Source organism: Hydra vulgaris, chromosome 11 (genome assembly GCF_038396675.1).
Source record: "Hydra vulgaris chromosome 11, alternate assembly HydraT2T_AEP".
In the NCBI taxonomy this organism is placed as follows: domain Eukaryota; kingdom Metazoa; phylum Cnidaria; class Hydrozoa; order Anthoathecata; family Hydridae; genus Hydra; species Hydra vulgaris.
This window is the reverse complement of record NC_088930.1, coordinates 24,040,555-24,112,643: the sequence shown is the minus strand read 5'-3', so window position 1 is coordinate 24,112,643 and position 72,089 is coordinate 24,040,555. Positions and strand designations below refer to the sequence as shown.

Here is a 72,089-nt window from a genome sequence, read left to right as displayed (position 1 = left end):
ACAACGTATTCCATGATTGCGCATACAATGAAGAGATCATATGAATCCACACTAGTATGTTTTGTTTATTTTAAACATTTTGTGACAAAAAAAACATTTATATTTTAACTTGCATTTGAAAATTCAAGCTTTATTAGTGAATAAAGAAGCAATTTTATCTTCAACTTATTTTTAACAATTTTATCTTTACTGTTTATCTTCAAGATTTTTTTTGTATTTATAAATTGATTATAAAAAAATCAAGAATTATTTGATTAAAACATTTAATTGAAAACTCGTTATAAAAAATATAAAAGTAATTTATTATACAGCCCTTGGAATTAGGGTCGGCATTCGAAAATTCCGGTCTAACTGCCGTCCTTAAAGTGTTTGAGGTCGGCAAAAAATTACTGACTATGTTTCTATGTTTTATGGTAACTCCTTTGTTTCTTTTTTTTTTTTTGCCGACCTGATGCTGACCTCTAACAGTTTGAGGTTGGCAATTTATTGCTGACTCCTTTTTTCCTTATTCCGAAGGTTGATTATAAACTGCTGATTTATAAAATCCTTTAGAGTTCAGTTTTTTTTTAAAGTGAATTAGGGCATTCGTATATATTAGAACTAAATTTATAAAAAGTATGCTTTTTAAAATGAAAGGTTTATAGATTAAGGTACTTTTTTAAAATCACTAAAGTTCATAATAAAATTCTCCCCTTAAGCTGATCTTAAATATTAAAGTTTAGTAGCATCCCAAAGTAATTTGACAAACAGCATTTTTGTAATACTTTTTCATTAAATTAACTTTTTTAAATAAAATTTCCAAATGATTGGCTTATAAATATTTATACAAACTAAAGAAATTTATTAAAAATTGTTTACACAATGCGCAGTCCCTGATCAAATTATTAGCCCACGTTGCTATTTTTGTAATTTTTTTTATTCTGGTAGTTAAATTTCTTCAAAAATACAAAAACAAATTTTTTATTTATATAAAGTATAATTATTTTCTAACATAAAATACACAAAATTTTGATAATGTTTATTAAGAGAAATTCTCAATGTTTTGTTGATCCTCCCTTATTTTTAATCACTGCACGAAGGCGATTTGGCACACTGTAGAGACAATTTAAAGCTATTTCTTTCAGTTGTGCATTATGGTTCCAATGCCAAATAACTTTTTTAATCAATTGGGTCCTATTTGTGACCTTTTTGGTGGAAATTTCTCTCTTTAATAACTCCCATCATTTTCGATAGGGTTTAAATCCGGGGAGTTCATCAGAATAAAAATGATCACAGAATATAAAGACAAAAATATTAAGAAAAAAACTAATTCTAAACTTCTAATTCTAAACTTCTATTATAATGACTTGCCAATTTCCAGTCATCAATAGTGAAACTACGATACTTCTTCGTCCAGGCGTTTTTTTCTCTGTGCTTTGCTTAATTTTGGCTTTTGTGCTTCCCTTCTACTTCTAATGCCCAATCCATGCAAACTTTGTCGAACAGTCATTGTTGCTACATTTATTCCCATCTCATTTAACTTGCTGGTTATTGCAGAACATGTTGCAAATTTATTTTCTTTTACTATTTTTACTAGCATTCTCTCATTCCTGAGTATTAATTTATTTTTTTTGACCGCATTTGCCTTGTCTCTGAACACATTATGGGAGGCCATTTTTCAATTTGTCTTGGATTTGTTTTACAGTGCGTCTTGATATATCACATTTTCTTGATATTTCACTTATTGAAGAATGCTTGTTGGTCAAAAGATATCAAAAAATTACTTTTTTTTTTTTCAGAACTAATGTCTTCTTTTTTTCCCATTTTGTAATTTAGAGCATTTAAAAAATTTATTTTTACTGAAACTATTTTAAGAAATAAAAATTGGTTTTTATAGCAAAATACATAATAAAGTATTGAAATAATTGCTTAAAAATTGTTCCAAAGTATATTATAATACAAATCTTATGTAATTGAGTAACTGGTTAAAAAAACATCACTACAAAGAAAACATATTAAATTGGTATGAATGGCAAAAATGAATTTTATAAAGTAAACAGGTGCCACTTATCCCCCTGAAATTGTTGCTACCCTAAATATAATTTTGTATTTCTAAAAACTTGAAAGTGTTAAGTTATAAACAAAAAAATATAAATCAACTAGTAACAATATTGCAATCAGATTTAAACAGCACCAAAAACATTAAATCGTCAATAATTAACAAAATTGATAAGGTGGGCTAATAATTTGATCAGGGACTGTATATAATCTGCATATTTTCTGATACAGTTGAACTCAAATAATTTAAATCCTCAAGGAATTTCAAAATATGTTCGAATTTCAAGAATTTTCAAATGTTAGCAGTTTAATCTTAAATATAAATCTTTAAGGGACCAAAAATTTGTTTGATTTAAAGAATTTATTTAATCTTTAGAATTATAAGAGATCAATTTACAAGAGTTCTTCTGTACATGGTTGGATAATGTTTTGCCGCAATGACATCATTGAAAATATGTGGTATTAAATCAACCAAATTGATTAAAACATCAATTTGTAATTCCTCCCAAGCTTGTTTAATCAACTCCTGTAATTTATCTGGTTTGCGCTAATTTTTCTCTAAATGTGCTCCAAAAAATGTTTGATTGGTTTCATTCTGGAGATTGTGATGGCTGTTCTGAGACTCAAACCTGCAACATTTTGTTCTTTACTTGTGGCAGCATTGTGTCCTTGATTATTCTTTTATACATGTTTTTGTCCATAATGCCTTGAACTTGATAGATTTGACCGACTGACTCCATCACGGCTAAAACATGACCAAACCAATATTGAGCCACCACCATTTCTTACTGTGAGATTTTGGCACTTAACATCATTTCAGTGACCTACTGAATGTTGAGCAGTTTTTATGCCATCAGAGCCACACATAATTAATTTTAATTTATCACTCCATGGTATTTTTTATCATTGCTGTGCTGTCTAGTTTAAATGCTTTTCAGCAAATGATTGAAGAATGTTCATTTTCATTAAGATTTGTTTTAGAGTCATACACTATTTTAAGAAACTTTTTAACAGCTTTAAATATTATTATGTATCATTATGATTAATTGGTTATTGATTATTTTAATACAAATGATTGTTCAGAAAATTTTGAGCATTTATCCACCAATGTGGTTGTTGTTTTTTTATATATATATATATTTATTTCATAATTGAATTAAAATTTGACATGTTGACATAGGAAATTTGATTTAAAAAAGTTAGTTTAATGAGAAAATATTATGAAAGTTAATTTGTCCATGTACTTTTTGTTTATGGCTATAATTTATGGTTATTGTCCAATTACTTTTGAATGCTTTGTAATTTATTATCATTTGTTAATGATTTTTCTGAAATTTAGATAATGGATTTTTTGAAAAATACAGAATGGGGTTTAATGCTTCTTGATGGTATAAACTTTTTGTCATTTTGTATTTGTTTTATTTATTATATTTTTTGTCTAAAAATTTATTGGTCGAAAATAAATACAATTAATAAATTTATAGTAATAAAATTTTATACATAATTTCCATAATTAAGTTGTAGCAATTTTTTTTTTAAAGTTATTAAAAAAGAACAATGTTTGAACTAATAAAGTTTATTAAAAACATCTAATTTATTTATATTTTAATAATCTTTTTTAATAACTTGCTGGCATCTTTTTTTTCTCCAGATTTTTACTAAACTGTTATGATAATATAGTTACAGTTCACTATACAATAGTGTATAGAGTCACAACATTTCTAATAGTACCACACTCAACATTTTTCATTAGGGAAAATTTTTGTAAAGTTTGGGGGGAAAAAATTTTTCAAATGTTTATGAGTTGTACTGTTAGGAAATAATATTTTTAATATCTGTGTGTATGAAGGGTTCTTTTTTTGTGGTTCTTACTCCAATAAAAATCTTTAGTGAAGGTTTGTTTTCTTCTAGAAGTTCATACAATTCCAGCAAAACAGTTCCGAAGAGTACTTACTAGTAAGTTGTTGAAAACTAAAAAATGTTGTTACAAACATATTCTTGCAGTTTATGTATAAATAAGAAATTAAAGATTTTTTTAGTTGTTAATGCTCACTGCAAGCTTGGTTTGACAGCTACTCTAGTTAGAGAAGATGACAAGATACAGGTTTTAAATGATACTTATTTTTTGGTTACTATGTTTTATATTAGTTAATTTTATGAAGTAAAGAAATTGTTTTAAGAAGTATTTACGGTATAGGTGTTCCATGTTTAACTTGTGATACATTCAAAATAATTTAATCAAAAGTTTTACTATTTAAACTCATAATTTTGTTATATTTCAGGTTATTCTTATCTTTAGAACAAAGGTTATCATGCAAAATTGCTAAAAATTTAATGAAGAGTTTGAATAAAAAAAAAAATTTAACAAAGCTCTTTTTAATGTAACTAAGTTGAATGAGAAACACATCATATATATTACTTAATGTTTATATTTACTTATTTTTTAGAAAAGTTACTGTATTCAGTAATTAAAGTTGGAAAAAAAAAGAAGGATAATGTGTATATCTATATATATATATATATATATATATATATATATATATATATATATATATATATATATATATATAACCACTAACTGGTTGTCAGAAGGTTTTTCTGTATTTTGTTGACAAAAAGTAAAAATTATATGCAAGATCGGAATTTTTTTTTTATTACTTGATAGACTCCCTACCCCAACCAAACCCTCAGTCGATGTAGCAGCACTCCCTTGCGAGTCAGGCTAAAAGATAGTTGATGTAGCAGCACTCTGTTGCGAGTCAGGCTATTTGTCAGTCGATGTAGCAGCACTTCGTTGCGAGTCAGGCTATATAATATAGTCGATGTAGCAACACTCCGTGCATGATTTACAGTAAAAAAAATTAAAATAAAAACATTTTGTTTTTAAAAATAAAAATATTGTTTATATTATTAAAAACATTCAGAATGTTTTAAAAACATTCAGAATTATTTATTCAGAATGTTTTAAAAAAAGATTCTTCAGAATGTTTTAAAAACATTCAGAGTTATTTATTCAGAATGTTTTTAAAGTCAATTAAAATTGCGTTTTTGCGGTTTTTTAAAAAAACAAATAATTTGTAATTAAATTAATGGTTTTAAATTTCTGACAACACGCAAATGTTGGACGAAAGTAATTAAAAGTGGCATATTTGTTGGCATAAGAATCATTTTTTTCCTTCCGTACTATATATATATATATATATATATATATATATATATATATATATATATATATATATATATATATATATATATATATATATATATATATATATATATATATATATATATTAGGGGTGCACCGATACCTACTTTTGGTGGATGCCAATTTTGATTGATACAGGTTGATACTGATGCATCAGAATTGGCCCTAATTTCAAATTTGTACTCTTTTCTTTTTTACTAATAGATAAATTAGGATTTTTTTTTCAAATATATTGTTAATGGTCAATTTACTATGGCATATTTATGTAAGCATTTGCTCACTTTTTTTGCTTATGTAAATCAATACGGATTTTTTAGAAAAAGAAGAATAATGAATGAAAAGATTGCTGACCCATGCCAAACCCTAAGTCAATGTAGCAGCACTCCACTGCGAGTCAGGCTATTTGTCAGTCAATGTATGTACTGAAGCCCCCGGCAGCAGGCTATTTCAGTATGACGTCACACTGCTCACCTAAATCAGCAGTATAAGATATATGAGTATATATATATATAGGTGAATCGGTGAATGTTAAAAGTGCAACTATGTAAACTTTTGGAAAACTAAAAAAAACCCTCTGTATTAAATTTTTGTTAATGGTCTAATAATTTATTTTTTTTGAAAAGGATAATCTTTTTCACCTTCAAAAAAAAATTTATTAAACCATTAACAAAAATTTACTACTGGGGAAAATGCAGTTATTTTGGTTTCCCGAAAGTTTACATTATTGGACTTCCACCCTTTTAACATTCACCAATTCATATGTGTGTGTGTATGTATATATATATATATATATATATATATATATATATATATATATATATATATATATATATATATATATATATATATATATACACTGCATACATACATATATACACTGCATACATGCATGTATACATAGTTATTATTTTATGTCTATAAATTTTTTTTTTTTTTTCACTTTATTTCATAGCTATCTTTTGCGTAGCTTGGTTGTGTTTATTTAGGATCTTAATTTTTTGATCGGGCCAAAACTTTATGAAGCAAATTGGATGGAATTACAAAATAATGGATATCTTGCTAGAGTACAATGTGCTGAGGTATTATTGTCTGATTATTCAGTTATTATTCATGAGTGTTGCATAACTATTTTATATTAACTAGATAGTTATTTACTTTTAGGTTTGGTGTCCAATGAGTCCAGAATTTTACAGAGAATATTTGAGTATACCATCTAGGAAGCGGAGTGTATGTTATCTGATAGACTTTATAGCAGGGATGCGGAGTCCTAAAAGAAATATGACTTTATATCTCTACTTTTTCCAAGTCCATAGTGTCCAGAAGCTCTAAACATGTTTGTTGACTTATGATCGATCTGCTATAAGAAAAAAATTCATGAGATTTAATGACATGAAACTTATTGCTTTTAAACCCGGAGTTCTTGCTGCCATTATACTTAAGGACTCCGAGTTCAAAAAATGATTGTTCCTCTAACCTAAAAGTCTTAATTTTTTTTCTATAAGTAGTCCATAAACTTATTTATATTTTTAGAGCTCCTGGATACCAAAAACTAGGATAAAGTAATCTTTTTGTTACTTTCAAATCCGGAGTCCTTTTCGGGACTCCGCATCCCTGTTTTATAGTTTTTACTTTTAAAGTGATTTTGTCAAGTTATTGAAAAAAACTTTTCAAAAATGTCTATAAAACTTTTCCCTATTGTTTTAATTGTTGTTTTTAGTTATTTTATGTGATGAACCCCAACAAATTTAGAGCATGTGAGGTTTGATTTTTTTTTTTAATAAAAGTTTTTATTTTTTATTTTTATATTTTAAGAATTATTTTTTTATTTTTATTTTAAGTAATTATAAATAAATCATATTAATAAAAATTAAAAAGTTATAAAGAGTTTTTAATAGTTTGTTAAAAAATGTTTTCAGGATTTTTTTTTTTTTTATTTATGTTCTAAATTTTTTTTTTTTTTTTTTATTACAGTTTTTAATTCGATTTCATGAAAGGTGAGACAAACGGTTGTATTATGCAGTTCCACATGTATTAAATTTAAGAATATAGAAATTTATGTTTATAGTATTGTGTTGTAATTATTTTTATAAATTACTCATTTATATTAAAGGAGGAATGACAAAATAATTGTTTTTGCTGATAACGTATTTGCCCTGAAGCATTATGCAGTAAAGTTAAACAAGTAAGCTTTTAAGCACTAAAGTTAAACAAGTAAGTTTTTATGCAGTAAAGTTGAACAAGTAAGCTTTTAAACAGTAAGAGTACTAAGTAAGTAAACTCTTAAGCAGTAAAGTTGAACAAGTAAGCTTTAAGTGATCTTACATATCTTTTACACATAAAGTTCATAAAATTTTAATAAAATATCTTTTTGAAAAGTTAACTAATATAAGATAAATATATAAATACTTCCTTCTTGTATTTTTTTCATAACATAGTGTTGGTAGCATATGTTTTAAAAACCAAAAGTGCTGGAGTTTTGTTTTGTTTATTTAATTTATAAAATATTGAACACAACATATCTTGTGTTTGTGTCATTTGTTAATCAAATCCAAAACCTGTTAACTTCCTTTAAACCTAAATTTATAAGCTCTTTAATTAAAGAGGAATGATAACTAAATGTTCGTTTAAATGCTGAACTAGCTTGAGCAGACATGGAATTTTCTCAGGTTTAAAATTTTATTTTTTTTCCAGTTTTTCATCCGTGTTGCTATTGCTTTTAAAGTTTCAAGTTTTATTTTTGGTTTATCATTCAAGGTTTTAACATTTCCTAATATTTATTAAACTGATTTTTATTATGAATCAACCTCATCATCATCTTTAACATCACTTATTAAACTTAAAAATCTAACATTTTCATGATACAATTTTAAATCAGCATTAATAAACTTTCATGGGTGTAACACTTTATTTTAATGCTTCACATAAATCTGCAACTAAAGTAAGATCTTATCCATGTCTTGAAATCTAAGATATCTTTAACTTTAATCTTATCTTAAAATCCAATAAACTCAAGCAAGTTACTTCTCCCATTTTTAATTAGATACACAGCCTCATAGAATAGATAAAATTTTCTTAATAAAATTGAAAGATTGATATTTTTCATATTTCGGTATTGGTTATTCATTATTTCATTTATTTGCACTCAAAATAGAATCCTTTAGAAAATTCCTACTTAAAAATTTCATTTTTAAATAATTGCTATTAATTCAAAAAGATATTTTTTAAGTATACTTTTGTGGGGTTATGACTACTCAACGTCATTATATATAAGGGATTTTACCAGCATACAGTTATGCTGGTAAAACCCTTATAAAATAGATTTAAATATTGTTGGTGCTCATGATTGTATTTATATGATGTTGGTATTGATGATTGTACGCTTTGATGTTGGTACCACTTTTAACTTTTTTTTCAAACAAAATCTTTTGCCTTGTTTTAATTGATAGAAAATGAAAATACTGATATCAAATCATGACTTGGCTAGTGTAACGATCAAAAACACAGCATTTGTAAAATACTTTGTATTTACTGATGCAATTTTTAATTTATATTGTATGATAGGTTGTTACATTTTTATCTAACACCCCATTCAGAAATTTTTGAGGCATAAATGTGTTATGTCAGGTGGTATACTTTAATATTAGTCAGTAGACTTTATACTTTCTGTATATACCAGCTGTTAAGTTGAACATGACTCTATTTTTTTTTAAAAGTTTTAGATTCCTAAAATGTTAAAGGTAAGTTTCATGCCTCATAGTTCCATAGGTTGTTTAAAAAAATTTTTTGAATCATTATTCTTGACAATAGCACAGAGACTAAGTCTATTTTAAATTGCCCACAGCAAGTTATTATTACTATAAAAAACTAAAATGTCTTTGCTGTTTTCGATAATAATTGATAAAGTGCACTTTTTTTTAACAATTTATTTTTTTTAACAATTTATTTTTTTTTTTAACAATTTATTGGTTATCATTAGATGTTGTGTTATCATTAGATGTCGTTATCATTAAATGTTGTGTTATCATTAGATAACACAACATTTAATGATAACGACATCTAACTACATGTTATTAGAAACACTTTTTTAAAGTGTTTCTAATAACATGTAGTTAATATGTGTTTAATTTTTATTTAAGGCCTTTTATCTATGGACCAACATCACAAAATGAGAGATTGCATATCATACAAAACTTTGTTCATAATCCCTTAGTAAACACAATATTCATTTCTAAGGTAATGTTTCTTTTTATAGTTAAACAGTGTTAAAAAAACTTTCTTTGTGCACTTTCAAAGATGAATCAATCTTATTGAATTGATTATTGAATAATAATCTTTTATAGAAGTTGTTTGTATAGATTTTAATTTTATTTTTTTTTTGGGATTTGTTTTATTGGAAATTATTTTTAAAATTTTTCATGGTGAAATTTTTTTATTTTTAGGTTGGTGATACATCTTTTGATATGCCTGAAGCAAATGTCCTTATTCAAGTGAATTATTTTGTTAACTTGTATTACATACTTATTTGTATATTTATTTTGTAAAATTAAAAACAAAAAAACTTTGTAAACTTTTTTAAAATTATTTACACAAAAAATTTTTCAATGTTTTATTAATAAACGTTTATAAATGTATTTTTAACACAGAAAATTTAATATTTAGATTTCTTCTCATGGTGGTTCAAGAAGACAGGTTTTTATTTTCTTAAAACATATTAAAATAGAGAAATCTTACAAATTTTAGAATGTTTATCTAAATATACTCTGATCAGTGGTCACCCTGAAATATGAATACATTTTTAGGCCTCCATGAAGTATGGTTCTCTTTATCACAGAAATTATTTGTACATTAAAACTTTTTTTGAAACATTTGTTTATAGCTAATCCTTCATTAAATTTTTTTTTATAACTTTATTCATCGTAATATTTTCATTATATTTATAATTTAAGTGGAAGCTTTTTTATCTGTCAAAATACTTTCTTTCGAATTCAGTTTAAACTTTTTTATCCATCTTAAATAGATAAATTATTTTGTAATTATTCATTAGTTTATATCAAATTAAGTTCTTATTTTATTATAATATTAATATTCTTTAAATAAAAATAACAACTCTTTTAATGATAACTCAATGTTTAAAATATAAATTACTTGAATATTTACTAAAAATATAAATTACTTGAATTCTTACTAAAAATATAAATTACTTGAATACTTACTAAAAATATAAATTACTTGAATACTTACTAAAAATATAAATATTTTTTTAGTAAGTATTCACTAATATAAATAATTTTCTAAATTTATGCGTGTCTTTATTATATATGACTATATTAGGATGGGCTGAAAAACTAACAATTTTTATAAATTGCATTTTAATACCTTCTCTATAGTAAAATAACACCGGAAATGAGAAAACTTTGAATAAAAAATTATTTTAGAGTTTCCCCCAAGACCCTTAAATATTTACAGGATCATTAATATTTTTCATCAATATTCAAAAAAACTCTTCAAAAGTATGTCTAATGTTTGGACAAACATGACAGCAAGTGCTTAATACTCCTTCTATAAATAAAGCATAACATACATGTATATATATATATATATATATATATATATATATATATATATATATATATATATATATATATATATATATATATATATATATATATATATTATATAGAGAAAAAAGGAGGATATATAGGAGGACCTATCCTTATATATGTATATATGTGTGTACATATGTGTGTATATATTTATTAAAATTACATTTATTGGTATAATTTTAACAATACTTACACTTTGTATCCTTTTTACCAAGGAAGCCCAACGCCTTGGAAGAATTTTGCGAGCTAAAAAAGGTATAGAGCTACTGAAGCACGTGATAATCAACAAATATTTTAGCTATTATTTTTTTATATTTATGTATAATTTTCAGTATTATCCATTATGTTATATGTATATTATTCTATGATATATAAATACTATAATGTCTATATCATTTTATTATACTATTATCTAGTTTTAAAAAGTGTACTAGTGACATCAATTTATAAATATTAATTTATTTTAATTTGGTTTTTATTGTGTACTTACACATTATGTTTGTTGTATACTTGCACATTTTTACATTGGATCATCATTTTTTTAAGTAGTTTACCCTAGACCGTCATTTTGACAGTCTGATTTTTTAAATTGACGTTTAAAGATTTTACTTAAAAAATGCTGATATGTTTTTATTGAGTGTTTACAAATGAATATATTTTCAGACATGGCTGCTGAGGAATATAACGCATTCTTTTATTCTTTGGTATCAACAGTAAGTTCTTAATAATTTAGTTTTTGTGATAAATAGTTTGTTGGTAAGTTTTATCGAATTCTACCATTCTAGTTATCTACCATAAAAGTGATTGCTTTATTACTTTGTACTCTTAGTTTTTTGTAGTACATTAAAAACTAATAATAATAATTATAATGCTAGTAATAATAAGTATAAAAAGCATATTTGACGAAAAGATAATATATATAATAATATTATATAAATAAAAAAGATTATATAAATAAAAAAGATTATATAAATAAAAAAGATTATATAAATAAATAAGGTTATATAAATAAAAAAGATTATATAAATAAAAAAGATTATATCAATAAATAAGGTTATATAAATAAAAAAGATTATATAAATAAATAAGGTTATATAAATAAATAAGGTTATATAAATAAAAAAGATTATATAAATAAAAAAGATTATATAAATAAAAAAGATTATATAAATAAAAAAGATTATATAAATAAATAAGGTTATATAAATAAAAAAGATTATATAAATAAATAAGGTTATATAAATAAAAAAGATTATATAAATAAAAAAGATTATATAAATAAAAAAGGTTATATAAATAAAAAAGATTATATAAATAAAAAAGATTGTATAAATAAAAAAGATTATATAAATAAGTTTTTATTTAAAATCAATATTGACTTTAATTACTACATATTATAATAAATAACCTTTATTGTTTTATTTTTTGACTCTTTTACATTTTGACTCTTTCTTTTCCATTTTTTGACTCTTTCTTTTCCATTTTTTGACTCTTTCTTTTCCATTTTTTGACTCTTTCTTTTCCATTTTTTGACTCTTTTACATTCTTTGATACCTCATTGATGGATTCTATTTTTAAGTAATTTATATGAGAATGGAGGAAAGTTTTTTTCAAATTTGGAATTTTGATTTAGGACACAGAAGAGATGTTCTTTTCAAACAAAAGACAACGTTTTCTTATAAATCAAGGATACAGTTATAAAGTATATTTATTTATTTACTTTTTGTTCAAATATAAATATAAATTTTATCGATACAATAAAAAAATAAAAATATTTTTAACATATAATATATTTTAATTTATTAAATGTTGTAGGTTATAACAAAACTCGCTGGAATGGATGAGGTAATTTATAAGAAATAAAGATTGGTTTGTAAAACATGGAAAACATAGGTTTGATTAATTTGTATCTTTTTTGTTTAGGAAAGTTTATCATACTCAAACAAAAAAGAGCACCACGAGTTATTACAAAAGGTTTTGTCTCACTTATTACAGTTTCTACGGATATGAGATTTTATATTCACTTATTACAGTTTCTACGCATATAAGATTTTATACTCACTTGTCACAGTTTCTCCGGATATTAAAGCAAATATATATAAATGTATAAAGCAAAATATGTTTTTGCTATTATCTATTAATTTTTGAGGCATAACCTTGTCTAACTAAATTGGAAATGGTTTTTAATTTCAGATTTAAATATTAATTTTTTAAGTTTTATTATTAATTCTGAAAATATTGGTAAATTAGTGACTAGCCTTCAGCTTATGAGAAATTTTGAAAATAAGATGTCGGTCAATTAGTTTTGAGATCTTTAATTTTCTGTGAATTTTGATGTTCATTTAAATTAAGAATTAATATGTATTTATTTTAGTTATTCATCTTCAGGGGTTTTTTGATTTTTTTTTTTCTCAGGTATTAGCAGCTACTGATACAGATGCAGAAGAGGAAAAAATACCTGGAGATTCGGCAAGCAAATCTGGAAATGTGAGATTTCTTTTTTTAGATATAAATTTAACATTAAGTTATTAGTTTACATTTAAACAGTACTGGTAGATACATTTAAATTTATTTATAAATACATTTACATTTAAACAATACTGGTAGATATTTCGAAGTTTGTTAAATTCAATTTTTTTTTTTTTTTTCCATAAAATTGTTCTAATAATTATTTTAAAAAGATGAATTTTTTTTTTTAATTCTGGATTCGAATACATTTTTAATTAAAATTAATAAATATTTTACGTATTTTAATTAAATATCTTATTGTTTTGATAATATTTTCCGCCAATTTCTACATACTGTTTGTAAATTGATTTTTCTCTACTGTTCGCCAACTGATTTCTCCTTCTTGTTCGGCGTGAGTGCGACGGTTTGTAAAGCGATTATAGTTTATATCAAATAGTTTTTTTTTTTTAACTCTTATATTTATTTTAGCTGTCGGTTGTTCGTCGTCAAGGATCAATGGCATCAATGTCTGGAGCCGATGATATGGTTTATTCAGAATATTCAGGCAAAACGAAAAGTCGACATCCGTTATTTAAGAGGTTTCGTCTGTAACAGCAATATGAAAAGCAAACGTTAGTCATTAATTGTAATGGTTTAGGGACTTGTTTTCAACCGAGTTGCACTTTACACAGTAGTAGTAACAATTATTTAATGTTATTTTTAAGGCTTCGTAACTAGTTTAAACGTGTTTTTTATAAAAAACACAAATATCAAGAGAGTAGCAGATAATGTTAGTCGATATCATCGAAAACTTCGATTTTTGTTATTCTTTTAAATATTATATATTCCGTTAAACAAATAAAAACATGACATTATCTTAAAGCATTTTATGAAGACAGTTACGGGCGCTGTAATGAATTTAATCCACAAATCATCGTGATTGGTATCATACCAATATGAAATCATTAAATATTTAATGTTTCAAATCTAAATGGTTAACAGGATAAGAGTTGTTCTAAATTATTTAAGCTTCTATTTAAAATCCGCTGTTTTTCATTAACTCTTTTATGAATTTAACCCTTAAAGGCCTGGGCTCTAATTAGAAAAACTTTAAACAAATTCATTTTGTCATAGGTAATCTTATAGTAATATCACTAATTTATTTACCGTCAAAATACTGAGTTCAAGATATATTTTTTGTACACATAATGTGCATTGGGAATTTGAAATGACAAAAATATTAAGGCAAATCCCTAAGTACTGCCACTGCCAACAGCAAAAAAAAAATAAGTTTTTTTCATAAGTAAACACACCATCGTAACTATATATTACCCCCGTTCCCCTGCAGAAACCTCCATGGAGGTTGTTTTGCATGAGTTTAGCGTGTTATAAGATCATATATGCACAAAATAATGTATTGTACCTTATCTTCGTCATGTGCTTAAAGGAATTTAGAATGGCATAAGTACCTTATGTGTACAAAATATTTAAAATTAAATTTCTTAGAGCATAAAGTAGCAGAACCTTTACAAAACATTAAACCTGATTTTAACCTTTGTAAAATTGTTTCCATTCAGTAATTGTTGCATGCGCATATTTTTTGCTCCACAAAATTTTGGAAAAGTATATGACACTTCGCCCGAAACTTTACTTTTTTTTGTCAGTCCTTAACTTTATGCTCTATTTAAAACAGCAAAATTTCCCGATATGCACTAACCTCGTTTTTTATGAAGTATGATTTCTAATAGAATATGGAGAAGCGCTCACAAAACCAAACTTAAATCTCTCTATCGGCATCAGAAACACGCAGCTCGCAAAATTAATTTTGCAAATCGCTTTTCAAGCTCAACACCACTTCTTATAGAAATGAAAGTTCTAAATATATACGAACTAAATATTTTTAATATATTATATTATCTCCTAGTGTATTTATAAATCTCTATAATTTGAAACCCAAAAACAAATATGAACTTCGTTGTAGTAAAAAAAGAGCCATTTTGCAAAACAAAAATTGACCAGTTTTGTATTTCTTATCGTGGTCCATTTTCTCTGGAATAAAATAGTATTACCTAACTTTGATTTTTCTTTCAAGTGGTTCAAGTCTTCCTTTAAAAAGAAATTAAGAGAAATAATATTTTTAACACAAAATATATTCATCTATTTTTAGTATTTCAAGTTAATATGATTTAATACATTATTTTTGTTTACTGTATAAAGAATATAATTTATACAACATATATTGAATACTTTATATTATAAAATTATTCAATATTGAGAAGGTTATAAACCTATATTATAAAATATTATGTTAAAAATTGCTTAACATCTGAAGATGTTAATCTGTATTATAACGCATATATAATTTTTTAATGTACCAGTAATATATTCATTGTAAATTTACCTTGTTCATATTATTCTGGAAAATAAATTATGAATAATAATAATAATAATAATAATAATAGAACTAGCTCAGCCAATTTTAGCTTAAAAAATTTTTGATTTCTTTTTTTTTTTTTCGTAAGATATAGTAGTAAACACTTTAGTCACATGATTTTTCCGTGTGACATATTCAGATTATAAATATTGGCAAATTTGTCGGCATTTTTTTCGGAAAATATTTTAATGCCATCTAGTTTCAAACCCAATTGCCAGGTGTATTTCACTGCCAAAAATGATCTGTGTAGATTTTTTAAGTCGCTTTCTCCATAGCCTTTTTATTTACCTTTTTTTACTAGTAAATATTCTGTTTTACGTTGCTTTTTTGGGTTCTAACACTTCAAAAAAGAATATTAAGCTTATTAAATTATAATATATGTTTTTATAATCATTTGTTTTTTATCTCTGGACTACGCAATTTGAAAAATAGACTTTTCATCATTTTTTGATTTTTTTTTCTTGACGCCGCACAGAGGTTTAAAATAATCAATAAGTGGCATAAATTCCAGATTTGCGAAAGTCCAGTATAAAAAGTTCTAATTATGCAAGACTGTTGCATATTGATCATATTTTCATATTCTGAAAGGATTTTTCTTTTTAGCCTACTTGGCACTTCCCCGCAGATGCTCAAATACGTAATTTTTTTAAGAACAATTTTTTAGTGAAAAAGCAATAATTTCAAACATTTATTATATTTCTAAAACTACACCTGTGAACTTCCATATTTATATATATATATATATTTTTTTTTTTTTTTTTATATACAACTTCAATATATTTACACATCGTTACGTTACAATTGCATAATATAATATAATGCAACGTAAAAAATAAAATTATATATAACATAATATTACCACGTATCATAATAAAAAGTGGTTTAACAAATATAACTAAGTATAACGTAAACTAATAGTGTTTCTTATCATAAAAACATGTTGTTGTAAAGGAAAACTCGTAGAAGTCTGAGAAGACTTATCATCGAGTACCTCTTTAAGTGGTTAAATAAAGTCTATTTTATATTTATATATAATCAGAAGTGGTTAAACAGTATACAGTCAGTGATACACATTAATATTTTAGTATAAATTTTGTTGCTAAGTTTAATACATGTCAATATAATTGTTGATATTAAGTATGAGGTGTATATATTATATATCAATCGGAAGAATATTAAACAGGCTTTCAGAGTTTAACGTAAAATGTTTTATAAAACCACATTTCATGCCGTAAAAATGCAGAAAAAGCTTTTTAGACTAAGAAATAATACTTGAATGTGACTTTTATTAAGTTCTTATGTTTCTGTAAAATTCTGAATACAGATGTATAAACTTCGACCTTTATTCTTTTAATCCAATAAAGGTTTTGATGCCGCCCGGACCTGCTCAAGAACAACTATTTTCAATTTAAAAATATTTCTACTGAAATTATTTTTTGTTTTTTTTTACATAAAACATGACAGTCATTTTTAGTCAGTGCTAAAAATTACGCTCCAATTTTATTTTTTTAATTTATTCCTTAACATACATAAAATAAAACTATTAGAAAAAATAAAATCAAAAAAATTGATTTTTTTGATTTTATTTTTTAGGAATAAGTGGAATAAGAAAAAACATGCAAAATAGAAGCACTAATATTATTTAATCATAATAGTTTTGAACTATTTTTGATTGAAAGTAAATTTCATAATTATTGCTGAGCATTTATTCGCTTCGGATAAATTGCTATCGGCTTCTATATTAACGCAATCTATTTGTCGATAAACATCAATTAGCTCAAGTAAAATCTCTCCATTAACATCCTTACTTCTTATGGAATTTTCAATCAGTAAAAGTTGCAAAACAACTTTTGGTAGTACTGAATTACATACAGACTTCAAACGTTTTTTCAAAATAATACCGGAAATATAAGGATCTGATGTTTCTAAACCTCGACAAAAAACATCAGTTTAGTTGGTAACTTTGAGGTTTTTTTTGCATGATCCAAACGATCTTTTCTGTGACATTTGTGAAGACTTTTTCCTGCATTTTTGCCAAAAGTTCCAACTGACAAAATTATATCACCATGATTTGAGCTCCATGAGCAAAAACTTTATGAACGCAACTAGGAATTTTATACCATGAATTTTTCTCATTGATGATTAAAACTGTTTGTAGACAATAATTTTTAAATTTGATTAGATAAATTGGACTTTGACAGGACAAAGATATTAATATTATTTTTAAATAGACAATAAATTTATATCTATATCCAAAATTTCTGAAAACAATTTTGGATTAGAAAAGGCTTAGCGTGCAGTGTTGCCATTATTAGATGAACCAGTGCCACCTAGATGGGGATTGTCTACGTTTAAATTTAATTTTCCCAAAATCTCCTTTGTATAAGACTTTTCGAGCTTTTACGAAATTTTTATTTATTTTTCCTTTTGCCTGCGATTTACTAATATCCAATTTATTCAACAAAGGAAGGAGATATTACATGAAATGTATCCAGCAATAAAGTGGACTTATCCTAAAGTATAAAAATGCTTTCTCAGTGTTAAATAAGTTGTTTGTGTACTTTTCAATGTGACTCATTTCAATTAGTGCTGCTTTACAAAGCGGACACTATTGTCTTAACGGTGCTTCAGTGATTTCCGCTAAAAGCTTTTTATCGATTGTTGATATCGATTATTTATCAGGACCACTCCTATTTCTCATTTTTATTAATGATTTAGACAAAGCTTGTGCTGAACTAGATACAATTTTATTTGCAGATGACACAAATCTATTTTATGCACATAATGATATAAATATTCTGTTTAAGTCAGTAAACAAAGAGCTATTAAATCTTACTGAATGGTTTAATGCAAACAAATTATCTCTAAATGTAGCCAAAACAAAATATACTTTTTTCCATCGTTTTCATGACCGAGATAAGATTCCTTTGAAACTTCCAAAACTTTGTATTGCCAATCAGGACATAAAAAGAGAAACCACTTTAAAATTTCTCGGCGAGCTTCTTGATAAAAATGTGACGTGGAGAGATCACTTACAAATCTTGAAAAAACAATCTCGAGGAACATAAGCCTGCTATGCAGAGCTAAGCCTTTTTTAAATCCAACTTGCTTAAAGCTTTTATATATCTCGTTCATTCATTGCCATCTTAATTATGCAAACTATTAATTATGCAAACATTTGTTTGGCGCAGTACAAATAAAATTAAAATAAAAAAACTATTTAATAAACATAAGCATGCAATCAGAATCATTTCCATGTGAGCCGTTATACACACTCCCAAGCATTATTTGTAAATTCAAATATAATGAATGTTTATCAATTAAATGTCTATCAAATTCTTATATTTATGTTCAAGGTTCATAAAAATATATATCCTAAAATATTCTACCCATTTTTCAAAATAAATCAGAATAGATATCTAACCAGGTTTTCAAATAACAGTTATATTCAACCCAAAAGTTATTTTGCGGTGACTGAATTTTCAATTTCTAATATAGGGCCAAAATTTTGGAATAAAATATTAACTAATGAACTTAAAACAATTGCTATGCTTAATGAGTTTTAGAACAAATTGAAGCAAAAACTACTGATGAACGACGTAGCGCTCAGCTTTTTCTGAAGTTTTAATGGTTGCTACTGCTAAACTTACCCAACAATTAGAGGTTTGTCATTACCGGCTTGACGATCTTAGAAAAGGATGGTGCCACTTGTTATTGCTTAAATTCTTTTTTTTTTTTAATATATATATAAAAAATTATGGTCTATAAGAATTATTCATATATTTCAAGGTATATGCTAGTGTAAAAGGAAAGTTTCAGGATTATGAGTATTTGCTTGCATGCTTTTTAGTAATATAATTTCTTTGTACTAATTTATTTTTTTTTAATTTTTCTTTATCAATAAGAAAACAAAAAGTTAAAGTAGGACTTTAGGACCGATGGTTTTTATTTTATTAAGTCTTTAGAAAAACGTTTTATATTATATAGTGTTACGTTTTTTAATTTTTGTTGTTTTATATTTACGGTATAGACTAAGGGGCTTGGTGATAAGACCAATTAAGTGTTCTTCTTGCCCCTGCTATTTGTATTTATATTATGGTTTACGACTTGAATAAATTTATATTGCAAAAAAAAAAAAAGAAAAGATGGCTATTAAAAATAAAGAGTTTTAGATATTAGGAACTTTTCCATTTGATAGCTACCTTATAACATAAGGAAGTTCATTTATTTGTCGTTCAACAAAAATTTTTGTTTCTAGAATAAGTTCTTTACTTTTTTTATCCTACCTTAAGTTCATTGGTCTGCAAAATTTAACTGAATTAGGAGTTGGGTTTTCCAAAAACACATCCCAATCATATATTTGAAGTCTTAAGGGTACAATTGTAGCAAAAAAAGCGAATCGTCTGATAAACTTTCAGATAACTTATCGAACTTTTAGTTGAATTGGGAAAAAGTACTGACTCCATCAAATCCCCAATTAACAACAAAAATCAATTCAATTGAGTCTTTTTCTTTATTGGTAATTTTAGATAAGATTTGCGCCTCTTGTAATTCTCTTTTTGAGCAGTATGTTTTAGAAGATTTTGTTATGGCACATTTGCCTCCTTGTCATAGATTTTTATTAGATTCCAGAATATTGTTGTAAAGTGGATAAGTATCTGCACCACTCTCTTTACTTTCCAAACTTATAGCCATGTACTAAGATTATGTAAAACCATAATTTAATAGAAAAGTAAGTCCATCTTCTGGAGATATTTATTTAATTTCTTTGTCAATGTTTTTATTGATATCATAAACAAATTGTTGATCTTGTATAACATTTTTCTAAGTTCTTATTACCTATTTATTTTTCTGTGTATCTTGCTGTTTTGAGTATATACTTTGTATCGTATTCAGCCTAGCCAACGATACCGTGGGGGCCAGGGGGAGGGGCACGTGCCTTCCACATTTTTTTAAAGGACCTTTTTTTTGATGGAAAATTCTAGATATAGAACTTTTTTTTAACCTGTCGTTGGCCCTGTTCAGCTTTTTCAGACAGATTTGAAATTGCTATTATTTCAGCTAGTTTTCCTTTGTCTTTAAAAAGCAATGTATGCCACCCTCTCTTTAAATCTGTCGTTTCTGATACGTTTGAGAGTTTCCAGATAAGAATTTTAAATGAAAATTAATTTCATTTTCTAACCAAGAAATTTATATTTAAGGTATTGAACATCCTTCATTTTTTGTTTGTACGTGGTTTGTAATGTTAACAATTTTTTTATGCTATTATTTCCTAATCTCTTTCTCTGCATTTTTACGGCATGAAACGTAATTATATAAAATATTTTACGGTTAATTCTGAGGTTTAAGAAATAAAATAAAAGTTCAAAGTTATAGCTTTTTCACTAAATAATTGTCTTTAAAAAATGACAACTTTAAATTGCTTAACTAAAAATGCTTTTAAACTGTCAAAACCTGTACATTTGGCACATCTTTGAATCATGCATTCATTGTTGCTTGTATGTCATACTAGCTTTGGATAGTATTTAATGTACTATTTGATCTCACGCTGATACATCATTCTAGCTGCGAATTATAAAACTTTGAAAATTAGCCTTCTCTGGCTAATTGCCTTAAAGAGGTCGTAAACCGAGGCCCGTGAAGACGAGTTCAGCTTACTAAGTAGCATTATAACACGCTTCGAAGGACCAAGAGTAAGTAAGTTTGAGAAGAACGATGATTATTAGAGTTAAAGGCAGAAGAAGTTGAGTTAGAAAGATAGCATAAAGAAAGATAGCGGACAGATATTGCACTGGATGTTAGAGTGTGCAAACTTAATCGGTCACAACTAATTAGTGCATTTTTGAAATTCTAATTTAAATTTGGGAATATTTAATTTTAAAACCAATATAAAGTTTTAACTTTAATATAATCTTTCTTAATATAATCAGGCATAATGGTTGCATATTCTTTTTTTTTTTAAACAAATTTTGAACCTAATCTACTTTTAATCGGTTATGTAATCAGTTGGCATTTTTAACAAGAATTTAAAAAAAAAAAAGCTACTAAATTCGCGGGTTTCAAAGAAATTAGGCGGGCTTTTCTGAAAAATTTATAAAAATTTATAAATAAAGCAAATTTAAAAACATTAATTCGTTAAGTCGTTCAATCTATTACACTTAACAGCTTTAAATCAAACTTGTAATCGGTCGATTTAAAAGCAATAGCAACAAGACAAAAATCAAGAAAGCTTATTATTAACGCTTTTTTATTTAAAACTGAACAGTAATTAATATATACCGGCTGTCACAGATGTTGCCTGGCGCTTTATCTCATCAGCGTTAACTATTATTATTAATTGCTTTTAACTTATAACAAACAAGAAAAAAAAATTAATTCATGAAATAATAAAGTATTTTTAAATTTTTTCCGCTTAGTCATAGTTTTCATAATCAAAAAAATTGGTAAAAACAAAATGAGATATTTGCTAATTATTTTTACGAACCTTGAGACTATTATTCAGTAATATGATTTTTAGTATCTTATCTTTGTATTAATTTATTTCCATTATTTCAAATAAAATTTGTTTCTAAAACATAATTTAAAAAAATTAAATTCTCATTTTACATTTAAAGTTGGCAGCATTCGTTTTGTCGGGATTATCTTCCTAAGAAATCGGCATTAGCGTGTATTAAGAGATCAGATAAGTTACTATAAAAATTACTGATGCATATAAAGATTACCAATCCGCCACTTTTAACGATCAGTTTATAAAAATACAAAAAAACTAAAACAAAATAGTAACTTTTTATGTAATATATATTTAAAATTAGTTCCAAACCAATTTACCAAGAAAGGTTGAACTTTGAAGATGATATTGAAAGTAATCAAAGTCATTTGCCGCAAAATGAATTGAATGATCAACCGAAACAATCAAATGGTGAGAAATTTGATTGGGAAATTGAAAAAAAGTTTCGTAAAACGGAAAAACTTATCGAGTTTGCGCTTAAGATAGCATTATTAAAAAGATTAAGAGATAACGTGCAAAAAAACTCGAAACTTAATACTGCATTTGATAAGAACAGAAAAAATGACGAAGAGGTTAAAAATGCAGAAATAAAAAAACTATGGTTGACCTTTTTAGACAACTTTACGCTCAATGGATTTCGCCATGTGTTTGAGAAAGGTATCATAAGAAGAATTATATGGCTTCTTATCTTGTCCATTGCACTTTTTGCAGTTGTTTTTTCAGCTCGCAAGAGTATTATAAAGTACTTCAATCGCCCGATTACTACTACAGTAAACATGATTTATCAAGATGAAATTGTTTTTCCGGCTGTAACCTTATGCAATTTTAATTTTTTTCCACATTATTTAATCAACGGAACAATAGGAGAAAAAGTACGCAGTATACTATTTTAATATCATTCTTTGATACTATTCGGAAAAGTGTCGTTTTGGGTTAAACATTTGTTCCGCAACTTATCGTTATTAGTTTAACTTTTATTCGGTAAAATGTGGAAACTTTCATTTTGCTAAACGTGGTTAACCTTTGATTCGGTAAAGTGTGAATATCGGTTTAATATTAGGGGACTTTCATAACTTGTGTCATAAAATTTAGAGATAATGGGTGTGGGAAATAAAAGTTAACAACCTATAGAACTAACCTCTTTGATAATTTGATATAACCCCTTTGATGATTTTATATTTAAAATATATAAACTTACTTTAGCATTACAAAATGTTTAAAGGTGTACAAATTTAATTCAATATACATTTGTTTCAAGTATTCAGGACTTTTGTGAGAGTAGTTTATTTATTTTTGTCGAGGTTCCCAAGTGAATCCCAAAAAATTAACTATTGACTTGCAAATTTATTGACTTATTCGGAGAGAAATTTGGATAAATGCCTTAAAATCGTTTACAATGATATGATTTAAGGACGTCCCCTTTTGATAAAGATATTCGTTAATAAAAAATAAAAAAATTATTATAGTATTTAATTTATATTAATGATCTTAAGATAAGTTAATATGTACAATAAAAATAAACAATCTGATTAACTTCTTTTTTAGGTAATTTCAATTCTCGCCCCTCTCGAGAGTTTTAATCAAACGCATCAAGAACTAGTCAGTCAACAAGGACCTTATATTGCAAATATAAGAGACTATAGATCTGTTTTACCAAAAAATAAATGGAAACGTAAAAAAATTGCTAACAAAGACGAAAAAAGTAAACAAGAAGAAATTTACTTTGATCGCAACTTTGATTTTTCTGAGTTTGTCAAAAAACATGGTCATAAAATTGGACACATGATTAAAAAGTGCCACTGGAAAGCACAAAAGTGTGGACCGGAAAACTTCACCTCTGTTCTCACAGATTTTGGGCTATGTTACACATTTAACCCTGGTACTCCTGAATATCCATTATTAAAAGTTCACCGAGCTGGAGTGGATTTTGGACTTCGACTGCAACTAAATGTTCAACAGGATCAATACTATGGAATTTTAAGAGACTCATCTGGTTTTAAAGTAATGATTCACGATCAAAATGAGCCACCTCTTATCAACGAGCTTGGTTTTGCTATTCACCCTGGAATGCATACATTCTGCAGTATAAGAAAAACAAAAGTAATAATTTTTCGGAATTAGTATATATGAGCCATATCATATGAGTCTGTGTGTATGTGCGTGTGCGTGCGTGCATGTGTGTGTGTGTGTGTGAGTGTGTGTGTGTGTGTGTGTGTGTGTGTGTGTGTGTGTGTGTGTGTGTGTGTGTGTGTGTGTGTGTGTGTGTGTGTGTGTGTGTGTGTGTGTGTGTGTGTGTGTGTGTGTGACAAAGCAATTTCTATATATTTAGTATATGCATATATCAAATCCATGGCGGAAGCAGTATATATAAATTTTTTTATTTTTTTATTTACTTATTTTTTTATTACAATATTCTTCTATTACAATATTTAATACAATTTAAATAAACAAAACTTTATTACAATAATAAAAGTTAACAAGTCAAGATATTGTTAAGAAATAAATAATAAAAATTAGTTATATATGCATTGGTTCCACCATTAAATTAAACAAAGTTTTTTATTCTGCCAAGGTTCTTAATTTACCTCTACCGTGGGAGACTGCATGCGAAGATAAAAAACCTGACGGAAGCAAGAAGTATACAAAATCAGCTTGCTTAATGAAATGTCGAGCCGAATTTATTATTAGCATTTGCAAATGTCGTTCGTTTCAACACGCAGGGCAAGCCCCTGTTTGTTTGCCACATGAAATCAGAGATTGCGTCAGACCTGCAATCGGTAAAAAACTTTAGTATTATTATTATACCACACTTAATTACAGCTTAATTACACTTAACTTAATTACACCTTATAATTTAATTTTTATCGTTAAAATACTAAATATTTTCAGCAACTTTTATGAATGAATCCGATCATTGCGAATGCCCAGTTCCATGCGAAAAAATCCGGTACCAAACACAACTTTCATATGCTCAAATGCCAGCTAAACATTACAGTGAAGCACTTGCAAAACTTAAACACATTGATGAAGAGAGAATGAGACATTTTTTGAGGTATATTTTATAACTGTTAGGTTTACCAAAGTACTGTTTTCTCGTGTGTGTCATGTTTGTATAAAAATACGTATTTCAATTATTTATAACTATATGTAATATTCTGCAATAATAATAAAAAAAATAAGGTTTAAACTTCTTTCTTTTTTTCAGAGATAATTTGTTAGAGTTAGATTTATATTTTGAAGAAATGACAACACAGGTTATACAACAAGTACCCGCTTATGACGAAGAAAGTTTATTTGGTAAAATTGTTCTTTTTTTTTAATTATAAACTTTATATAAAAAAATAGTTAACAAAAATATTTTTTTAAAGGTGATATTGGCGGTCAAGTGGGGTTGTTCCTCGGAGCCAGTATGTTGACAATATTAGAAATAGTAGATCTGCTTGGTCGCGTTCTCATTATAAAATTTGGTAGCCGACGCATTAAAGATCATCTTGTCTAATTATTAGGTAATCATTAGGTCATAATGGGTTTTTAGTTTTTTCAATCTAATTTCAATGCAAATAATGTTTTCAGGCAGAACTTTAATCGAGTAATAATTACATGACTATTGCAAAATAAATTAAAAAAGTGCATTTGCTGAATTCAAAAATCAATATATTCAAGCAAAGGTTACTTGCTACCCATATTTTATACGATTAGATAAACTATATAACTAATTAAAAATAGTTTGTAAATACAATTTTAGAAGAAATAAAATTTTTTAGATAGTCATTATTTTTAGCTTATTGTTATTTTTTAGTTTGTTGTTTAATTTTTTTTTTTTTATCTGCGGCGTTTGAAATAACAAGCAATCAGGGTAACTGTTGTTATTTTTTTTTACGTCATGCGAATTGATAAAAATTTTCGAAAAGTATTTTATTTAGTATCTTTCAGATAAGATATACATTACTCAATGATACAAGAATGTTTAACATGGTTGTTGGAAACTTTGTTTGGAACTCTTCTCCAAATGGTATTAGTTCTTCCTTTAGGCTATTTATGGATCGTATTTGTACCTTGACTAACTCTTTGCCCATCCAAGCCCAAATAGATTCAATTGGTTTCAAATATAATAATCGAGCCGACCAGGGGGCCAGGGCAATAAATCTACTTTTTTTTCTTTCATTCATGTATTTACAGTTCAAACTGTATGGGAAGGCGCCAAATCTTGTTAAAATTTCCAGCATTCGTTTCAATTATTCAACATGTTTACTGAGGGAGCCATATAGTTCTTTAACGTCTCTCTATATATATGTTGGTAGACTCGGCCTGTATAAATATTACGCACACCTACTCCGTTAAATTTAAAGCAGTCCCAAATACCAGAACACCTGCCGTTACCTTGCAACCTCGGTATAACCTGCATGACGTTGGATGCCATCTGTTGGTTTAAATGTCTACAGAGTATATCTGACACAATTCTCTGAAATTTTAAAACTTTTCGATTACTGATAATTGAGGCATCCTTCATACCTATTCTTTGCCACTTTGTTGCTTCGCTTACTACTTTTCGACCCATTTTATGTAACTTAACTTTTTGGTTTTATCAAAATATTTAAAAAGGTTTTAAATGTGACTAAACTGGTCATCATAAATAGATTTAACCTTTTAATTCAAACTGTAAAACTAAAACATAAATTAATAAAATAGTTATAAATAAAATCAATTAAAACGTTTCATGAATAAAACGAAGATGCGTAAAAAATTTCAATTTTGACAAAGTAGTTTATAAATACCAACAAATATTTTAGATAAATACTATATTGTTCCTACATATATTTCAAAATTAATTACATATTCAATTCAAGTGGACTTCACTTGTGGAAAAAGTTGCCTAAGTTTGTAAGTTTGTACAATTAAGTTTGTAAATACAAAAAAAAAAAAAAAAAATAGGAACAGTTTAAAAATTAATCAAAACAGTTGTTTATAATTATGGATTTTAATTTCTCTTTGGAACAAGGAATTTTTACTGATGGGCTAAAAGTTATAAAGGGAATACTTATACTAAAATCAGGATATGAGACTAGTGTGTCTCCAGTTACAAATCTTCATACTATTATTATCTCCATACTATTACGCTTTTCAAAATTATTAAAACACATTATCTATAAAAAAAATTGTATTACTTTTTAGGTGCAAAAAACATTCTTTATGAAAAGCAATTTTGGTTTAAAAAGAGGTGCTTTACTGATCAGGCAATCGTTTATCTTGTTCATAATATCTTTAAAACATTAGATGAAAAATAATATTCATTAGGTGTATTTATTGATATTAGTAAGGCTTATGTCAGTGTCGATTATTTCATTATATTTATGAAATTAGAAAACTATGTTATTAAACATAAATATTGCGAGGTTTAAGAGCAATTTGTCAAATAGAAATCAATACATTTCTTATAATGAAGGTAAAACTTCCGAAACTTTATATTGCCAATCAAGACATAAAAAGAAAAATCACATTAAAATTTCTCGGCGTTCCTTTTGACAAAAGTATGACGTGGAGAGATCACATACATTATCTCAAAAACAAAATCTCAAAGAATATTGGCGTACTTTGTAGAGTAAGACCTTTTTTAAATTCAATTTGCTTAAAACTCTTATATTTCTTGTTCATCCATTACGCTAAAATTATTTGGTTCAGTACAAATAAAAATAAAAATAAAAAACTATTTAATAAACAAAGGTATGCAATCATAATCATTTCCAATATTGGTCGTTTTACCATTGCCAAGCATTATTTGTTAAGTCAAATATAATGAATGTTTATCAATTAAATGTCTACCAAACAAATATCTATCATCTTTTCGTATTTATGTTCAAAATTAATAAAAGTCACCTTAAATATTTTATCAGTTATTCAAAATAAATTTTTTTTTTTTTTTTTTTTTTTTTTTTTTCTTTCGCTGTTTATATAAAATAAAATAATAAAATTACAATGAAACTTTTACGTTACACAAAGAATATATATAAGACAGACAGGAGCTCAAAGAAGATACGGATGACTGGTGTCACCACAATCTTTTCATAGAGCCCCTTTACAATAACATTTAAAGCCCACATGGCTTTAGTAAATTTACAATAAAACATTTTTTCTGAAAAATACTACGTGAAGAATAAAACTCAATAACATAATTTACAATAACATTAAATAACATTTAAAGCCCACAAGCCTTTAGTAAATTTACAATAAAATATTTTTTCTGAAAAATACTAGGTGAAGAATAAAAACTCATATATACATCCTCATATATACACATACACATACACAAACACATATGCAAACATACTTACACACACATACATAAACATACACGCATAAATATCAGAAGTTAAGGAGATGCAATTTCATTTGTCGTTTAAAAGAGGAAGTGCTTTTCAAATCTTTTATATTGTTATTTTTTAACTGATTCCATAATGACGGACCTTGGTTAATAATTGAGAATTTTGACAGGTATCTAACCTGATTCTCAAATAACAGTTACATTCAACCCAAAAGTTATTTTGCGGCGACTGAGTTTTCGATTTCTACTAGAGGACCAAAATTATGGAATAAAATATTAACTAATGAACTTAAAGTAATTGCAACGCCTAATGAGTTTAAGAAAAATTAAGGCAGAAGCAATTGATGAACGACGTAGCGCTTAGCTTTTTCTGAAATATTAATGGTTGCTACTGATAAACTTACCCATCGATTGATTGTCATTATCAGCTTGGCAATCTTAGAAAAGATCATGTCACTAGCTATTGCTTCAGTTCTTCTTTTTTATAAAATTTATAATTTAAAAAAATTCTCTAGATATTTGAAGGTAATTGATGGTATAAAAAAAAAGTTTAATGATTATGCGAATTTGTTTGCATGCTTTTTAATAGTATAGTTTTTAATATACTAAATATTTTATATTTGTATTTAAAATTTTTCTTAAGCAATATAAAAACATAGTAGGACATTAGGACCATTGATTATTATTTATAATAAATGATCCTAATATCCTACAATGTTTTTTACGTTTATTTATTAAAAAACTGTTAGGTTTTTTAATAATTGTTATTTTATATTTACGGCATGGATTAAAGGGCTTATATATGTGTGTATATATATATATATATATATATATATATATATATATATATATATATATATATATATATATATATATATATATATAAATCCGATTTTAAATCCTTTTTTTAAACTAAAATTCAATTATATAAAATATGTCACAGAATGTATCAACATTTTTTTCAATAACTTAGTCATTGTCTTACCTCTATTTTTGATGTTGTTCATGAAATCTAATCTCGATATTATTTCATGAAATCTCAATGTTATTCATGAAAATTTTCTTTTACTATCAATTAATTGTTTTTTTTTCTTTTACTTTTATTTTCAAATATACTTCATGTAGGCTGCGGTTGTTCTAAATAAAGTACTCTTTTATTTTTTAAATAAATTGGTTGTAAAGTATATCATACGATTCTTGTAAATACGCGCTTTTTTATTTATAATTGCTTCTTTTTTTTTTATATTACACTATTTATAATATTTTTCTTAGACTAATTGTTATTTTACTTTCATATTTTTCAATAAAAAATTGGTGAAGTATACATGAATATTATGAATTTTGTAAATACGTACGAATGGGGCTTGGTGATAAGACAAAGTAATATCTTCCTCTTGCCACGCCAATATTTTAATTTGTATACTTTTAAATTACAAATACTTTCAACAGTTAAATATTTAATAAACAGTAAAATAAATGTACATTAAAAAAAAAAAAAAGCTAATAGGATGTTAAGGTGTAACTTTTTTAGGGATATTTTATTTTGTGTTACTTTAGAGTAGATATAGTATTAAATATTTTTCAAAATTGAAGACAGAAAACGTATAATAAATCATAATGTCCCGGTCACGTGACCAATGAAAAATTTGAGTTTTACATTATAATTTTTTTTCTACTTACTCATGCAGTTAATCAATTACAATACTGACAAAGTATCATTGCTTCATGACTGATAGTGTTGCAATAACTCAAACCAATCGCTATCTCACCCAATCTTCCCTTAGATATAAAAAAACATCAAATTTAAAAAAATGTATACATTTAATATTAAAATTAGTTTCCATAAAAACATCTAGACTGAACTTCATAATACACAAATAGTGTTATCTATTACCAATACTTAATTAACAGTTTTAAGATATTAAAATTCTTTAAAATCCAAATTTAGTTATAAAAAGAATTTTCACACAATTGTAGATAAGGTCACCAATATATTGTAACTTAAAACAGGTGTCAGCAATTAAATATTGATATAAGTGTATTAGAGATTTTATAACAGGGATAAATTTAAAAAAATATCAGACAGCAACTACTATAAAGTAGTACGCAATGTTTTGAAAAGCTAAAACCCTAGAGTTTTCACAGAAAATGCATAAAATTATTATAATTATCACTAACATAATACAGTAGATTCTACAGTAGCTGCAGTAACCAAAAAGTCAAAGCATTTAAACCCAAATTCTGCTTTCCCGTGCGTACCCGAAAATATGCTGAAACTGTGGAAATCGATAAACGCCAAAGTTGTCTGTTGTTTTATTATTTCGGTTGGTTTACCGCAAATGTGAAAAAGTCACTCAACTAAAAGCAAAAATTTGGTGTGTGCGGTAAATTTTTTAAAACAATAATATGAGCCAATATATATTAAATAATCTAAGTTATTCTTGAAGTTATGATTGATTCAAAAATATTGAAACAATCATAACTTAGAATCGATGAAAAGTTTTGCCTTGAAACCGTTAAAAAAATTTTATTTGAAATTTTGGGATTTATCATTTTTTATAAAGTATTATGGTGACTTATAAAAATAATCTAGGAACATAGGGTAGAAAAATGATTGGTTATTAAGACACGGAATTACTCTACATTACATTAGTTACTTATTTTAATGTGTTTTCAAAGTAAAGTAAAACAAAGCAAAAATGTTTAGTAAAAAAAAGGAAAAGTTTTATAGAGCATATTTTACTTCATATTCTTAAAACTGGTTTTTCACGACTTAATTTAAGCGCTTAAAACATATTTTAGAGCATATTTTTGGTTGCCCTACACATAAAATATGCGTTATTGTAATTTATTTAAGGTACAACATGTGTAAAAATTAAAAAATATGTCTTTTAAAAATATATATGTACAGACTTAATTCGTTAATACATTGTTTACAATCTTTTAGAACAAAGAATACAGTAAAAAATAGCTTTTTTTGTTGCAATTTACTCGATTTAGTTTCATTGGTTTCCCATCCCATTTACTTATCATTTCATTTAAAAAATAAAAAACATAAGTAGGAACTTCTATAACTAAAAAAGTGTTCGACAAAGAGCTGTTTATTAATTATGTCACGCTGAAAATTCAACTTTTAATTTATATCATGCTATTCTATTTTTTAAACGTAACGTGATATAACTTATAAACAACCACTAACAAACTTCCATCTTAATCAAACGGCATGGAGAGTAGAGTAGTTTCTAGTTTCTTAGAAGAATGGGATTGAGTAACTAATGCAACTACAAATTATACAAAAAAAAATTATAAATAAAGAATTTTTAAAAAACCTCAGCAAAACCAAAAGAAATCAGAATTCGCAAAAATGAAGAAAATTTTTTTATTCGGTTTTATACCATTGAACAAAAGTAAGCAAAAACCATAAACAATTATTTCGAATAAAAATACAGCTATTCTGTAAGATTGTTAAATATTTACAATAATCTAAGATATATTTATACTTATCGATATACAATAGATTCAATAGTTGGCAATTCAAAAGAGTGAACAACATCTACAAATACGCCGTTGTCTATCTCCAGTGGTAACAGGGGGCGTTATTGGAGCAAAATAAGCTTGAACATGAATATTAGGCAAACGACTCTAAAAAATTTAAATTTTTTTGAAATGTTTTAATTTATTTCTCTTAACCCTGAATTATAGGGTTCAGGGAATATAATTTACAAATCATTAAAGTTATAGAGTTTTGATGTTAGTAATCAGAACTTTTAAAAGTTTATATACTTATGGCCTATAAATGTTGCGTGAAAGTATATAATATTAAGGCCTATTATTACTATATATTATGGCCTACAAATGTTATATGAAAGCATATAATATTTTGAATGCAAACAGTTTAAACTATTTAATTATAATAACTGATAATATTATAAATCTATAAATAACGCTTACTTTCAAAATTCTTATCCCAGCTTTTGTTATGTTATTACAGTCATAAAGCTCAATTCTCTTCAACATTTGACAGTTCCTGAAGAAAAAACATAAAATATGTTTATACTCATTTAGATAATGAGTATAGTAAATAAGATTCACTTTAAAAAAATCAAGAGGATTATTGTATGGCTGGTATGTGTGATTAGTATGTATTTTTAGTATGTGTGGTTGGTGTGTGTGGTTGATATGTGTGGTTGATATGTATGGTTGGTATGTGCAGTTGGTATCTATGATTGGCATGTGTAGTTGGTATGTGTGGTTAGAAACAATTGGATTTAGCTAATATTGTTTAAATAAAATAGTCAATTGAAAAGACTATTACAAAGTTCATGTAATATATAATACTACAGAATATATAATACTACAGAATATATCCTATAATTAGTTTATCTCATATTATAATATCACTACATTGCATGCAACCACAAGCATAAAAACCACAAAGCTTCTTCTTACTTTATTTTTTTTAACATAGAACTAAGTTCTTTGTACTTTTTAATTTTTTTAGCCTTAATTTACTTTTTAATTTTAGGCTGGATCTACTTTTTAATTTTAGGCTGGATCTGGCCAAACCAAAATGACCAAATACGTTGGTTTTCAATAAGTGATAATATATTATCAATAATATAAAAAAGTAGCGGTAACTGGAAAAAAGTAGCGGTAACTGGAAAAATCCCGTGTTAATTGGAACTGTCATTTTAAAGTTCAATTGAGAATTCAGATGAGTAACAAATAACAAATAAATAATTTGTTTAACAAAAAAAGTATGAAGTTTAGATCAAATTTAAACAATATCATTAAAATGATATTTTTAATGACAAAAATGACAATTTTAATGACAAAAAAATGATCACAATGTTTAGTTAAATTTTAACTTGCACATCTTCCATATTTAAAATCATTGCATAATGTGTGGTCCTATTTTGTACATTATGTACACAATCACCTCCCATTATTGTACTTTTTGCGGTATAAACAATACTTTCTAAACTGCATTCGTTGATATTCCTAATATAATCAGCTTTTTTTTGTTTGTTTTCATTACTGCTCTTTGTAAAAGGCTCTTGTGCACTTTTTTTAATGAAAAAAATCTGCCTTTGATGCAACTGACAATTCTTTTTGTGTTAACGCTTATACTACCAGGGTCTACCGAGAATCATTATTAACCCATGTCTTTTTTTGTGTGGCTTAAAACCATCTTTTCTGGTGAAATTTGAATTTCTACTGCAAACCCAATTGTATGCTTTTTATATTTGATACCTAAAGTTTGCGCCAGAGTCACCCAATCTTCATTTGACACCTAAAGTTTGTCACCCTATCTTCATTTCTCTCAGCACATTCAACAACTACTCAGTCATTTAATGAAGATAAAACATGTTTTCTTTCAACTTGCTCAGCTGTATAAATTTCATGCCAACAAATCAGACAAGTTGGATCTGGTTATTCCAGAAAATGGTGTAAACAAATTTGGTGAAATGAATGTTGAGACAGGTTTAATCTAATAACAGACTTTTTGGTTATAGTGTATTAATATATAACACAACAACCTTTGAAACTCATTATTATTACTGATGCATAAAAATGCTAAATTTGGTATTATTCACTTATTTAAATTTATGTAAAAGAAGACAGTTTATTATAACCAACAAGCTTTCATTGTGCATTTTCAATTACAATTTATGTATTCTCAATTACATATTACAATTTCTTAATTACACATTGTATTTCTCAACATTACAATTTCTAAATCACATGCTTTGTTTTTGAATTACATACTATTTCTTAATAACATGTTGCATTTCTTAATTACAATATCTAAACTACATATTGTGTTTCTCAATTACATATTACAATTTCTTGATTACAAATTTATGTTATAAACTACAGCTTAAAAAGATGTGGAATGTAAGAGATAAGCTTATCCTTGAACCTGCAGATAGGTATCAATATACAAAGTTTGTTCAACATTTTAATAATTAAAAGTCGTTTAAATTAATTGTAAGCAGAATAAAATATTTACTTTTAAACAAAAAAGAAAGAGAAAAAAAAGCAACATTTAGTGTTTATGTTTTTAATATAAGAGCCATACATGGAACATTAATAAACATAAATAAAGTTTTTAGTGAAAATGAAAAATTACAAACAGTAATATTATTGGGATATTATTAAAATACAAAATTAAAATTAATGAAACTTGAATTGTTGAAATATCATTTACACTTACATTAAATGTTGCAAGGATGCATCTGTAATCAATGGGCAATTATCTAATTCAATAATTTTCAAATGTTCTATAGCACATGGACCACCACTAATATAACGAATTCCTTCATCTGTTATTAGTTCGCAATAAGATAATGTCTAAATACAATTTTTTTTTATGTTTTTTTTTTTTGCAAGTATCAGAAACAGAAAAAAAAATGTATAATTGTAATATAAAATACAATAGTTTAGTATTTTTAATGAAAATATAATAAAAAAATAAATAAAAATATCATGCAAAAACAAAAAACTCTTACTAATGTTTCAATATGAGGACAATTTAATGACAATGAGTGAAGGGTGTGGTCACTTATCTAAAAAATAATTAAAAAAAAAATCTTAATTATTTAAAATAAACTTTAATTACAGGTAACAAGTATAAAAATATTATTTATAATGATATATGCAAGTATTATTACTTAGGTCGTTAGGAAAGTTCGTAGAACTCCCCTATTAAAAAAAAAAAAAGAGTTTTTTATTTGTATTTTATTAAATGTTCAAAATAATGTCTATCTTTATCTATACAAAGTTGCATCCTTTCAAGCCATTTTTCAAACGTTTTTTTATACTCTTCTTTGGGTATACTTTGAAGTAGCTTCGTTATTTCGAGTTTTTTTGACTTTCGATGTCAGTATTGCCATCAAGATTTTTTTTTATCAAGTCGAATAGCCAGCAATCGGATGGAGCTAAGCCTGGTGAGTATGGTGGATGGCGAATTATTGTAACTCCAGCTTGGCTTAGACAATTTGTGACAGTTTGAGTCACATGAGGTTGAGCGTTATCATGGAGAAATTTGAAATTTTGAGTGCTTGTTTTAGGTCTTTGCTTACTTATTTCGCATATAAGAGTTTTCAAACAATTTTTTATACAATATTCGCTAGTAATGGTGTCTCCTTTTTCAACATACCCCAAATGAACAACACCTGTTGTTTTGAAGAAGATGTAGAACATGTTTTTCGGCTGAAACCTGTCGCATCTTACTATAGTTCTTGGACTTTCACCTTCACCGACCCAAATAGCGTTAGCCAACTTGTGTCCAACTTGTCTCAAATAAATCCATAACTCATTCCCTGTAATAATATCACATAGTCTCCATGGGGCGTTTCTCAGAAATGCTAAATTTTCCTTACATGCCTCAACTCTATTGCAATTTTGATCGGTTAACTCGTGGGGTATCAACTTGATGTTAATTTTCTTTACTAAGTGCGTTGTGAATAATTTTGTTGATTGTAAAACGATTAATCAATGTCAGGTGTTCAATTATATCATGTGTTGCATGCAGATTTTTTTCAATAATGGCTCGCACATGTTCAATATTCTTAGCTGTATGTGTGGTTTGAGGGTGCCCTAAGCGAGGATCATTTTTGAGACTCTCTCCAACATCTTTAAATAAAGTAGCCCACTTGGCAACTGTACTATATTTTGGAGCTTGGTCACAATGAACTAAAACCAATTAATCTGTTATGGCTTGTGCTGAAACTCCAAGTAGAGCACGGGTTTAAATATATGCTCGGTATTCAAATTTTCCCATTTTTAAATTTTTTCTTTTAAACGTATATAATAAAATTTAAATAACTTTTTTAATAAACATTCAAAATATTTCAACAAGTACTCAAAATGTTCATAATTAAACACAGTTTAAAATGATACATAAATATTTGATTATTTCCTGTTTCATTGTATCTTTATAGATGAAGTTCTATGGACTTCTCTAATGACCTAAGTATTAAAATAAAGTATATATGTAAGTACCATAATTAGTATACAGTATATATGTAAGTATTATGATTTTTTTTTTGTTTCTAAAGATTTGATTGGTGAAAAAGTCATACTTTTAAGCTAACTTTGTTTTTGTTGTTCTTTGTTGTATAATGTCAAAAACTTTTTTTAGCATCCATCTGCCACTTATACATAAAAATGATAATAAAAGACAAGTTTGATTGACAGAGTCGTGTTGATTGATGGAGTTAATTGTGGTACTATTTGGTAATAAATTAAGGTAAGATATGTCAGTGTTAAATCTTACACTTGAGATATGTGCACTTCTACTCCTAATGCTGCTGCTGATGCTTCATGCTAATAATAATAACTATAATGAGGATTTAGCAATTTAAGATTTAGCTATCACGATTAGTAGTATGTAATTGTGTAATTAGAATTTTAACTACAGTAAGTAAAAGTAGCAGCAAGGTCTTGTCACTTTGTTATATGTGATGTGATCTCTTTTAATAAATTTACTTTATTCAACAAAAAAAAAAGAACAAGACTGCAAGCAACATTTAAGTAAGAAATTAAATCACAATTAACAGTTAAGAAAAGAATTAAGGAGAAAGAAAGTAAAAGACAGAAGACTTGTATAAGTTGTATAAGTTGTATCAAATGTGAAGAAGACTCGTATAAGTTATTGTCTGGAAAACACAAAGAGGAGAATTCCAAAGCAACAATGCTGAAACAAAAAAAACAAAAAAAAAGTTTTTTGAGCATAATGAAACAATTACAGTAAAAAGATGAAACTGCTGGATAAGCCACATGAAATTAAGTTTTGTTAAATAAAACAAGTAGCTCGCTTGAACAGCAGCCATAAAAGTGTTTCTAGAAAAAAGAAAAAGATGTACCTTTTGACAATTGGACAAGGCTCTATCTTGGCACCTAGAGTAGGTCTAACAACATTTACAATAGAACTTTGGGTCTTGTCTAAAATGGAGAGTTCTAAAAAAAACCAGGAGTAATAATTACTGAGCAAAATAAAGAGACAATTTTTGCAGATAGTAAATTTTAGCAGGTAAAATTACCAAAGAGATCAATATAGGTGAGAAACAACATATAATTAAGGAGGGAACCTTGTGGTACCCCAGAAGTTACTATAAACAAATAGAGAGTGTTGCCCATCAAGAACAATTTTTATAGTTAAAAAGGAATTATTTAATGATTTAAAAAACTTTCCCAGAAACACTGTAAAAAACAAATGTAGAAGACTTAATCAAAATGTTATCATAAACCTTTGAAATGTCAAGAGAAGTATCAAAGTAGTATCAAGAGTAGTCTTTGTCTCGCCATTTCTATCAAATATATGATAGAACTTTTCAGTTAGTGGTTGTCCATAAATTACACATGCAAAAGATTTAGAAATTTGACCCTTCCACTGTTTCCATGCCGCCCCCCTTCCTCCCTTAAAAATATGTATGCTTTTAAAATACCACTTACCTTCATGAATATAAATCTAAAAAGTTATGATTTAAAAAAAAGTTTTTAATAATGATACATATAAAAATACTTTTTAAAGGCTAATAAAATTTCAAAAATTTTTTTACTTTCTTATTACATAAAACACATAAAGGGGTGTGAGAACACATTGTTTAAAAATTTTTTTGTTAAGTACTACCCTAATAATTAATTATACTTCTAATATAAATAAATTTATTTACCAAAATATTTATATTATTAATTGTTTACCAAAACACATTCATCAAGATCAAGTCTTTGTAACTCATGGCAACCAATAGCAAGTGCAGAAAAACCATTGTCTGTAAATAAAGAGCACCGCGCTGCCTCTAAAATTCTATAAGTCGAAAAATATTTTGTTTTAAATTTAAAAATACTATTTACAATATTTTTTTAATAATTAACAATTTTACTAAATTACAACTTTTTTTTGAAATTATAAACATTTTGTATTATATATAGCTATAAATATTATATATATATATATATATATATATATATATATATATATATATATATATATATATATATATATATATATATATGTATATATATACAAACCATAGCTATAATCAAAATCATTAAAAATTAATAAATAATACTAATTGATAATTGTTAAATAAAATTCAATTGTTATTGCTTTTGAAAAAAAAAAAAAATCAAAATTCTAAAATCCCAAAGAAAAAACATGTTAGTTAAAAAGTATTGAATTTTAATTTTTTTTAGTAATATATATATATATATATATATATATATATATATATATATATATATATATATATATATATATATATATATATATATATATATATACAAGTATACATATGTCCTAGCTTTCTTGACCCATAAAATACGGGTCTTTACCAAACTCTAGACTTATATTCCACTACTTCTATACATATATATTCCACAACGATTATTTCTACACCTATTCCTTATTTACTTTAATATTTTTCAGCAAAATTAATGACTCAGAAAAATTGCTATAAAGTTTGAAAAAAAAATAGAAAAAAAATTACATGTGCACCTTTTCTACATACGCAGAGCTTAAAGGGTTGTTTATTATTTTACATAAGGCCAACCCCCCCACCCACATTTCGCTATACGCTTTTTTGAGTACCCACCACCTCCCTAAAAGTACCCACATGTTTAACCTACCTATCCAACATTTTATTATATTTTTTATAATTTAGTCTCCTTACTTTTATAATTGACCCACTGCCCTCCCATATATATACGCCATTTGCAGACACTCTCTTCCCCTCCGAGTGTACATACTTTATGGACAATCCCTTATAAAAGATTTATAATTAGGTTTGTTTTTCTCCTAAATGCATATCACCGACAGCTCAGTAGTTTAGTGGGCTATCATCAGTGTCGTTTCGGGGGGTTAAAGACCTCTGCGAACTAACCACTCAGCCATGCAGGCATATTGTCTGTCATATATTTTAAACCTATTTAACAAACAAAAGACTTTATAAAACAGAAACAAAATGTTATAGATCAATTAAATTAATGATATGTTGCCACAATGCAGTTTTCAAGTGAAAGTAAAACTATAAAACTTGATACTTGTTTTAGTATGTTTTAATATTACATAATATGAAGTTTACATAAGTTAAATATTTGCATACACTTTAGTTCACATTTTCTTAAAACAAAAAGTGCTGCAACTCTTTCTCGCCATTACCTCTATTACAATTGCTACCAAGTATTTTGTGTCAAGCACACTTGAATGGGCACTACTAACACTCACTATTAAGTTCGGCAATAATATATATATATATATATATATATATATATATATATATATATATATATATATATATATATATATATATATATATATATATATATATATATATATATATTAGGGGTAGTCATTTTGAGGGAATTTTTGAAAACGAAGTACATACCCAGCTAAAGTTGGAGCAAATATGCTAAAACTTAGTCAAAAATATTTTTAGGTCAATTGGGTGACTTTTAAGTCCCCCTCAAGACTAAAGTAGTTAAGAAGTTGTTCTTCAAAAAAGGAAAAATAGGGTGTGTTCTGGGTGTTTGAGGGGGATTTAAATGAAAAATTTATTTCTTTTTTTTTTGTTTTGTTTGTTATTTGTTATCTATATTTTCATTTTAAAAGGGTATGTCATCATTTTTTTTACATATTCTCGGTTAAAACGATATTTAAGAAATCAAAAAATGAAAAGTTTAAGTTACGCAAGTGGTTATGAAATTAGCAAATTATGTTAATAACCAAAAAAACAAACTATTTTGTACTAAACAAGTAATTTACCATTTAATAAAAATCTTTACAAATACTATCAAGACAAAAGTTATGCATTAATTGAAATAAGTATTTTAAAATGAACAACAATTTCCTAAGTCTACAATTTCCTCTTCTTTAGTTAAGAGAGTGACATCAGGCTTTTTGATAGTTTTTTTTTGGTAATATTACTTTTTCCCACACCAAAAACCTTGAAAGTTAACCTTACTTTGTAGACGGTTAAAAGTCTGTTCTGCTTGTCATCTTCATTTATGTATCTTCGCACAAACTGCTGCACCATTCCGATTGCTCGTTCAGAATGATCATTGACAACAATTAACATTTTGGCAAAGTTTTCAAAATTCTTAAATGAGGACTGGGTGTGCCAATATTAGGGTGGAAGTGACAACCAGTCTCTCACTCTTTGATTATCCAACTCTATCATTGAAAAAATTAAATATGAAAACTCATTAACCAAAAGAGAGAGAGTTGGTACCTTCATATTATTTATGATATTAAACTTGTCTATTCGTTCTTTGCTTCTATGTTTAAAAAAATCTGGATCCGGCATCGTTATATAATCGTTGAATCAAGATACCATGTATGCTTATAAAGAAATGCTGAACACAGCGTCTACTGCCTCCGGATTGGAGCAAACTTTCTTATGCTCATTCATCTGAAAGATTGCATCAAGATTAGACGCAGGAGATTGAATCGCTTTATGTGCTTGAAGGTACCACCTTGTGTAAAAACATACTATGAACTTGCAGATGAGTTTTAAATCTTCGCGTAGATAATCATTTTCTTGCACAAATGTCAGTTGCTTGCACAAAAGCTGAAGTTTAAGGTAGTATAAACTCTTGCCTAAAAAACTAGCATGATGAACTTGAAATGTGCAGAAGGGGATAAATACTGCATGGTTAGTTCAGCCAACTCTCTTCGGTCATTCCTCATATTGCGTTTTTTAGTAATATAGGTCTCACAGTGATCTAAAGTTTTCCTTGCAGCTTCCTTCAAAACTGTTCCTTCAACGGTTTTCCAATCAAAAGAGGTCAGGTTATTTTTGTCGTAATTGAATTTAGGGTTCTCAAACATATGTTTGAACTTTACGAATAAGGGATTTTCAGGCCCTACGCTATTCTCTTTTATCACTGCTTCACAGAAACGAACTATTCTAAGCTCAATGATATGATGCCTACATGCTAGTAGAAGAAGGTATTTGTCTACCTCTTTTGCAATCCTAATAAGTGATCTTTTCTTAGAACCAGTATTACTTGAAGTTGTATCAAAGCATACTCCGCATACTTTTGAAATGAGGTCATATTCTTCTAGTATTTTCATGATTCCTATATATATATCTTCACCTGAAGATAACGGCAAGGCAGGTACTCCAAGAAGATGCAACACCCCCTCAATATTAAAAGCACAGCTAATCATTCATTCTTCAATTTTTTTTCCTGATTCATTTTAAACGAAGTCTTTCCGTCAAAATGAATTATACAGGGATAACGGCTTTTTTCCACGGCCTTCTTTATATCTAATTTAGCAATTTCTGCAGTATCCTTGGCAGTTTTTTTCATCTTCTTTAATGCTGTTGACTTTGCATTTTGCGATATCAACTCCACAATCTTGAAGAACTGCTCCAGTAACCTTTTGTAAGACATTCGGGAGATATCATTTGCTGTAGCTATGATAGATACATTTCCATCAAAAATATTTATAGGGACTTTGGCAGTAATGTTACAATCATCAGCTCTTCTATGATGCTAAACTTTGGGTTCAAATTCTGAATCAGAATCAGCGCTAGTGTCAGTGAAACTCAAGTCTAATTCTGAGGTAGCGTCAATCTTAGGAGATTCGTGTTCTAGCCTTGTCCTCTTCCTCACACCTTCAGAACTTCCTTCCTCACACCTTCACCTAAAATTTATTTTTACATGGTGTATGTGTATTAACAAATAATGTATGTTAAATTAGCAAATTTTAATAAAAAAGGTCAAATTAACCCACTAAAAACAACATAAAACCTTTTTGCTAAATTTTCTATCTTCTGATCCCAAACTAAAATAAGCGTTTTTTATCTTTCCTAATTTTGTTTTTCAAAAATGAAATAAACTCCCCTTGATTAACCTTGTCTCTAGCTGTTCCTCTGTATTTATTTCTACTCAAATCTGAATACTTCTTGTCCATCTTCATTAGGTTCTTGATAATATTTTTATCTGACATTACTTGAAATCCCGCTTTAAGTCATGGTCTTTTAATTAAGCCTAAAATGCATTCACAATCATCTACTTCACATCTCTTGTAACCCTGAATCTTGTTAGGAGGGCATGATAAAATTGTTGACTTCTTAACATTATGAGGAAGTAATAATCTTCTGTAGGCAATGTCTTGAAGAATATCCATTCCAGTAGGGAGTTGAAGACCTTAAGAAAAAAAAATCAATATTTTAATTTTTAACATAAAGTTTAAAATTCAAAACAATTTTCTTAAATTGAATATGTACATGTAATAGCTAGTTTAGCCTCATTTATGATAAAAAGTTTGCTTTTGCTTGATCTGAGAAACCTTCTCTTCCCAATATCTTTTACAATTTTTTTTTCCATTTTGTATTCAATCTAAATAAATTTAATGGTTTGTAATTAGTTAAAAACTTCAATACAATTTTACTTTATATTGTAATTCGATTAATAACAATCAAGTAAATACGAAAGTTATTTACAAAAATAAAATAATGTAATGCAATTTCACATACAATTTGTTTATAAAAACTCTTAGTGACTTAAAAATACAGTGCAGTATCTTCAGTACATTTTCTTCTGCATTATTTTAAAAGAATTTTTTTATTGTTGCCGATTTTCATAACCAACATAAAATTTTCATTTTTTCCTTTCGTAAATATTGTTTTAACCAAGAATATGTAAAAAACATGATGACATACTCTTTTAAAATGAAAATATATATAACAAATAACAAAGAAAGAAAAAAAAATGGAGATAATTTTTTCATTTAAATCCCCCTAAAACACCCTGAACACACACTATTTTTCCTTTTTTGAAGTACAACTTCTTAACAACTTTAGTCTTGAGGAGGACTTAAAAGTCACCCAATTGACCTAAAAAAATTTTTGACTAAGTTTTAGCATATTTGCTCCGACTTTAGCTGGGTATGTACTTCGTTTTCAAAAATTCCCTCAAAATGACTACCCCTAATATATTTATATTTATATATATATATATATGTATATATATATATACATATATATATATACAAATATAAATATATATATATACATAGACATATATATATATAAAATATATATATATATATATATATATATTTATATATAAATATATATATATATATATATATATATATATATATATATATATATATATATATATATATATATATATATATATATACAGTCCCTGGCCGAATTATTAGATGCACTAGAAAATTTTATGAAAAATGAAAATTGTCTTGTGATACCATACAGGAATTGTGTATTTACCAGAATATATGTTTTTTGCTTATCCATTTGATTATCTATATTATATTACAAATAAAACATTATTATGAAAGAACAGTATGTATTTATTGATTCTTTAAAGAAAACGGACATAAATATACTTAAATGTCTATATTTTGTTGAGCCACCTTTAGCCATTAGAAGAGCTTTAATTCTGCGCGGCATGCTGTCAATATAGGACTGTACCGCCTCCTGCATTTGAGGATGATGATTCCAGACATAAATTATTCTTTCTATGAGTTGAGGTTTGTTTGTAATAACATCTTTAGCCACTTCTCTTTTCATCAACTCCCAAACGTTTTCTATGGGGTTCAGATCCGGGCTATTACCTGGCCAATCCAACAGAGGAATATTTTGCTCTGTCAAAAAAGCTTTGACAGATCGAGCTGTATGACAGGGAGCTCCATCTTGCATAAAAGTGAATGGTTCCCCATTCGGAAACCATTCTTGGAGCTGCGGTATCAACCGATTTTGCAAGACATTTTTGTACTGGTCTTGCTTCATCATACCATTTACCACGTACAGACGTCCAGTGCCTTTGCTGCTGATGACTGACCAAATCATCACTTTTGTAGGGTGCTTCACAACACAGTCAGGATAAAATTTTTCTCTGTGACGATGACGCACAAACTGAGCTTTGTTCTGCAAAATTTCAAATGTGCTTTCATCACTGAAGCAGACCTGTCAAAAATAGCAACAAAAATCACTAAACATTTGTGCTGGTCTTCTGTCATCATAGAAAAAGGTTAAATGCATTATTTGTGAAGAAATTGTAAAGAAATTGTAACAACTTACCAATCTCCAGAAGTCCAGATCTTTAACATGGAACTGTTTGGCCCATGTCAGACGCTTTGCTTTTATTGCAGCTTTTATTGCAGGTATCAACTTAGGCTTCCTGGCAGGACGGCAGGCCTTAAAATCTAAATCTATTAATTTTCTTCGAACAGTGCGTTCAGAAGCATTCACATTAACACCTTGGAGTTGCGATGTTATCAGTTTTGTGGTAGCAAATCTGTTTTCAAGGCAATTTTCTTTAAAGATCTTTCTGCCCTTGGAGTGAAAATAGGCTTTCTGCCGCATTTTTTCTTTCGTTTTGGGATCAATTCTTCTGTTTTATGTGTCGTATACTAGCGTTAAATATCTCCAATCGTGATATTTCGCAACTTGAAAGTACTTTAGCATTCACAAGGGCCTTTATTTCAGCTTTTTTGCAGGGTGTAAGATTGGCTTTTTTACCCACGCTTAAAGTGTTCAAACTTATTATTATTTATAAACGTTGCACACAAAATAAACAGTTAAATGCGTAATATGTACTGTAAAACTGCTAAATAAACAAACACTTCAGATAAACACGTCCGCAACTGAAGCGATTGGAGCAGCTTTCGACTTTGACGCGGTAATGTACTAATTGACTCACACTGCAATACCATATATGGAAAATACACACAAACACGAATTGTATAATAAATTTCCTACATTAAATTCCATCACACCCATGTTTAAATGTGAATGTACTGCATATAAACTGGTATAATGCGATTAATTCTTAAAAAACTCGAGTGCGTCTAATAATTTGGGACTGTATATATATATATATATATATATATATTTATATATATATATATATATATATATATATATATATATATATATATATATATATATATATATACATAATATATATACATAATATAAATAAATATATATATATATATATATATATATATATATATATATATATATATACATAATATATATACATAATATAAATAAATATATATATATATATATATATATACATAATATATATACATAATATAAATAAACATATATATATATATATATATATATATATATATATATATATATATATATATATATATATATATACATATAAATATATAGAACCCTTAGATGTTGTCCGAAAGTTTTTTCGATATTTTGTTGACAAAAAGTAAAAATTAAAATGCAAGACCGGAATTTTTTTTTTTTAATAATGATAGACTGCCTGCCCCAACCAAACCCTCAGTCGATGTAGCAGCACTCCCTTGCGGGTCAGGCTATTTGTCAGTCGATGTAGCAGCACTCCCTTGCGAGTCAGGCTATTTGTCAGTCGATGTAGCAGCACTCCCTTGCGAGTCAGGCTATTTGTCAGTCGATGTAGCAGCACTCCCTTGCGAGTCAGGCTATAAAATAGTCGATGTAGCAACACTCCGCGCATGATTTACAGTAAAAAAATTAAAATAAAAACATTTTATTAAAAAAAATAAAAATAAAAACATTTTATTAAAAAAAATAAAAATAAAAACATTGTTTATATTGTTAAAAACAATCAAAATGTTATAAAAACATTCAGAATGTTTTTAAAAACATTCTGGTCAATTAAATTTGCGTTTTTGTGGTTTTTTTAAAAAACGATTAATTTGTAATTAAATTAATGGTTTTTACTTTCGTCCAACACGGAAATGTTGGACGAAAGTCAAAAGTAATTAAAAGTGACGTATGTGTTGGCGTAAGAATCACTTTTTTCCTTCCGCTCTTCCTAAAGCCAACAAACTATAGAACTATATATATATATATATATATATATATATATATATATATATATATATATATATATTAGGGTGATTCAGAATGAGAGAATTTCCAAAACAAAAATACGAATCTCGTTAAATTTGGTGCAAATATATAGAAAGTAGGTTTTAAAGCATACCTGGCATTTTCTGACCACTTTAGACCCTCCCTCAAGGCTCATTTTTGTGAAGAAAACATCAATTTTTTTATCAAAAGTTGCTGATTTCAGTGATGTTAAGGGAGGGTCTAATTTAAACCAAGTTGGCTGAATTAAAAAAAAAAGGGCCTAAACTACATATATTTTGCATTTAAAATCATACATATTTTTGTTTTGGTTTTATTACCAAGCATTTTTTATTCAAATTATCTATAAATTCACAAAATTGGTGAGTTTGTTGTGATACTAAGAAAGCATTTGGAGTATTCAAATACATTTTTTCTAATATAACAGGACCATTGAACCAGCCTTCAAAGTGAAGGGGGAGGGGGGGCCATTTTTCAATTTTATATATAAAAAAAAAAGGTTCTTGAAAAAAAAGGGCATGCCCCTTCCCCCTCCCCCTTCCGTGTCGACAGCCATGTGTAATAAAAATATTTTTTGGTTAATAATATTGTAAATTGCTTGTTACTTCAATTAGTAATGTACTTGCCTTACCTCACCCTTATCTATCCCGGGGTCCCTCCTCATTTTTTTACTAATTAAAAATTGATTCAAGTTTTTATGCCAAAATCAATTTTTAAGTTACTCGCGCCAATTATGATAATAACTAGGTTTTCTATTTACCTTACAAAAAAGCCTACAAATGATAAAAAAAAGTTTTCTAATCACTTTTGAATATCTTGAAATTATTAATGTTATTTAAACCTATTTCCACATTCCTTTTTGTCATTTTGCTGGAGCTTTTTTCAGGTTTTTTCATGGCATAATGAACTTTGTCTATGGTTACCAGTCTCATTTGTTTTTCTTCTTCACTAATGTATCTATGGGTAAACTCCTGCATCATGCCTACATTTCTTTCTGCATAATCGTTTACTATAATCAAAGTTTTTGCATAGCCTAAAAACTGGTTGTAATATGATTGAATGTGCCAGAAAGATGGTGGAAGTGAAAACCAATCGCCTATTCTCTCTTCTGTAAACCCATTTACTGCAAAAAAAAAAGAAGGGAAACTTGTTAACTAACACCGCCAAATTTGGTGGATTACTAGCTGTTGTGCTATCTAGGTTGATTATCTCTTTGATATTCAGTTTTTTCAATTTTGTATTCACTTAGTTTCAATTTTGTAATCAGATGCCTTTAAAAATGGCATTTTCTAAGATAAAATTGATTTGGCGATTAGTGCTTTATCTTCATCAAGAACTTTATAATCTAGAAGTGAAAGAGGTATCAAAGTTGAGTCTAAGTACCAAGAGTGTTTTAATATTGAGTCAATGACTTTATCTACAGCTTCTTTTTCTTGGCAAAAAAAATCTATATGCAGAGTCATTTGATATAGAGCTGTAATAAAAAGGTATGGGGCTTTAATAGGATTGTGGCTTTGCAAGTGCCATGGAACATAAAAACAACAAATAAAAACTCCATAATTTGTTCTACTTGAGCTTTTATGTCTTCCTCTTTTATCCAAAAACCTAGTTGTTTAGATAGCAGATGTAACTTTGTATAATAAAGAGCTGAGCTAAGAAATCTTGCATGATTAACTGCACCTGTTTTTTTTATTTTAACAATTCCTGATTTCGATAAATAAATAATTACAAGCTGTCTTCCCTAGCTATTTTTCTTTTTAATGTATTTTTTGCAATTTTTGAGTGCATTTGTTGCTGTTTTTCAACTATCGTACCAGCCTTTAATGACGAATCAAACCTTAATATGTTTTTAGGATTGTAATAAAACTCTGGATTGTCAAACTTATTTCTTAATCTTTTAAAAAAAAGATTTTCTGGTCCTACCTTTTCTTCATGAGCAACATGTTTCTGAAAATGACTTATTCTAAGCTCTGTAACATGGTGCCTGCAAGCAAGCTGGAGAATGTATTTACCTAAATCATAGGTAATTCTATTAACAGTCCTTCTTGTAATGCCAGTATTTGTTGTTGTTGTGTCAAAGCACAATCTACCAACATTTGATTTAATACCATATTCATATAGCAACTGCATTATTCCTTTATATTGATCATGCGGTAGTGGTGTAGTGGTAGAGCGCTTGCTTCATAAGCGAGAGGTTCCGAGTTTGAGCCTTCTGTAGTGGCCTTCTCAGCCTAAAGGAGGTGAATTAACAAAAAAAAATTTCCTAAAGAGGATGGTAAAGAAGGCACACCCAACAAGTGTGATTCGCCATTAATATTTACTAGTACAGCTAGTCACTCGGATTTTAGTTTCTTTCCTTTAACTGTCTCAAATATAGTTTTTCCATCAAAATGAATTATACATGGGAATGTAGATGAACGTACTTTTGTTTTAATATCTTCTTTAGCAATATCTGAAATTTCTTTATTTTCTTTTTTCATTATCATAGCTGTAGTTGAGAGACTTGATTTGATGGCGTTTATGTCTACTCCTGCAGCTTGAACAACCGCCATCGTAATTCTCTGCAGAACCATAGGAGAGATATTATAAATAGTTGCCATTGTAATGTTGGCCCTATTTTTGTAATGCTTGGTTTATTTTTTTCTTTTTATCTATTTGCCTGGCTCGAAGTCTGAATCAGAATATATATCAGATATATATCAGATATATATATCTATATATATTTCTATATATCAATATATATATCTATATATATCTTTTACTATCTATATCTTAAACTATATCATTTTAAACTATATATCTATATATATATCTATATATCAACCCTCAGAATTAGGGTCAGCATTTGGCAATATATATATATATATATATATATATATATATATATATATATATATATATATATATATATATATATATATATATATATATATATATATATATATATATATATATATATATATATATATGTATATATATATATATATATATATAGAACCCTGACAAAAAGTAAAAATAAAAATGCAAGACCGGAATTTTTTTTTTTTAATAATGATAGACTGCCTGCCCCAACCAAACCCTCAGTCGATGTAGCAGCACTCCCTTGCGGGTCAGGCTATTTGTCAGTCGATGTAGCAGCACTCCCTTGCGAGTCAGGCTATTTGTCAGTCGATGTAGCAGCACTCCCTTGCGATTCAGGCTACAAGATAGTCGATGTAGCAACACTCCGTGCATGATTTACAGTAAAAAAAATAAAAATAAAAACATTTTATTAAAAAAAATAAAAATAAAAACATTTTATTAAAAAAAATAAAAATAAAAACATTGTTTATATTGTTAAAAACATTCAAAATGTTTTAAAAACATTAAGAATGTTTTTAAAAACATTCTGGTCAATTAAATTTGCGTTTTTGTGGTTTTTTTATATAACAATTAATTTGTAATTAAGTTAATGGCTTTGACTTTCGTCCAACACGAAAATGATGGACGAAAGTCAAAAGTAATTAAAAGTGACGTATGTGTTGGCGTAAGAATCACTTTTTTCCTTCCACTCTTCCCAAAGCCAACAAACTATAGATCTATATATATATATATATATATATATATATATATATATATATATATATATATATATATATATATATATATATTGATAATTTGAATAAAATGTGTTTATTGTTAACAAATGTTAGTTTGTAACTTTGTTATTGTTATTTTTTAACTTTATTTGAAAGTAATATAAAAACTGTTAGAAAATATCAAAGATTTCAAGTTTTAATAAATTAATATAAGAAATAGGTACTCAAATAACTGTTTGTTGGATTTTTTTGTCAAACCTGCAATTAATGCAAAAGCATCATAGCAAATTGAGAATTGAAAAAATATTCTGATAAAATGTTCATCTAACTGTAAAATGCATTCATGATTAGATTGCAAACATTACCCAAAAACAATCTTTTCAATGTATCTAGTTATTTTTATGGTTATTCCAGTACTTTATAGAGTACTGAAATAACCACTGGTTATTTGAGTATAATATCATCAGAATCAACTCTAAACTATTTAAAACAGAAAAACAAGTAAAAAATGATAAACTTATGATGAAAAATATTCCAAATTAAAATAAAATAAAATATATAAATAGTATAATTGCAAAATATAGTTTTGAAATCACACATTTGCAACAGAACTAACATATATAACTATACAAAATGTATGTTTTGTTGTGTGGAAATAACCAATGGTACTAAAATAACCCAAAAAAATTATTTCAGCCCCTAAATGCAAATTACTAAATAACCAGTATTTAGTAATTTGTTCCCTTGTTACCTAAAACATGAAAAAAAACCTACACTTTTTGAGATTAATTGATTAATAAATAACTTATAACTATATCTCTAAATATACAGAAAAAAAAGTTTGAAAACATTTAAATGCAAATTGATGTCATACCAAAATAAGAACTTGAAAGAAGAGAAACTGCTTTAAATAGACATTTTAGTCAATTTTCACCCTGGTTGATCTCCCCTAACATTTCAAACATAATTTATAAATTATAATTATAAACATTATAATTATAATTGTAAATATTATAATTATAAATATTATTGAAAACAATTTGAGATTTTATTTTCTAGTTTTTTAAAATTTTCTTCACAAAGAAAAAAAAAAAAACTTAATTTTAAACTTATTGTTGAAGACATTTAAGTTCATTTCAAATTTATTGTTGAAGGTAAATTAAAAATAATCTCTAGCAAGAGAAAATTTTACTTAATTGTTTAAACATTTTTAAAAAGCAATCTTAAGATGTAAATTATTAAACAAATTGAATATAAAGTTAAAATGTATTATTTCATAAATAGAAAACTATAAGAAAGACTAAAACCTGATAAACTTTATAATCTTTTCAAATAAAAATATAAAAATATATTTTATTCATGCTTTACTTTATACTCCATACTTCAATAGAAAAAAGTTTAATGAACAACATGCATAAATATAAACAAGTGCATTTTTTAATTATTTCTTTCATTAAAGAAGAATCAATTTCAAATTTCAATAAACTCTAAATAAAGGAAAGCACAATGCAAAATAAGTTGAAAATGAATAAAATAAAAACTTTAAAACTGACTGGTTTTATCTTTGTCTGTTGCTCTAAAGTATCAGATTTGCAAAATTAAAGAACCTTTTGAAATAAACGTTCTGTTCCTTGTATTTGATGTATAAATTAATAATGTATACTATATGTAAAAGCTCTTAAAATAATTGAGGAAAGTAATTATATTTCATCGTTTTTCAAAAAGCCACAAAAATCTAACTTAATAGACTAGAAGGTTTTTTGTTTTTTTATTTCAGAATATATGTACCTTTTTTTTACTATTTTTGTTATTTAATTTATGTTTTGTTTTATTTTTTATTTTATTTTAATTTTATCGACTAATTTATTTAGGGATTATATATATATATATATAAATATATATATATAAATATACTTACATATATATATATATATATTTATATATATACATATATATATACATATGTATATATATATACATATGTATATATATATATATATATATATATATATATATATATATATATATATATATATATATATATATATATATATATATATATATATATATATATATATATATATATATATATTGTTTATGGTTATTATAAATATTATATAAAAAATATAATCATGAAGTTCAAAATTATTGTTCTTTTGCTTATAATACAAAAAATAAATATTAGCAACATATAAATAAAATGAAACCAATTTAAAAGTTCAACAAACCAATTTAAATAATTATTAAATATAATTGACAAAAAAACAAAACTTTCACAAACTTTTTTTTTGTTGATTAAAAAAGTAGTTATACCTAAGTTTATGACATCCAAGGCCAAGATATCTAAGTGATTGATCAGACAGCAAATCACAATCAGATATGCTAAGGAAATCTAAATCTTTGCATTGTTCTGCAATTAATTTTATGGAACTGTCTGTTATTGCCTAAAATATGAAAATACAAAGAAAAAGTTAAGAATAAAATAAATCATAAATTTAAAAAAATCAACATTAATAAATTTGAACACAAAAAAGAACACACACAATGACCTAAAAAATAAAACAAACTGTGACTCAAATGACACAAATAGATAATAAACATAATATAATCGCAATAAATATAATCTTATTTTAAATTTAATTATCAAAAAAAAAATTTTATACACTGCATCCTTGAACAACCAATTTCCTAAGATCAGAACATTTTTGTGCAATAGCTAAAATACCTTCATCAGAAATCTAAATAGATACTAAACTTCTCATTAAAATTTCAAGTGATAATTACAAATTTTACTAAAATCATTTAAAAAAATTAATGATTGAAAAACATCATGTCAGCAAATATTAACAAAAAAAATGTTAAAAAAAATGTTAAATAATAAAAAACCTTGACACAACCACGAGCTATTAACATTTTTAGTGAAGGACAACCATTAGCTATGTCACACAGAGACGCTGATGTTAAATTTTGACACCAAGAAATATTTAGGTTCTGAAGCTTGGAGCAACCTTTTCTGACAGAAAAAAAAGAACAATAGAAAAAATTATTTAATCTTTTATTTCATTACTTGTAAAATAAAAATTGAAATAACAAACCCAATGTGTGATAATCCACGATCACTAATCTCTACACATGATTCAATGCTGAGTGTTGTTAAGCGGCTTGCAGAATCACTTAGAAAGATACATGTTTTGTTTGTTATCTTCCGACAATCTTTAAGAACCAACTCTTCAATATTGCGACACTCATTAGAAAAAGTTCTGACAAGTAGACGAAAGAAAATAAATAAAATTATGCATTCAACTTCTATGTGCATTAAAAAATTTCAAACCTAAAAATATCCAAACCAATGCTTAAACACAATATCTGATACAGTGAAATGAAAATTACAAATTGTGAAAGAATAAAAACAAAAAATATTGAAAAAATATTTTTAAATGTTAAAAAAATACCTTAATGCATCATCTTCTATTCCTTCGCACCCTTCAAGATTTAGACATTTTAAAAAACCACCACATCTTCTGGAGAGACTCTGTATAACTGATGTCTATAGTAAATTAATACTAATGTAATAAATTATATATAACAAAATAAAAAGTATTAAATTAATTGAAATAAATATGTAAAAACTTAATTGTTTTTATCTATCGAGCCCTCATATTATATATTCTCCTATAATTTGACATCTAAACTTACCATTTGTGGTAAAAAAACAACTCTTAACAACTCTTTGTGTTTAAAAAAGACAAAACAAGGTACAGTTTATGTTAATACCATTAAATTTAATCGAGGAAATTATTTAAATTTATAATTTTTTTAAAAACAGCAAAAGCACAAATAATAGACTAGAATGTTTTTATTTTCTTAATCAAATGAAAACATTCTGAATGTTTTTTTTTTTTTACTGTTTATATACATCGACTGACAAATAAGTAGAACATGTGAGGAATGCCGTTACATTGACTGACAAATAGGTAGAACATGGAAAGAGTGTTGCTACATTGACTGAAAAATAGGTAAATATGAGAGGAGTGCTGCTAAATCGACTGACAAATAGGTTTTGGGCAGGCAATCTAACAATAAAAAAATATTTTTTTAAAGTTTTAAACCTTTCCGGTCTTCTAAATTATTATTTTTTTTTTAAAACACAAAATTTACATTTTATATAAAATTAAAGATGACCAAGTAAGAGTGTATATATATATATATATATATATATATATATATATATATATATATATATATATATATATATCAACCCTCGGAATTACGAAAAATGAGGTCGGCAATAATATGCCGACCTCAATCTTTTTGGGGTCGGCATCAGGTCGGCAAAAATTATTTGATAGAAAGGTTTAACCATAAAACATAGAAACGAAGTCGGCAAATTTTTGCCGATCTCAAATACTTTCAGGTCGGCAGTTAGGTCGGCATTGCCGAATGCCGACCCTAATTCCGAGGGTTGATATATATATATATATATATTTAATAATATATATATATATATTTAATTATATATATATATATATCATAATAATATAATAAATATATATATAAAAATGTAAATGTATGAAACTATTACTATTTCAATACTTCATATAGGATGAAACTCCCTACTTCAAGACTTCATATAAGATAAAACTTCCTACTTCAAGACTTCATATGAGAAAAGATTCCTTGCTTCAATACTTCATATGAGATAAGACATCAAACTTTGATATTAAAATATGACACTAATGACTAAAATAAATAAAACACAATTATAAAAATAAGTTGAGTTTTTGCAAGTTTTTATGTATGTAGTAGAAGTTATACTTTTCCAATTCAGGTTATAAAATATTAAATCAAAATATGTTATAAATGATGACATCTTGTATGAGAGTTTAACTTAATATATATACATCAATAAATACAAAGTTTTTTTCAATACTAGTTTTTTATTAATTTAAAAAAATTTAACTAGATTTATGATACTAGCAGCTTCAGCATTAACTAGAAACAATTATTTATATTTAATTACAAGCAAATGGCAACGTCACATTTTAATGGCTTCTTTAAAAATCACTTTAAATGGATTTTGGTTATGCAAGTATAAAAACTATGGCATCCAGAATTGCGATTTTACATACTGATCATCGTCTAAATTTATACCTCCATTTTTAGTTTTTTGGATATGTTATATTGAATTTGAATCAATTGTAATACTTGTAATACTGAAATTTTTCAAAAATAAAGCAATTTACATGGCGCTTCATTCTAATTCTTTTGATTTCCTGATTTTTTCCTTTTGATTTCCTGCTTAGACCCTTCTTCCGCTTGTGGTCCTGACAACATACCTGTTATAGTCTTGCAGAAGTGTTCTCCAGATTTGTCGTCTATAGTTTCAAAACTATTTAACAAGTGCTTATCAGAGTCTTATTTTCCGGCCTGCTGGAAAGCGGCACCTGTTATCCCTATTTTCAAAAATTCTGGAGAGTGATACTTCCTATAAGCAAGACTTTTGAGTCTTTAATTAAAAAACACTTAACCTCTCATCTTGAATCTGATAACACACTTACTGATCATCAAAATGGATTTCGATGTTCTCATTCTACTGCTGATTTGTTAATTTACATTTGTTTTTTTTAATTTACATTAACAATCTGCCAGAAATTCTCACACCTAAGGTGGCATTATTCGCTGATGATACTACCATTTATTCTTGTCTTGATAAGAAGCTGACACTTTCTGATTGTTTGGAGAGGACATTTGAGCTTAAAAAAGATCTCACTTCTGTTACAGCATGGGGCTCTCCGTGGCTGGTGAACTTTAACTCAGATAAAACTCAATTTTTTTCAGCTAATCGTTATCACAATAATCTAGATCTTTCTATATTTATGAATAGTAATGTACTCAATGAGTCATCTACCCTTCATCTTCTAAGATTGACTTTCACTTCTGATCAATGTAAACCATATATCAAATCAATTGTAAAATTAGCATCTGCTAAGGTTGCATCTCTTTATCATGCTCGCCACTTTCCAACTCTGGATTCTATTCTTTACCTTTATAAATCTCAAATTCATTCTTGTAAGGAATACTGTTGCCATATCTGGAGCAGATCTTCAAATAATGAGCTTTCTCTTTTAGATAGTTGGACATGCTCTTGCAGGCAACCTTCAACCATTGTCACATCATCGTAATGTTGCTTCTCTTTCTCTTTTCTATCAATTCTATAATAGGCGCTGATCTAAAGAGCTAGCTTCTCTTGTATCATTGACTAAAATTCGTTATCATGTTACTTGTCATTTAATTCTCATCCGCCATTCAAATCTCATCCTTTTACTGTGACTGTTCCTGAGTGCTCCAAAAATTATGATTAGTCTAGTTTTTTTACTTGAACATCAGTTCTTTGGAATTCACTTCCTTCATCTTGTTTTCCTGATTCAAATAACTTGCAATATTTTAAGTCGTCTGTCAATTGTTATCTTGCTCTATAAACTTCATCTTTTCTCTTCCAGTAACTTCCAACTCTAATAGTGGTTGCTTGCAGCCTTATTGGAAGTGAAAATGTTAAAAAAAAAAATCCACAAAGATGATAGCCATGCATGATTTACCAATAAACTTAATGCCATTCATTTTCAACAAATATTAAACAGTCAACATCATGTCATTTAATACACAATTGAAATGGAATTGAATGGATAAAAACAAAAGATTAAGTTTTTTAGATATTCAAATAAACAAATAATCATATAGGTAATTATGATTTTAACATTCATCTATAAAAAGCAATATCAAATATTCAGATTGTAACTGAGATAACTGAGCCCAATTTAAACCATAATACAAAAATCTTAGAAGGCGTATTTATTCATAGAACTTTATCAGTTTCTTTTGAAAAATTTGTAAATAAAGAAATCAAGGTGTATACCTAATAGAACAGTGTAAACAAAAATATATTGGCAAAACAAAAATAAAATCAGTGACAAGAACAAAACAACACCAAAAAAATTTATCGGAAAAAAAATAGGACCAATCCGCAATTAGGCATCATAAAAACTAATGTCCATGCTATATAAAATAGGAGCAAGTAAAAATTTTGAATATATAATATAATAGAATAAATAGAACCTAAAGAATTTAAAAAAAAAGTTTGAGAACCAATTGAAATTCAGTGTAACAAGACCAGATTTAAAAACGAAGGTTTGAATTTAGACAAAAGTATATAAAAATGTAATTCTGGAATACTTTTTATACTTGCGCAACCAAAATGAAACCCATTTTGCAAACTTTAAAGAAGCCATTAAAAAGTAGCGTTACCGTTTGCTTGAATTTAAATATAATTAGTTGTTTGTAATTAAAGCTGAAGCTGCTAGTATCTAGCGAAAATTTCTTAAATTAATAGCATTAGTATTAAATCAATAGTAGTATTGAGAGAACTCACATTTATTGATTTTTATATATCAAAACAAATCAGTTTCAAGAAAAAAAATTTCAAGAAAAATTTAAATTTCAAAAAAATAAAATTATGGATGTTGTTAAATTACCTTTAACTTTGTTGCATAAATAATGAAATGTTTAAATATTAAGCTCCTTTAATAATAAAGAATACAAATAAATATAGTTATTTTGCAACAAGAATCCAACAATATTTAATAAAAGTTGTTCAGTTGTACTTACAACACTACCTAGTTACTAGCCCATTTTTAGTGGAGAGGTTTTGTGGCTTATCTTTTAAAATTTTTAATTATTCTTTTAAAAGTCATTTTGAAAGTAATTGAAATCTTTTCATAACAACAAAGCTTTTTTTATTTTTTAAGATAAATTTTAGCAGACTTTTAAAAGGTATTATATATTTTGATAAACTTAAGGTATAAACTTAAAAGTTATCACCTTACAACGCTACCTAGTTACTAAGCCATTTTAATGGAGAGGTTTTGTTGCTTATTTTTAGAAATTTTAAATTATCTTTTCAAAAGTTATTTTGAAAAAAACTAAAATCTTTTTATAACAACAAAACTTTTTTTATTTTTCAGGATAAATCTTCACAAAAATTTTAGGTACCATTTTCATAAGGTATAAACTTAAAAGCAAAATTTTAGGTACCATTTTCATAAGGTATAAACTTAATAGCTATCACCTTAAAATGTATTATCGTACAAGAGTCATATTGAACATATTAACAAGAAAGAAATATTATGTAGTTGTATTATCAACAAAAAAAACTAAAACAACAAAAAAGATAAAACAAAATAGTAAAAACAAATATCATAAATCTTAAAATGTATTTAAAATGTATTTAAAAACATATTTATACAAATAAAATATGCTTTTATGTAAGCTCATCATATTGTTTTGTGCTTTACACCTCACAATTGTGTATCTCATCATTGAGTAATCAATGATATCTAACGGTTGCTTAGGTTACTTAAGAAACCTAGTAAATTTAAATTTTTTCATCCCAAATTAAATATATCTAAATCTGCAAATGAGCAATAAATTTTTTTTTCCAATTCTATCCAAGGTTTTAGTGAAGCAAGCTGTATGAACAGAAATATTATATTAGTAAAACTGCTTATTTATATCTATCAGTGTGTCAGCTGATGGAATAATGCAGTTTCCTAAGGTCTATATAAAAGTGTTTTGTGTAATTGGCATATACAGATACATAACCAACAAGCCATTACAAATAGTGCAGCTCCAAATAACAAAATTGTCTCATTTAAAGTAAAACTTTCCTTTTACTGTGAACTTCTTCAAAACTCATCACTAAAAATAAACTCTCTCCTTACAACAACTAAATTTGTGACCATATCCTTGACAGCGGATGTCAACTTACTAATATCTACAATATGTTTACCCTTATATATATACTTAATAATGGCAGACCCATAACTTCAGATCTTTAATAAAACTTGTTTATTGTTTCATTAATTTCAACATATTGGCTTTGTTTGAAAAGATTTTTTTAACTTACTTCAAAAGCATCTAGTTTTTCTAAAAGATGTAATTAATTACCCCATGCAATAATAGTGGTCTGATATACATGCTACCATAGTGGTCCAATAGACTAAAGTATTGGCATCAAGAGTATGACATAAATTGTCTCTGGTTTGTTTGTGAATAAAAGATCAATGAAAGTACTGGAATTCATTTATAATTCCAGTACTTTCATTTTAATTTTATTATTAATTTATAATTAAATAAATAATAAAATTAAAATGAAAGTACTTGTTTATAATTAAACATTTAATTCAATAATAATTTTTTAACTTGAACTTGAACCATTAAGATTCAATGATTTTGTATTTTAAGTCATTTTGTTAAATAGAAGGAAGTAGAAATAATTGTTGAAATTGATGCTATTATCTATACTTTTGTTGAAAGCGATGTAATTATCAATACTCCCATTTTCAGTACTTTATTATACTTTTATTATCTTTAAGGTATAAATAATGCAGTTAACCACGTTATTTATAATACTAGTAAATATGTTATATAATAACGTTTTCTGTTTCTTTTAACACACAAAAAAAGTTTGCAACAGTTTAAGAAAAATTAGATAATAGAAAATAAAAATAAAACTATTAAATAAATCAGAACATTAATACAGTAAACCATTGTAAACCTTACAAAAAATTTGTAAATCAATATGAAAATAATAAACCTTGACATCCTTTTGAAAACTAAAAAGATTGACACTTTGCCAGTTACTCCCATCCAAAGCTAAAACATTCCATGTCTAAAATATTTCATTTATTTGATTATACAAATTTGAAGCAATCATAATAATTAAACGTATATTTCACAATTTTCCAATTAATTAACAAACAATTAAATATCAACTTGTTTCTCCACGCAGCAGCCTTGTTAATCAAGGTTCGTATTTCGGAGATATAGAGCTGAGAGAGGGTTATAACCTCAATTAAGTAGCCTCCTCGTATGTAGTGGCCTTTTTGGCCTTGAGAAGGTAAATTAACAAAAAAACAGAAAAAAAAAAATTTTTTTTTTTCAAATCAATTATCAAACTTATTATTAAATATTGTTATATTTCTATAAATATTGGTTTTTGTAGATAAATGAATTATTAAATATAATATATAACCATAAAATATAAATAACAAAAATAGATACAATAAATATTTTTTTATTGCAAAATATTGAATTCAATTATGTATAAATAATAATAGACAAAAATTAAAATATAATATAAAAAACAAAAATTTAAAAATTTAAACAAAAAAAGGTTTTTAAAGGAATAAAAAAAATGTATAATAAATAGGAATAAAAAATAATGAACAGAAATAAAAAAAACAAATGTTTTACAAGAACAAAAAAAAATATATATATATATATATATATATATATATATATATAACTATGAATGCATCTTTAGATAACATAAGACATATATATATATATATATATATATATATATATATATATATATATATATATATATATATATATATATATGCATATATATATATTTAAAACCTGACAACAAATAAGACGCCCTCTTATATCATTTATAAAATTTTACATTTTTACAATTTCTAATACATTTTAAAAAATGAATATATATGCTGTGCTTTCAAAAAAAGTTCATTAAGATTTTTTTATATACAAGTGTTATTTAACTCAAGCTGCATTATTACTAAAAAAACTGCAATAAATTTAAAGCTGTTTGGAATTATACTATTCAGTTTGAACTTTTTAACAAGAATTTTCTTTTTCAATTTTTGTACCATGAAGTTGCTTTCATCACTAAAAATTATTAACTTTCACTTTTTCAAAGCTCTAGTTTCTAGTCCTTTTTTTAAAATTAATAGAAAAACAAAGACAAAATAAAATTTTTTTTAAAAACAAACAATGATTTAGCAAATTTAACAATTTCAGATTTTGTGAGAGCAGGGAAAATTTTTTTAAAAGCTTTAAACCTTTTTATCTGAACATTTTTAAAATTCATCCTTCAATAGAACTGTTGGTCTTTTAAATTGAACCACATTTAACTCCATTCAGGTTGTTAATCAGTGTGTAATGCTGCTAATTTTGATACAACCATTTTAATTTTCTTTACATCCTTAACAGCAACTTTAAAAAATTTGTGGTTAAGCAGGTAACCATTAGCAACTGAAAACTCTTTTACTAATTTTAACTAAATGTCTTTTTTTTTTTTTGAAAGCACTGTTTAAAAGTGTATAAAAACAATTTCATACATAACTTTGTAACTAATGATTTTAACACCATACCCTAGAAACTTGGGCACATCTGCAAAGACTAACAATATCTAAGTAGGAAAAAATCCTAAAAAAAACAACCTTTATAGATATGTATGTACATTTACTCTTATCACATACTAACAGTAATATATAATCAATCTTTAAAATTATTTCATTACAAATAACCAAACTTACTGATTATAACCAAACTACCTGCTTATAACTTTCTGTAATTATAACATTTATTAAATGTATAAAAACATTTATTAATTGTATAAAAACAGTAGCTTTCTTTATGCTTGATTTATTTGTCTTCTTAAATTGAAAGTGCAAATAAACAAAAAAACATGACAGTAGTGAAACAAGAATAATTAATAATCAAATTAAAAAATAAATCACATTAATCATCTCTTTTTTTGTTTGTTTTATTTTGAAAGCCATCAACTCCAAAAATAGTAAACAGGCTAAAAATTCAGAACAACTATACTAAAATTAACTGTCAAATTATTTTATCTTTATATCTGTATTTTATTATTACTGTATCAAGCAGGGTGTTACAACATAATATGTCTGGTAGATCTGTCGACATATTTTCAGACATTTTCTGCCGACATAAAATATGTCCCACATATTTTCTATCGAAGTATTTTGACATAATTTTATGTCTGAACTATTTTCTACTGACATAAAATATGTCAGACATAATTCTATCGACATATTTTGACATAATTTTATGTCTGAATTATTTTCTGCTGACATAAAACATGTCCCACATATTTTCTATTGACGTATTTTGACATAATTTTATGTCTGAATTATTTTCTACTGATATAAAATATGTCAGACATTTTCTATTGACGTATTTTGACATAATTATATGTCTGACATATTTGCTGTTTGATATTCTTGAAGAAAAAATCAATCTAACATATTTATTGCGCATTTCAGCTTTCAGCTTAATTTAAAAAGTAAAGTTAAAAAAGTTTAACAAATTTGTTGCTTTTTTGCAATCAATTATGCTTCATAAAACTTTTGTTTTAAACCCTATCAACAAACATCAATTGTTTCATAAAGGTCTTTTTCTGCCCTTTTTAGCGATTTATCATTTCATAGTATTGATTAATATTGACTAGTATTGATGCATCCTTTGAGAGTATTTGATAGTATTGATAAGTAATGGCGATTTCCCTTATTAGAATTTAGAAACCATTTCAAGCTGAGTTTTTATAACTGAAAGTTGTTTTTATTAATATGATTAAACTTAAAATTATTTTTTTGATTAAAATAAAAATAAATAAAAATATTTTCAGTTATTTTTAGTTAATGGTTGATCCTGAAAAAGCTTTCATTATGAAAAAATGAATTCAAAAGATTCTATAAAAAAAAACGGTTCACAGAATTTCAAAAATTTTGTGCTAAATTAAATTCATTTAAGCTGAAGAATTTGAAATATTTCGCAAAAATTATATTCAGCTCATTAAATTCATATGAAGAAGACTAACCGGTAATAATTTATAACTAATTACGAATAATATACTTATAGTTATAATAGTTATGATTTATTTAACAATAAAATAATTGACAATTGCATTATAACTGCATAATTGCATTATAAATTTGCATAAAATGTTTTGAGTGAAATATATATTGGAATAATTATTTTTTTGGTTTTCCTTACAATTTAAAGTCAAAAATGGAGAATAATTTATTGAATGAACAAGTGAAAAGTCAATTTAAAATTAATAAAGAAAGAGGAAAATGTAAAATGTGCAAAAAATTTTACAAAGGGAAATTAAGTAACCTCAAAGATCACCTTCTTCGAAAACTTAATATGAATTTAATGAGCTGAATATAACTTTTGCAAAATATTTCAAATTCTTTAGCTTAAATGAATTTAATTTGGCACGAAATTTTTGAAATTCTGTGAAGCGTTTTTTTTATAGAATCTTTTGAATTCAATTTTTCATAATGAAATCTTTTTTAGGATCAACTATTAATTAAAAAAACTGAAAATGTTTTTTTTTATTATTTATTTTTTATTATTATTTTTTATCAAAAGAATAATTTTAAGTTTAGTTATACTAATAAAAACCACTTTCAGTAATAAAAACTCAACTTGAGATGGTTTTTACATTCTAATAAGGGAAATCGCCAATACTAATCAATACTATCAAATACTATCAAATGATGCATAAATACTAGTCAATATTAGTCAATACTATTAAATGATACATCGCTAAAAAGGGCAGAAAAAGACCTTTATGAAACAATTGATGTTTGTTTATAGGGTTTAAAATAAAAGTTTTATGAAGCATAACTGATTGCAAAAAAGCAACAAATTTATTAAACTATTTTCACTTTACTTTTTAAATTAAGCTGAAAGCAGAAAACATATCTCAGCCATATTTGACAGATAACAACCCTGGTATCAATCTGAAATGCGCAATAAATTTGTTAGATTGATTTTTTCTTGAAAATATCAAAAAACAAATATGTCAGACATAAAATTATGTCAAAATACGTCAATAGAAAATGTCTGACATATTTTATGTCAGCAGAAAATAATTCAGATATAAAATTATGTCAAAATATGTCGACAGAAAACATCTGGGACATATATATGTCGACAGAAAACATATCTCAGACATATTTGACAGATAACAACCCTGGTATCAAGTACTATGTGCTGTGTGGTTTAAACAGCTAACTTTATAACCAGCAGAGATTTTCCTTGCCTAATAGTCAACATTATCAGCAGAAAAGAAAACATTTTTATTGGAACAAATAAAAATAAACAGATAAATTTTAAAAAGAAATTAGTATTAAATAAACTTTTAACTAGCCATGTAAAAGATAAAACAATACTTAAAAAGTTTTAGTTAACCATGTCTAACCTTAAAAAATAACCTATTTTAAAAATAACAATTTCTTAAAAATAAGTAATGGTAAAAACTTGAAAATTAATGAAAAAGCTAATAAAAAACCCTTAAAAGTATATGACTGATATGGCTGCTTAAAAACCAACCTTAAAAAAAGTTCCTTGTGTAATTTTTTATTAATTAATCCTGTCAAAGTGTCAGAAAGATAACCCTAAAAAGAAAGATAAAATAGATAACAAAAACATTTAAAATCAAAAACTAGAAATTAAAACCAAAAATTAGAAGTATAAAGAAAAAGTTACAAAATCACTACAAAGTTATAAAACTTTATAATTGTATAATATAATATAAATGATAATTATATAATATAAATTATAATTATATAATATAAATGATTTGTCATTAAAATTGTAATTTTCAATTTGTATTAAAAATAGGGTAATATATTCAATACCATTAATAACAATCCATCATGTTATTGTAGTATGGATATAAGTTTGAAATTATATATTTTAAAAATTAAAAAAGATTTTTTCTTCTATTTTTTTTATTCAAATAAATCAAATGACTACCATATAAATTTATTATAAAGTAGTAATAAATAAAAAAATTAAAAACTAAAATATTGAAATGAAAAAAAGTGTTTATATGTATCAAAAAAAAAATGTGGGCAAAATAAACAAACCACATCAACAAAATTAACTAACTATAAGAACAAAAAAATAAATAAAAAACACAAAAATAATAAAAATTAATCTTTTGTTGACAACTCTTTAGCTTTTAAGCATTCATTGATCCATTTCAGCATGGAATTCACTAAATTTTTAGTAATATCTTTTGGAACATTATTTAGTAATTTTGTTACTTCTTCTTTCAGCTGGTCCAGATCTTTTATTTCAATTTTACCAAGATTGTGGTCTAATCAAGACCATACATTTTCTATGCAATTCAGATCTGGAGATCTCAATTGCACTCAAAAGTCATGCCTTGGCCTTGGCATGCCAAGACATGACTTTAATGTTGTTTTCTTCAAACCATTGCTTGCAAATCTTAGCAGTATGACATAGAGCATTATCTTGATAATTCCCATGTCTTTTCGGAAAATATCATTAGAAGGCATCGAATAATTATCCAATATGTCTAAATATAAACAATACTGCCACTACTTTGTTTTGTTCTATACATAAAACAATCTGGACGCATTTTTTCATGTGGCGTTCTTCTCAGTATTACTCAGTTTTTTCTTGAATCAACCTCAACGTTCATTTCATCGCTGAAAAGAAAGTTGTGCCACATGCTCTTTGACCAAATTTTATGAGCTAAGCACCAGTTTTTTCTTGATATCTAATATTTTTTGATAGACATGGTTTTTTGCAAGCAGCTTGCCACATATAATTGTACTTTTGTATTACTCTTCTAATTGTTCGAGCACTAACAACAACACCAGAAGCTTCCTGCCCTTTTCAACTGAGATCAGTAGATGATAACTTTCTATTTTTCACTATGCGAATAAGTGAACATTTATTTATTTCATTTTAAATGCTGGGTCTTCTGAGACGCGGAAGATTTTCAGTTGTATTGTATTCATGATATCAATTCATTATTTTGCTAACAGTTGCATGTGTTGTGTTTAAATGTTTTGCAATTTTTCTCATTAAGATGTTTTGTTCATCCATTGTTATGATTTTACATTTTGTCATATTATCAATAGTTTTTCCAGTCATTTTGATTTTCTTATTACTGAAATGTTAATTAGATGCTAGTTTTTATATTCCATTTACACAAACTTTTCAAATATTCATAAAAATTAAAAAAAAAAATTATCTAACAATTATTATTAATTCGCAAATAAGTTCAAAGTTTTACTCAAAGACAAATGCAATTTCAAGAAATTTTGAAATAATAGAGTGGATTGTTAATTTTGGCCATTATAATTTTTTTAGATTATGAGGTAAGTGTTAAAAAAACCCAGATAATTAGCACATCGATTGATACTTTTATGAATATGGTGCTCATCAATTTACACTTTTCATATTTGAAAAGAGTCAAACAATCATTGATTTATTATCAATCAAAAGTCGAATGATCTCAAAAAAATAATGGTGGATTGTTATTAATGGCCAATACTGTATAGACTTATATACTGAATATTCCATACAAATACACAGCCTCATAAAACAACATTTTGATATTAGAGTTCAACTTTTTTTGATCTTAGCTTATTTTACAGATAAAAAATAATTTTTTTTTTAATGATGTTAAAATACTTTATTTAACTTTAAAAAAAAAAACATTTTTATAATTTTTATAATCTATAAAAGAAATTTGCTTTTATGCAATGATTTTTTTATTTTTTTTTTAAGTAATCTTCTAATGTCACGTTGGGATATTAGGTGCAAATGAACAAAAACATGTTTACAGTCCTTGTTGCAAAAAATGCCATATTCAGAATAACTCTTATCCAAACAGTGAGAAGCATGAGAAAAAAACACATTTAAGAATAGTAATTAAATATTATTCAATTTCTTAAGTAAACAATGTTTTAGTTACAGTAGTTTGTTTTGCCTGCATTTTTGTCTTTAAAAACAATCTTACACTTTGATAAAGATAAAAATCACCTCAAAACGACTTCTTCCTTTACTTCCTGCGCTTCCGTTGCTAACTGATATTACTGTGTGATTTGAATGCATGGAAGAAGTCTGCACCAAAGTATGCAAACTTTTCAAATATAAATTACAATCATTTTATGTATATAAACATCTAAATAAAAATATATACTTAATAAAATGTTATATATATAAACATCTATATATGTATATATATATATATATATATATATATATATATATATATATATATATATATATATATATATATATATTTATATATATATATATATATGCATTTATTCATTGTGGGTAGTTATATATGAAGTAGTTAGCTTAATTCATTTGGTCAATTAATTTTTTTTTGGGTACTGTAAACTTTCATAACTTTGCATTTTTTGTTATAATTTTTTTAATAATTTTATGCTCTAATTTTTTGTCCATTTAACTTTTTTAATTCATTCATTGAGATCATCCTGTAATATTTCTTGATCTTTTTGGCTTTTTTCGGCAATAAACTTACTGTCATCTGCAAATATCAAAAAATCTGCAAAGCGGTGATAAAACTTCATGTTGTGGTACACCACTTAATACTGGAAGCAATTCAGATACTTCATTATTAATTACAACTCTTTGTTGCCTGTTCTAGAATATTTAATTCTGTTTGTCTTGCTGACCAAAATGAGGAAAGAAAAGTAATATAAAAGAGAATATTCAAAGCTTTTTTCACTACAAAAACTGAAATGTGGGAATACTCAGTGCATTGTGAAATCTGTAATAGAAAAATTTAATAGCTAGAATCTTATTGGGAAAATATTAGGAATATGTTATGATGCAACTACTCTAAACAGTGGACATTTGAAAGACTCTATTGATTCATTAAAAGGTCTGTCAGTCAAGGTACTTTATCTACCCTATCGCCATCATATTGCAGAAATTATGGTTTCAGCTGCATAGAATGTTCTATTAGGATTTTCTGTTGCACCAATTGATAGTGTTTTTGGTTTACTCCAAAAATCATAAAAATCTGTAGACAAAGAAATCGCTAATATAACCAAGTACAATGAAAAAGACAGATTGATGTTAACCCTCAGATAATCTACTTTTGACATTTAAAATGAGTTCTAGAATTTCACAAAAAAGTTATTAAGAAATGGCTATCCAAAAATTGTTGGAAACAATTTTTTTTTTCTTGGGAGTCAGCAAGAGAAATTAAATTTGAAGCTTCCGGTACTTATAGCCATTCAGGATGGATGTCCAAAATATTCTACAGAATTAAAATGACACAACTATTGAAACAATTATGTGATAAAATTATAATTGATAATCAGTGTACCAAAAAACTTTGCCATTTTTCATTAGAAATGAATCAAATTTATATGCAATTTTTTAAGTGTCTTTATGCTGCTGACAGTCCAACAAATGACTTGATTTCAATTTAAAACTTACAAAAACTTATTATACCTGAAGTTAACAATTATCATAAAACAATGGCTATAGCAATTTTTCACCAAATTGAAAATCATTTTATTTGTTTATACAAAAACAATGTTACTATTGTGTTAGCTAGCAAAAGTGTATAGCAAAGTATAGTTATTATTAAAAATTTTTTAGCAAAAAAGTTATTTAAATACCCATTTAATGATGTTTTTTATATATATGTACATATATATATTTACATATATATATATATATATACATATATATATGCATATATATATATACATATATATATATATATATACATATATATATATATACATACATATATATATATATATATATATATATATATATATATATATATATATATATATATATATATATATATATATATATAGTTTTTTTTGTTCCCATATCTGACAGCTGTCAGATATGGGGACAAAGTTCATCCATTTATAGAAAACCCTTATAAATCTTAAAAATAAATCATTTAGAATAATTCACTGTCAACCTCATAGTTTAGTTCCGAGAATATAATCTTTCTAAAATTCTAAAGCTCATCTACTTATCAAACTGTGTACTTGTATAGGCCAATATCCACAACAATATGCCCAACTGCTTCAATAGCTATTTTGAATTCACAAATGATAGTCATAGTCATAAACTTACATCTGTATCTTATTGTAGTCTCTCTGTGCCTTTAAAACAAACATGTAGGTATGGCATTAGGTCAATCAAGTATCAATCAATTCACTGCTAGAACTCTGTTCCTGTTAAAACTAAAAAAAATATTCTCTAAATTGACAAATAGAAATGCCTTCATAACCCATGTAAAAAAAGTTTATCCTCAATAAAAATAATCAATGAACTATCTTCTATACAATTGCCCCCTTTTTAGTTATTCCCTATAACTAAATTTTTTTCTACAATAACGCTATTTTCTATAATTTGTAACTATAACTTTAAGTTATTTTCTCTATAACTTTTTAATAATATAAATTTATAAAAGTCGTAAAATAGAAGCTTAAATATAAAACTCATAAAATAAAAATATAAAACTCTAAAAATAGAAGACAAAAAAAGTATAAATATTCATTTGGTCTCAATTAATTACCCTCATCTTCATCATTCTGTAAAGTTTATAAAGCTGTAAAGCTATATATTAAATATATAAGTTATGTTATTAAATATATCTATATTTCTATTCCTTCTAAAATATTATGCTTAAAAGATTTTGATACATAATAAAACTTTTCTAAGACTTCTACTTCTTCAATTCTTCTTTCCAAGTTATTAATCTCTCTCCATTTTCTTTTCTCCTTTTTATCTGTTATATTATTTTGTTATCGATATTATTATGGTTTTTATATTTTTACTTTGCATTATTAATGATAATAATCTCTATTTGCTACAAATATTTTATTTTGAATATAGCAGTAAAAATATATATAGGTTATTATGTTTCATATTATTGTATTTAATATTGTTATTACTTTTTTATCATGGTTATTGTTATTATTATTGTTATATCATTATTATTACTATTATTATTATTATTGTTATTATTATTATTATTATTATTGTTATTATTATTATTATTATTATTATTATTATTATTATTATTATTAATATTATTATTATTATTATTATTATTATTATTATTATTATTATTATTATTATTATTATTATTATGCTATAATTTTTACCATCATAGTTCTTTACATGTCAACATAACTGTTTGCAAATATCCCACAAATTATATATATATATATATATATATATATATATATATATATATATATATATATATATATATATATATATATTTATACATTAATTATTAAAGTGAAAATATATTGATTTAAATATATTGAAATAGATAAATAAATATACATATATACATATTTATATATATATTTATACATACATATATATATACATATATATATATATATATATATATATATATATATATATATATATATATATATATATATATATTTATATATATATATATATATATATATATATATATATATATATATATATATATATATATATATATATATATATATATACATATATACATATACATATATATTAAACAAGCCACAAGTTTATACAAAATATAAATATATATATATATATATGTTATATATATATTTTTTTTATATAAATATATATTTAAGTATCCACACACACACATTGATAGCATAAATTAGTTACTTAACATCAAAGTTACTATTTTTTATTTTTTTATTTTTTCTTTTTCTTTTTTTTTTTTTTTTTTTTTTTTTTGACAAAGAATTTTGTTTGTTTTGAAAAATGACGCATGCGCTTGGACTGCAATATATGGTTCCGCATTATTTTCTTCTAGTGAAACTTGTCCGAAATTTATTTAAATCGAAAGCAAAGTTCGTCCAAGTATCTGATAATTTATTGATCTTATTTTCTATTTAGGTTTTCTTAATGTAATTTAAAACAAAAATATTAAAATCATATCTTTAATAGGAAAATATGTTTTATAACGACGTCTATTTTACGCTAGTTTTTTTTTCTTTCTTGTACATTTAATATTTATTTGACAATATCTAAATTAACATTAACTAGATGAATAAATGAATTCGTCACTTAAATGAATTATCAAACGAGCATATTTTTTTAAAAGAAAATGGTTTTGAAATTTTATTAAAGAAAAATTTTACGCTAACTTATGACAAACTTATTTATCAAGCAAATTTTTATTTTTAAGTTCCATTAAGTTCCATTTATTTGTTATTACTAATTAGTATATTTAAACATTATACAATATTTAGTTATTTTAATAGGGATATAAAAAATGTTTTCTAATAATATTAGAACATAAGAGTTTCTTCCATAAAGTTCAAAACTGTGTGAGAATGAAGTGTTACAACATTAAGGTAAGATAGCTACCGCATTAAGATCACTTTTTAAAAAATGCTTGGTATTTAGTATCAGACTTTTGTTTCATTCATATTGAATGAAAGAAAAAAAGTTAAATTGCATCATTATATAATAAATGCAATCTAAATTTCCATTTTTAGGAAAAAATACCATATAGAGAAAGGTCGAATTCAGTTAGTTTGGCGCCTAATAAGTTTTACAAAGTGCACGTCTAAAGAGAATCATATATTAAGTTTTTATAAACTAAAGTTTAACAATAAAACACAGCAAAAATGTTATACAGGTTAAATCTAAGGTTGAAACACCGCGCTTCTGGCGAGTTGAGTTTTGTTGAACTTACGGAAATCCTTATTTATATATCTTTAATCTTGATATCCTCGTGTGTGTTTTGATTAAAATCTTATCATTTGATTTCTTACAGATAAAATAACAGTAAGATAATGTCAAGACAAAACTAAAAGTTTTTAATTATTCCCCCCCCCCCCCCACATCCCCTCCTTAAAACTGTCGCTAAGTCACGGTGATTCAATACTTATTAAAACTAGGACTTTTATGCGCATGCGTTAGTTGCAAATATCAATGATTATTATTTCGATGACTATCATTATTTCGATATAAATAAATTTTTCCGTAGTCTGCAAATTTTAAAATCTATGGCACCTCCTTTTAGTGCATGCTAAATATCGCTTACCTATTTCGATTAACCGTGTTAAGCATTCATTATATATTGTTTACCAGTTTGCTTGTTTGCTTGTGTTTTTTGTTGTTGGTAAACTATATCTTGTGAAATGAAGCAAAACAGATCATAAATGAACTTGATTAAGAATAGATTTTGAAGTAGTAAGTCCGCTTTACGGTGATCAACAAAGCTTTGTTATTAGCAAATTTAACACATTCTATTAATTTATACTTTAGAAGAACTAAAATTTTTTTTAGTTCTTCTAAAGTATAAATTAATAGAATGTGGCAAGGTGGCATAACTCAGTTGATTTCAATTAAAAAACGGCTAAAATAAATCATCGTTTTATTCACA

General features: G+C 26.0%; 3 protein-coding genes across 5 annotated transcripts in view; 2 read left to right on the top strand and 1 right to left on the bottom strand.

Annotated features, from left to right (window-relative positions):
* LOC100208821 (TFIIH basal transcription factor complex helicase XPB subunit-like) overlaps positions 1-13,905 on the top strand; it is a 52,128-nt gene extending 38,223 nt beyond the window's left edge. Inside the window, 19 exon segments of the mRNA NM_001309760.1 lie at positions 1-54; positions 3,377-3,425; positions 3,949-3,993; positions 4,077-4,141; positions 6,229-6,321; positions 6,404-6,469; positions 6,960-7,001; positions 7,214-7,236; positions 7,353-7,424; positions 9,379-9,475; positions 9,682-9,729; positions 9,902-9,931; positions 11,061-11,100; positions 11,509-11,558; positions 12,479-12,547; positions 12,661-12,690; positions 12,769-12,819; positions 13,261-13,332; positions 13,783-13,905. The exon segment at positions 1-54 is cut by the window's left edge and continues 17 nt beyond it. Of these exon segments, the coding sequence (NP_001296689.1) occupies positions 1-54; positions 3,377-3,425; positions 3,949-3,993; positions 4,077-4,141; positions 6,229-6,321; positions 6,404-6,469; positions 6,960-7,001; positions 7,214-7,236; positions 7,353-7,424; positions 9,379-9,475; positions 9,682-9,729; positions 9,902-9,931; positions 11,061-11,100; positions 11,509-11,558; positions 12,479-12,547; positions 12,661-12,690; positions 12,769-12,819; positions 13,261-13,332; positions 13,783-13,905 (1,119 nt within the window).
* Positions 13,906-22,439: 8,534 nt separating this feature from the next.
* Positions 22,440-26,009, top strand: LOC100204327 (acid-sensing ion channel 1C). 3 transcript variants are annotated; one of them, XM_065810523.1, is made up of 7 exons: positions 22,440-23,107; positions 23,781-24,335; positions 24,808-25,012; positions 25,125-25,287; positions 25,441-25,532; positions 25,604-25,741; positions 25,809-26,009. In XM_065810523.1, the coding sequence occupies exons 1-6, from the start codon at positions 23,012-23,014 to the stop codon at positions 25,732-25,734; spliced, it is 1,242 nt and encodes a 413-aa protein (XP_065666595.1). In that variant the 5' UTR covers positions 22,440-23,011; the 3' UTR covers positions 25,735-25,741; positions 25,809-26,009. The 3 variants fall into 3 exon arrangements, with proteins under 3 accessions (XP_065666595.1, XP_065666594.1, XP_065666596.1); XM_065810522.1 differs by having other exon boundaries at positions 25,604-26,009; XM_065810524.1 differs by having other exon boundaries at positions 22,457-22,646; positions 25,604-26,009.
* Positions 26,010-31,982: 5,973 nt separating this feature from the next.
* Positions 31,983-66,862, bottom strand: LOC100200452 (F-box/LRR-repeat protein 2). Its single transcript, XM_065810521.1, has 14 exons — positions 66,701-66,862; positions 64,229-64,293; positions 61,234-61,288; positions 59,649-59,723; positions 53,452-53,546; positions 53,095-53,259; positions 52,886-53,012; positions 52,663-52,737; positions 52,313-52,443; positions 38,263-38,368; positions 35,067-35,123; positions 34,772-34,908; positions 32,506-32,581; positions 31,983-32,196 (listed from the first exon to the last, which is right to left on the bottom strand). The coding sequence occupies exons 1-14, from the start codon at positions 66,770-66,772 to the stop codon at positions 32,089-32,091; spliced, it is 1,344 nt and encodes a 447-aa protein (XP_065666593.1). The 5' UTR covers positions 66,773-66,862; the 3' UTR covers positions 31,983-32,088.
* Positions 66,863-72,089: the final 5,227 nt, after the last annotated feature.

Excerpts from the sequence above, each read along its gene's own strand:
- LOC100204327 (XM_065810523.1), top strand. The coding sequence starts at position 23,012 with ATGATTTATCAAGATGAAATTGTTTTTCCGGCTGTAACCTTATGCAAT. Across the intron at positions 25,013-25,124 it reads TTGCGTCAGACCTGCAATCG|CAACTTTTATGAATGAATCC; the intron begins GTAAAAAACTTT and ends AAATATTTTCAG. Across the intron at positions 25,533-25,603 it reads TGACGAAGAAAGTTTATTTG|GTGATATTGGCGGTCAAGTG; the intron begins GTAAAATTGTTC and ends ATTTTTTTAAAG.
- LOC100200452 (XM_065810521.1), bottom strand. The coding sequence starts at position 66,772 with ATGCATTCAAATCACACAGTAATATCAGTTAGCAACGGAAGCGCAGGA. Across the intron at positions 52,738-52,885 it reads TAGCTCGTGGTTGTGTCAAG|ATTTCTGATGAAGGTATTTT; the intron begins GTTTTTTATTAT and ends GTATCTATTTAG. Across the intron at positions 35,124-38,262 it reads ATCTTGATGAATGTGTTTTG|ATAAGTGACCACACCCTTCA; the intron begins GTAAACAATTAA and ends ATTATTTTTTAG.